The sequence below is a fragment of the Natrix helvetica genome (assembly GCF_964273705.1).
Source record: "Natrix helvetica genome assembly, chromosome: 2".
NCBI lineage: Eukaryota > Metazoa > Chordata > Lepidosauria > Squamata > Natricidae > Natrix > Natrix helvetica.
Window position 1 is genome coordinate 241,681,458 of NC_138552.1, and position 72,089 is coordinate 241,753,546.

At 42.6% G+C, this 72,089-nt stretch overlaps 1 protein-coding gene across 1 annotated transcript; it reads right to left on the bottom strand.

Annotated features, from left to right (window-relative positions):
- Positions 1–19,455: 19,455 nt before the first annotated feature.
- LYPLAL1 (lysophospholipase like 1) lies at positions 19,456–45,753 on the bottom strand. Its single transcript, XM_081941702.1, has 5 exons — positions 45,605–45,753; positions 43,194–43,293; positions 23,041–23,210; positions 20,950–21,065; positions 19,456–19,776 (listed from the first exon to the last, which is right to left on the bottom strand). The coding sequence occupies exons 1-5, from the start codon at positions 45,693–45,695 to the stop codon at positions 19,552–19,554; spliced, it is 702 nt and encodes a 233-aa protein (XP_081797828.1). The 5' UTR covers positions 45,696–45,753; the 3' UTR covers positions 19,456–19,551.
- Positions 45,754–72,089: the final 26,336 nt, after the last annotated feature.

Genomic DNA, 72,089 nt, shown 5'->3' on the forward strand with positions numbered 1-72,089 from the left:
GCCTCGACCAGATCAAAGAAGATCACAGTCTCGCTGCTGCTTGAGGGATCGCTCTGCATGATGGAGGTCGACTCCAGGTCCTCCCGCTCCCTCCTGTCCTGGGCTTAGTTCTTCCGCATCTGCCCTGGCATCACCCGAGTCCAGCTGTCTCCGCCGGACATAACCTTGAGGGACTACCAGGGGACTATCATTCCAATCCTGGGTTGTTATATGTTGCGGGTGGAGTTTGGGGAATTTAATGGCTGCCTCCCTGTCCTGATTGTGGAGAAACTGCTACCAGCCCTACTGGGCCTGGATTGGTTCCCCGCTTTGGGCCTGTTGTTGCTGGGGGTGCATCATACCGCTGACACGCCCCCTGACATTGAAGACGTCATCGCTGAATACGCTGACGTCTTTGATGGTAAGCTGGGGTGGTATAAGGGTACCTCCATCTCCCTAAACCTCGACCCTCAGGTTGCCCCTATCAGGCTGAAGGCCCGCAGGGTGCCTTTTGCCTTGAGGGCTAAGATTTATGCGGAGCTCGACAAATTGTTGGCGCAGGGTGTCCTGGAGCCCGTCGACCACTCTAGATGGGAGACCCCCATAGTGGTCCCTGTCAAGGCCGATGGGTCTGTCAGGATCTGCGCCGACTACAAGTTGACCATCAACCTTGCCCTCCAGGCAAACCCCTATCCAGTTCCTGTAGTGCAGCACCTGCTCCATTCCTTGGGGCGGGGCTGCATTTTCACCAAACTGGACATGGTACAGGCCTACCAGCAGCTCCCGGTGGATGACAATGTGGCGGCTGCCCAAACCATCGTCACCCACCATGGGGCTTTCCATTGCCGCCACCTTCAATTCGGCGTTTCCGTGGCCCCAGGGATCTTCTAGAGCCTCATGGAGTGGCTGCTCCATGGGCTCCCTGGCGTCGTCCCATATTTTGATCACATCCTGATCGCTGCAAATAGCTGCTCAGGGCTCATCGAAATTCTCTGGAAGGTCATCGACTGTTTTAGGGGCACGGGTTTAAAACTCAAGCGCAGCAAATGCTCCTTTGCTGTGCCTAGGGTGGACTTCCTGGGTTTCTCCACCCCATCCCTGCCAAAGTGGCTGCAATAAGGAACGCCCCCATGCCTGCCTTTAAGACAGAGCTTCAGGCGTTCCTCAGCCTTTTAAATTTCTATGCGCCATTTTTGCCGCACAAGGCATCACTAGCCGAGCTGCTGCATCGGTTGCTCAACCGATCCGCGCCCTGGCACTGGGGCAGCTGTGAAGCGCACGCGTTTGCGGCTGTCAAAGCCATGCTGACATCATCGGCAGTCCTAGTCCAATACAGTGACAGGCTGCCTCTGACGCTAGCATGTGACGCCTCTCCTGTGGGCCTGGGGGCTGTCCTGAGCCATGTCCTCCCAAATTGTTCTGAAGCCCCCATTGCTTTTTATTCCCGGACACTGTCTCCAGCAGAGAGAAACTACAGCCAGATTGACAAGGAGGCTCTGGCTGCTGTGTCCGGGGTTAAAAAGTTCCATGATTACCTTTATGGATGGCATTTCACACTTTTCACTGACCACAAGCCTCTCCTTGGGCCGGTGACCGTCCAACCCCTCCTATCCTCTCCCCATGTATGACCCACTGGACTGAGTTCCTAGTGGCATACTCTTACTCCTTGAAGTACCGCCCTGGGAAGCAGCTGGGGCACGCGGATGCCCTCAGTCGTTGCCCCCTTCCTATCTCTGATCCGCAGCTGGTCCCTTGCCTCTCGGTCCTCTCTGTCGCTGATTTGGACCTGCCACTGTCCGCCACTGATATGGCTGCCCGCTCCAGGGCTGACCCTGTCCTGTCCCAGGTCATGACTTGGGTCCTGAGGGGTTGGCCTGATGGGGGGTGGTGGTTTCAGAGGATATTCGCCCCTTCAGGGCACGGCAGTTGGAGCTGTCTCTCCACAGTGGGTGCCTCCTGTGGGGAGACAGGGTGGTTATTCCACCCGACCTGCGCCACCAGGTGCTGTCTTGTCTCCATGTGAGCCATCTGGGCATAGCGCGAATTAAGGCATTCGCCCGGAGCTATGTCTGGTGGCCGCATCTGGACGACGAGATAGCAGCCTGGGTGGCCCGGTGCTCCCCCTGCCAGCTGTCCAGACCGGCGCCTCCGGCTGCTTCTCCAAGGAAATGGGAACTGCCCAGGGTCCCTGGTCACACCTACATCTTCACTTTGCGGGACCCTTCCGTGGCCAGGTGTTCCTGGTCATCATGGATGCATACTCTCGCTGGGTGGAACTTGTCCTTATGGCTTCCACCACAGCTGAGGCCACTGTTCGAGCCTTGCGGCGCCTGTTCGCCACACATGGCCTGCCGGACATTGTCGTCTCCGATAATGGCCCACAATTCACGTCCATGACATTCCAGGAATTCCTGGCCACACAGGGCATCTGCCATGCCCCTGTTGCCCCATACCACCCGGCCAGCAATGGCTGGGCAGAACGTGCTATCCGATCGGCCAAAGAGGCCTTGGGCAGGATGGACCGGGGTGACTGGCCGGCACGGGTGGCTGCATACCTATTGGGTCAGCATTCCACCCTATGCCCTATCTCTGGGAAGACCCCTGTGGAGCTACTGATGGGCCAACGCCTGTGGACCACCCTAGATAGGTTGCACCCACTTTATTCTGGGGAACAGCCTGACAACCTGGGGCCCCCTCCCCGCAGTTTCAAGGTGGGGGACCCTGTCTGGGCAAGGTCTTACTCGGGAGACCCTAGGTGGGTGCCTGCCACCATCACCTCCATAACTGGTCCCTGTTCTTACAGGGTCCTCCTACCGGATGGCTCCGAATGGCGGCGCCATGTGGACAATTAAGGTGCTGCCTGCCACCAGAGGCCTCCTCTCAACCCGGTCTTTCGAGCCCGGCCACCGTTGCTTAGCAGCCAGTCTCCATGCAACCGTGGCCTCTGGCCATACCTCCAGGCCAGTCCGGCCCTCACCAAGGTCTCACTTCCCCAGATGCCGCCTACTGGCCATCCTTCCACCATCCTTCCCACAGTCAGGCCTCGCCTACCCAGATGCCGCCCTCCGGCAGTCGCTCTCAAACCCGCCTACATCGGATGCGCCCCCTCGCCCCATCCTACCTGAGTCTCAGGCTCCACCCTCTGGACTGGGCCCGACTGATGACACCCGGAGCTACACTCCCTTCAGGGAGGAGCTTCCATGGGCACATCCTCCTCCGCCGACTCCTCTTCCTCAACTGAGGCGTTCTGGGCGGGTCCGGCATCTCTACACCTATCTAAGCGACTATGCTTGCGCAACCCTCATGCATGCATCATCGCTGGGGGGGAAGAGGTGTTCTATCCTTGACTTACGACCTGACAGCCGGCAACAGCCAAGCCGCGCCTGATTGGCTAAGGCGTGGCTTGGCTGAGCGTGGGCTGTTCAGGCCGTTCCTATTGGCTGCCCTGCTTGACAGCTCTGTATAAATAGCTGTCAAGCAGGAAAAGGTGCTGAACTCCGGCTTTCCATAGTTTTGATGTTTGCGTCTTAATAAATCTGTTGAGTTGCCTCAGAACGAGTCCTGCCTCATCCTTCGGCCACTCTTTTATAAGGGGAAAAAAAACAATCTGGAACTCAAAAGCCTAGAGAGAGACAATTTCCTAACTGGACCTGGAATGCAATTCCAGTGCCACAAACATCCCCCCAAAAGTGGTAAGGAAAAATTGTCAAGAACTCAGAGGCAGAAATACAATGGATCTTTTCTTTCTTTTCAATCCTACTTTATACCTACTTATTCTAAGCCAGTGGTTCTCAACTTTGGCAGTTTGAAGATATGTAATCTTCAACTTTTAGAATTCTTCTAGGTGAGTGATTTCTGGGAGTGAAAGTTTACACATCTTCAAGTTGCCAAGGTTGAGAAACACTTTTCTAAGCCATATTCGGCATAGGGCCTGTTTATTTGAGGGACTGTCTGTCTGATCCTAGTATTTGCCTGACCACTTCAATTTGGCAGAGTTGGCATGACTCAGATTCCTTCAATGAAACAATGACATCTATTGAGACTCTGGAAGCACACCATCTCTGTAGCAGGGTCTGCCCTCTGCAGATCTTTTCCACAAGATTTAAATAGATCCCAATCAGTTTCTCACTTCATCAGAACAGTGAACGCAACGTGTGTTGGCAGGGGGGCAGAGGTCGACCCTAAGCCCCCTTACTTGTGGGGTGCCACAGGGGTCGGTCCTCTCGCCGCTCCTGTTCAACACATACATGAAGCCGCTGGGTGAGATCATCCGTGGTTTCGGGGTGGGATATCATCTGTACGCTGATGATACTCAGCTGTACATTTCCACCCCGAACCACCCCAACGAGGCCATCGAAGTGATGTCCCGGTGTGTGGAAGCCGTACGGGTCTGGATGGATGACAACCGACTCAGGCTCAACCCTTCCAAGACGGAGTGGCTGTGGGTTCCGGCCCCCCGGTTCAACCAGATAATTCCATCTCTGGCCATTGGGGGCATTCAACTTGCCCCCGTGGAGCGGGCACGCAATTTGGGCGTCCTCCTGGATGCCAGGCTGTCCATGGATGAACATGCGACAGCCGTGGCCAGGGGGGCGTTCCACCAGGTTCGCCTGGTGCGCCAATTGCGCCCCCTATTGGACCGGGACGCCTTACGCACAGTCACCCATGCGCTGGTGACGTCTCGCCTGGACTACTGTAACGCTCTCTACATGGGGCTCCCCTTGAAATGCACTCGGAGACTGCAGTTGGTCCAGAATGCGGCCGCGCGGGTGATTATGGGGAGTACCAAGTACTCCCATGTGACACCTCTCCTGCGCGAGCTGCACTGGCTTCCTGTGGTCTATCGAGTGCGTTTCAAGGTTTTGATTACGATCTTTAAAGCGCTCCATGGCTCAGGACCTAGTTACCTGCGGGATCGTATTCTGCCCCATACATCCCTACGACCCATCCGTTCGCACAGAGAGGGACTTCTCCAGGTGCCGTCTACCAGACAGTGCCATGGGGCGGCGCCTAGGAGCAGAGCCTTCTCTGTGGCGGGCCCAGCCCTGTGGAATGACCTCCCCCCGGATATTAGGACTACTACTGACCTCCGCTCCTTCCGTGTCAAGCTCAAGACCCACCTTTTCCAAATAGCTGGCCTGGCTCGACCATAACTTAGTAACGCTCCTGATGGGTTTTTTAATTTGGTAATTTTATTAGGGGATTTTAAATTGTATTTTTAACTGTCTTTCACTTAAGTCCATCCTCCTCCATGCACATATGTATATGTCTCTGTTCTTTTGTATATATGTTTGTCTTATGTGTATTTTTTATCTGTTTGATTGTACGCCGCCCAAAGTCCTTCGGGAGAGGGTTGCGGCTAATCAAATAAAATTATTATTATTATTATTATTATTATTATAGTGAAGAAGACCTGGCACTTCACCCAGGCCTTTAGTGAGCGAGAGTGAGAGTTTCCTTTCATTCCATCAGTCTGTCACATTTGCTTTTGAGGGAGCAAGGCAGAGATCGCTAATGTCTCAGAAAAGAGTATCAAAGTTCAAAAGGATTTTGATAGTCTTGAACATTAGATCCTAATCAATGAGAATTCTTCAGTGATGAGAAATATACAGGTAATTCTTACCTAATGACCACAGTAAGTCTGGAATTTCAGTGATAAGTCATATGAAGTATCGTTCAGTCTGCCTAAGAATTCTCTTCCGTGCAAGAAGTAAAAGAGCTGCCTGCATCAGAATGTCCAGTTCTGATAACCCAATATGAAAAGGTCACTGAGGAAGAAAGCAATGGGAAACCACTTCTGAAATTTTGCCAGGAAAACTGGAGAGGCTAGTCCAAGAGACCACCAGAAGCTAAGAACTGATTTGAAGATATCCTACTCCAACACTGTATTTAATATAAATGATAATATTTCACAGAGGTAGTTATAAGATTAATCAATTCATTGGCTTTATGCCCTGATACACAGCTTCCTAAAATAAGAGAAAAAATACAGAATAATTAACACACAATTTAAAATATACAGTGCAGTAATTGCAAACATACATGAGTTTTATAAATTGTACTATGGGAATTAGATTAAGCTGATTTAGGGGCTTCAAATAAATTAAATATGGGGCCCCAAAGATTTTTGCAACCATAAAAAGTTCAAAAGTACATATGTGAGTTTGTGAGGTTTTTTGTGGTAGATCTACTCATGTTTGAATAGATGTTTGTGATATGCATTTTTATATCTAATCTTCCTACAGAAGAAAAGGTTATTTCCCTGGGCCATTGAAATATGGCATATTAATAAAAGATGACTGGAGGTAGTCCTCAACCTACAACCATTCTTTTAGTGGCTATTTGAAGTTACAATGGCACTGAAAATGTGACTTATGACCATTTTTCACACTTAGAACCATTGCAGCATCCCCATGGTCACATGACCAAAATCTACATTTTTGGCAACTGGCTCATATTTAACATATTTGTGTCAAGAAAGTTTGCAAAATGGACCAATTTCTTAATTGTCTTGTATAGCAAAGGAAATTTCAGGCTCAATTGTAGTCCTAAGTCAACAAACTATCTGTATAGGCACATACACACGTGCATACAAATTAATACAATAAACTATTTAAACTAATAGAAGCAAATACAATATAAATATAAACTAATAATTTCTCCCCATGTCATCAGTCTGCTGAACACTTAATACCCACAGCCGTCTCATTCCTCTTCGTTTCTTATCTTGTCATTTCTATTATCTTCTCCAATAGGTTTCTTATGATTTATCAATTGCTGTTTGTAATTTATGAGCAATTGTAATTATTTATGATCTATGATTGATTACTTGCTGTTTATATGTACACTGTGATCTTAGGCCCTGGAGACAATTCCTTGTATGTCCGATCACACCTGGCCAATAAAGAATTCCATTCTATTCTCATCCCATCCTATCCAATATTGTGTGGTTGTATGAACATTCCCAAGGATGGAGGATGCTAATAATGGTACCATTTTTAATGTTTTGTTGGCTCTAATTTACTATATTGTCTGGAAAATTAGAACATTTTACAAGCTCATAAACAGAAGTCAAGGTATAGGTGATTTTTTTAACATGCCAAAGACTTGGGAGATTATTAAATGTCATTCATATCTTAACAAAAACTGACAACACAGAAGGAGAGAGACCTCTATTGGCAAAGTTAGAGATCAGAATGCAGGAAGTAATTTGCCTTGTGACTCTATGGAAACAAAATATGGATCTTGAAGAAGGATATAGAGTTTTGATACTTTTCAACATTAATATTGGAGAAGAATCCACAGAAAATCATGGATAGCCAGAGTTTTCACTTGAGATAAATGATGTGATTAGACATTATCATATTATGGGAAGATGCTAATTCTGGGAAAGGAAGAAAAGAAGAGGTTGACCAGCAATAAGGATTTAATTACAGTAGCAATGGATGGACCTTTCAAAGACATGAAGAGAAAGGTTGGAGACAGATCATCTTGGAGATCTATCTAATATATTCACTAAGAGTCAACATGACTTAATGGAAGCTAATAAATTGGTTGCTTTTGAGTTCTTATTATACGGCAACTGACTTTTATTTATTTAAAACATTTATATAGCCACCCATATTAAAATAAAGTTTGTCTTACAATCAATAAAATAGTACAAAGCAATATAAAACCAATAGCAATAAAATTAAAAGCAGAAAAATCCTTCTGCCACCCTTCCCTACTGCATCCACATTCTCATCTCACTCTAACCCAGGCAAGCACTAGATTTGAACACAGAATGGTCTTAGAGAAAATGACATGGTCTCAAAACTCCTGATATTTATGTCTGAAGGTGACTATTTCTATTTCCAAGAATCAAGTAACATAGCTGATGGAAGACAAGTTCACTTGATGATTGAAGCACAAACATGCAGAAATATTGCAGTGTGAAGTTTCCTTAACAAACCTTATGTAGTGGAGACAGTCTTGACAAAGGAATGTAATTGCTAAGAGAAAATAAACAGCTCAGTCTTGGGAATAGAGGGGGTGTGAGAAAGAGAATAAATAACCCTGCCTTGGTTCTGTTTGGTGTAAGAGGGAGCAGAGGGAGATTTTGGCAGAAGCTTGGGATTTTGTTATTAAAGTCTAGAACAATAAAGCAGAAATCCCATAATCCTTGTAGTGTCTGTTTTCTGACCTGGCCTACCACAAAGGGGTTTAATCTTTAGTCTTTAATCTCTTCCACATTTCCTTGGCAGGCAGAAGAAATAGAATAATACCATGCAAGACCATGTTGTATGTCCTCAAGGCCACTTTCTGATTAATTTCAAAATAAGGGCATTGAAGTTGATCATGATGAGCAAGATTTCAGCAAGATAATTATATATTGTGGAGTCCAGAGGCAGTTAGTACTTTGATATGACATGGTTCCCAACATCCTGAAGTTTCAGATGTTTTTCGTAGATAATTCAAATGTATTATATAAGATATATTGTTAAATTACAGATTGCTATGACCAGATCTGACATTATTCCTTTGACCAGATCTCACAATAGAATACTTTATGCTGCCAGGCTTGAAATTTTGGGCTTAGACAATCTTGAACTATGCCGCCTACGGTCTGACCTAAATATAGTACACAACATTGTCTGCTATAACATCCTACCTGTCAATGACTACTTCAGCTTCAACCACAAGAATACACGGGCAAACTATCAATACAAACTCAAGGTAAACTGTTCCAAACTCGACTGCATAAAATACGACTTCAGCAAGAGTGGTCAATGTCTGGAATGCTGTACCTGACTCCATTGTTACTTCCTCAAACCCCCATAGCTTCAACCTTAAAATGTCTACTATGGACCTCACACCATTCCTAAGAGTTCTATAAGGGGTTGTGCATAAGCGCACCATTGTGTCTATCGTCCCTGTCCTACTGTCCCCATTTATTTGTATTCATTTCATGTGCTCATGTCCATGTTTATACTTACACCTGTTATCTCGTACATGTTTGATGAACTAAATAAATAAAATAAATAAATGTTCTAAGGACAGCATAGTTGGTGTTGGGTTACATGATCCTAATCTGCCAAAATGTTTATTTCATGGTACAGAGATCCATCTTCCTAGTTTTGTATGTTTTCTGGTGCCATTATCTACATGCAGGAATCAAAGCTAGTATGAACAAAGATAACCTCTTTGGGACTATTCATGCTAATTATCCACATTGTTATTTCCAATGGCTCTGGAAAGTTCTGTATCCTTTTCATATAGTCATCTATAGATAACGTTAATGCTTGCCTGTTGCTTGTGTCTTTCTCTGTCCCGCTGCTTTCATTCCCTATTGCCTGACGTTGACTGAAGTTTAAAAAACAAGCAACAAACTATGTGCTGTGTATGCTTGTTCTATTCCGATCTGATCTGGCGATTGACTGGAAGTGTTCTGGGTGCAAAATAAAGTGGAAATTGCACACAATCATTTTCCAAGAGTTAGCACAGAAGTCTTGGCATTGTAAAAGCATTTGTGGTTGATTCTGAAACCGGGGCATTCTGTAGATGCAAAGTTTGTAGTTCAAGAAGGTGTGAAGAAAATACACTTCACACATTTACTGTTTTCCATTGTAATCTTAAAAGCATTCTTTCATATGGTTCAGGACATATTTTGCCATGTCATGGAACTACAGTAGCTGGAGAAAGCAGCACATCTTCAGGTTTGAGTTGTCATTTGACAAATATGCCCTCATCTGAACAGCCTCATTTCCTTAGCCCTAATGTGGACCCTTTTATTTTTCCTTTGGAACCAGTCTACACTGCTGCCTTTTTACTGCTTGCTCATTTGAGGATCAGATGAAATATTGTTACAGGAGTAGTAGTTGAGTGGTGCAGGCAAGGGCAGATACTGACTTCTGACAATGGCCCTAAGAAGATTTAATCTCACTAGTATTTTACATCATATTTTGAAGTTTTTATGTGATCATTTATGTTCCCATGCTAAAAATACTCATCTACTGTGATTGTCATACTGAAATTTACAATTTGAATTTGCTTATAATAATGTCCCAATATTATTTTTCTGCTTTCCTAGAATTTCTTTTCCCATGAGTGCAATTCCAAACAATTGGAGTACCGTACCTCTTGAACACGATCTACATTGACATATAGTATATCATTTGTCAATTGCAAAAGGCAACTTTACTTGGAACAGCTTAAATCCTGCAATGATACCTCTAACACCATAAAACATCAATACCCACCTATCCCAGGTACTGGGAAGGAATCGATAGTTGAATAAAAATGTCAAATCCTGTCTGAAGATCTGGCTGATTGTGTGATAGAAACCACAGATAGTAGAAATAGTAATAATAGATGCCTTGAGTGCAATCCCAAAACAATTGGAGCACCACATGAATACTATTGTCATTGACAAAATTGGTCAATTGTGAAAGGCACTTGAAACAGCTTTACATGTTGTGTCAATACACCATGAAAGAACATCTGCCTATCCCAGGTCTTTGGGAAGGACTTGACAGAGGGATAAAAATGCAGTCATTTTAAGAATCTGGCTTAGAGTGCAAACCACCATAATAATAACAATAGCATTGACCCCTTGATAATGAATATCCAACTACTGATCACATTGGGGAACTCTGCTCTACTCTATCTCTTTGTTTGCTCACCCTATAGGAGGTAATCATTATTTCCCATTGACTTTAATGGAGTAATGAAGAGTTAGATCAGTGGTTCTCAACCTTCCTAATGCCGCGACCCTTTAATACAGTTCCTCATGTTGTGGTGACCCCTAGCCATAAAATTATTTTATGTTTTCTGTATTTTTTTGAAAATGTGTTTTCCGATGGTCTTAGGCGACTCCTGTGAAAGGGTCATTCGACCCCCAAAGGGGTCCCGACCCACAGGTTGAGAACCACTGAGTTAGATTGACTAAAATTATTGGATGAAGAACAATACCAGAAAAGAAAGGACACATATTCCTTAGCTATTTTGCAAGAGTCCTGGATCCCCTAATTTTCATGAAGGTTTTCTTCTCTTCTGTAATTTTCTTTTCCATGACATTAAGTAAATGGCTCTAGAGCAGGGGTGGCGAACACGCGGCTCGTGAGCCGCATGCGGCTCGCGGCCAAAATAAATGAGGCTCTTTGCCTCTTACCATTATTTAGTATACTGTGGCTCGGATCGCGCGCTAAACCCGGAAGTACGGTCGACGCGACGACGCTTGCCTGCGCTCCACCAGCTTGGCTTCCGTTCCCAGCCGAGATTCTAGCCCTTAGTTGACTAATTTAACCAAATCTGCAAGTAAGAAGCATAGAACAAAAACTTGCAAGATGAAAAAAATGCAAGATGAAATTATATAGTCTTCTACTGCTTTATAGCAGCATTCTTGAATGGTAACAGAATACTTTTGCATCAGATAATCAGACTACCGCCTTATTTGTGTTAATAGGATGTGGTGTATATAATTAGAGTTTAAATTCAACATTTTGAGTCTGAATTTAAAAGTGGAAACAAATAAACACAGAAATAGCTGGATGCTTTGAAAACTGTAAATAGACAATGATTCCACCTTCAACCATTACTTTTAGAACAAACCCATTTCCCAACTTTTAGAAAAATCAACATCAGTTCAAAAATAAACTATGATTATACTTAGTTTCCTGATTACTCTAATAAAATACAACACTTTTCAAAGCAAAGGAGAAAACCTTGATTATTTCCATCTTGTCTAATATCAAGGTTAATTTATTATTGTGTTTTAGTTTTACAAAAAAAAATCTATCATTTAACTGATTATATCATATGTGCCTTAATATTTATAAATATTTTATATGACTCAGGGAGAAATATTTCTATTGATAATTGAATTCAAGGTGTAACAAATAATAAACAATGATTTAATTCCCATTATTCCAAAGCATGTATATTTAATAAACATGAAATCAGCTGGTTAATTCTACATGAAACTGCATTGTTGAATTTTAATTTGAATGCTGAATTATAAGAATGTTATATTATACATCAGAATCTCTTTGGTGCACTCAGAAAATATGTCACTGCTATACAATATAGAATAGAATAGAATATTTATTTCTAAGCCGCACCCTCTCCCGAAGGACTCGGGACCTGCAGTATCTTCCCAGACTATCTTCAAATGTTTCCAAGACTACGAGTTATTTCAAAATTATCCAGGATATTTGAAATTCCAAAAAGGAATTCAATGTGAGATTTTTTTTTATAATATGTGAAACACTTCAAATGTTGTTTAAAATATACTATAAGCTTTTTTCCTCTAAAAATTCTTTAGTTAATAAGCCAGCCATCCTAGTTTTTTTCATGAATAAAGACCTACATGATTACAGAAGCATTATTTACTTTCTCTAGAATCTCTTTCTCCTTTTAATGCACCCTTTAGCTAATAATGTTAAAAATAGGATATTGAAATGAACTTGGCTATAACTAATAAACAAAAAAATGTAAAGCAACTAGGAAGCTCAACAATAGCAAACATGAAACCAGTGTGTTTCTATACCTCAGTAATGCAGGTATGAGAGAATTGTTAAAATTATATGCTTTTGTGTGAGTGTTTGTCTGTTTTGGCAGGTCACTGCGTGGTGTGGCTCTCTGACTCTCACAGTTTAAAATTTTGGCTCTTTTTGTCGAACTTGTTCGCCACCCCTGCTCTAGAGCAACTAAGAAAAAATTGACAGGGTAAATTGAAAAGATAAATTCAACCTTTTTCAAAAGAATTAATGAGGCATACTTTCAGTGAACAATCCAACACCATTTTCACTGTAGACAAGAACACACTCATAAATCAAACAGACATTTCCATACTATATATTTTGTTAGACTGGATAAAAAAATATCAGAATAAGGTTTTTGAAAATAAACTAATTACTTTGAAACAGATCCATGTGAAATCATTTAAGCCGATGGTGGTTCCCCATGATATCACTGCAGAGATACATGGCAGATTTTTTGTGTGGCTACAAGCATTATTTACTTTCACTTGTGAGAGGTATCAGAGAAGTTATGCATCTTGCCTCTTGAATGTCAAATGTTTACTTTTTTCCAGGCAATGAGATCATGGCTTTATGTGTCAGAAAAATGACTTCATATAGAAGGTTAACATGCATTAAGTTGATTGACATGTTGGTATAAAAACACTAATTCAACATGAAATGAAATAAAAGAGAGGACCTTTCAGAAATGATACAAAATACTGTTAATAAAAAGCGTTTATACTATTTGTTTTTCTTAGGAATATGAGAACAGCCTTTTATTGTGTAACACCATTGGTCCATCAACCCACTTCCAATATTTCAGAAGGGACAAGGGGCCAGACTATCTGAAAAGCCAAAAGCTGAAATAAGTTGCACCATTTTATTCTCAAGCAAATCTTTCAAGTTATTTGAAGCATGTTTTGGTCAACTGAGCAATTTAAGGCTTTTGTGTTACACCCAATGTTATATTCTATTAGCTACAACTCAGGAATTTATTTTATTTACATAGGTATTCCAAAGTATTTCAGTGCCAGTGATATAATGGTTATAACCAAGTGAATATTTACCTCATGTTACCAGCTCACGGGAAATAACAATCTGAAAAATCTGAAGGGTACAATACCTTCCATAAATGAACTTAGATATTTCCAGAAAGGCTTACTGAACAATAATATGCTCTTTCCATTCACAGTTTTATAGGGTGTCCCAACATTGTCATCTTTTATTTGCAACACGCAGGTTTAATGTATATTTAAATTCAAAACAAATAACAAAGAGAGGGGAAAAAACTAAAGAAAAGAACTAAACAAAACCCTAAACAAAAATGACACAAAACAATTGAAGGCATATACTTGCATGAACAAGCACACATACACACCAGAGGTGGGTTGCTTCCGGTAGTGGCGGTGACGGGAGCCTCCGCCCACCTGCTCTAATGGTCACATACGCGCAAACCAGTAGCGCTGGGATTTGCAACCCAGCTTTGATACAGACACTCCATCAATTATTTACTGTTAGAAAGATGGAAGAATGCCATATTCCGTTTAATAATTGCTAACATTATGAGCTCTCCATTAGAAGGCAGAGGCTACCATCATATAGTAGCTTGGTCTGTGTAGTTCAGCAATTTATCAGGTGATGATTTCCTATGGTGGTTATCTGCATTTGTTAAAGTTTCATGTGCATCATCTAATTTAATTAAATCAGATCAACAGGAAAAATATTTCAATGATCCCCTTGAAACACAACAAAAAACAGCTTCTACTAGAAGAGTCTGTTAGGAAAATATTACAACTTACCTTAAATTCATAACTGGAAAAAGCCTTAAAATCTCAACACTATTCAGAATTTGCCAGCATTTCCATTATGAACCACAAACTTTCAGGAGCTTTTACTTTTTTCTTTAAAAAAACGGTTTTCAAATCAAACTTATATTTGTTCCTTTCCATCTTCCTCATTTTTCATTGGTGGGAAAATTTCAATTAAGTGCAATAGGAGACAAATTGAATTAGTATCTGACGCCTACTTCTCCATTCTCTGGGGTCTGAGTAACGTTCTACTCAGAATCTGCTTTTCAAATTGAAGTTTTTCCCCCTTCACCATATTAGCAAATTTCTAGAATGCTTACTTAAAACAAAACAAATCAGATCCTGGAGACTAGACACATAAGGAAAAGTGGATATATAAGTGGGAGGGGGACAAAAAGCTCAATCTTGGTCATCAGCAAGGCTAGCGTACTTAATTGTCTAAAATACCACATTAGCAATGTTATTGAAATGATCAAAAATTCAGATTTTGCAGCTCAACAATTATTCCGCTGAAGATACAATATAGCCATCCATCCAGGGACTCAACATCTAATGCTGCCTGGGCCTAGTTTCCAGACAACAGTGATGAGGAAGGGTTCCAAAATGTAAGTTGGAACAGCTTCTTTTTTAACTTCTAATATTTAAAGAGTGGATATTTTTCATCATTTCAAGCCCCTCCACAATATACAACCAACTTTCACAAGTAAAGCCTTTCAAAGGAACTTAATATATGCTGTTATGTATTTATTATCACTTGTTAACGAACTTGATAGACTACTCTTTAGGCCAGGGGTGTCCAAACTTGGGAACTTTAAGACTTGTGGACTTCAACTCCCAGAATTCCCCAGCCAGCTGGCTGGGGAATTTTGGGAGTTGAAGTCCACAAGTCTTAAAGTTCCCAAGTTTGGACACCCCTGCTTTAGGCAGAATATAATGGTAAATACAAATGCATATACATGATTGTCCATATCATTTCTATCAATTGTCACACAAAAACTAAACCAGCTTTGAGTGGGATCTCTGAGGATAACATGCTGTTTGACGTCAAATATATACCTACATATATTTGACTCCCTATCCGACATGTTAACTAGCTGGCTTTTGATTTGACCTAAAAGTATTCTTTCGAGGTTTGTTCTTAAACCTTGTTCTTTCAAGGTTTCTCTTTATTAAACATTCATTATTGAAAAGATAACAAGACCAAACAATTTTTTCCTGAACTAGATGTCCTCCAGCTAAGTCATCATAATAGGCAAAAGCGAATACCATTTTTTTACTTGATCTTTTAAAACCTGAGCAATAAAGTGAACGCAATAGTTTTATAAAAATTTATTCCTAGTGGAAGTACAATAGAAACTGAAGGATTTATAAATTAAGATGAAGATAGTCACAAGGCTCATAGCACAGATTCATGAGCCAATTATTTTGTAAGCAAAGTAACAAAATGGAAAAGAGCTTTGAGGACACACAAGGTTGAAAGAAATGTCGAAGCTTCTAAGATCATGTCTGATTCTTAAAACTAGTATGTAGCCCGAAAGCAAAAGTACACATGAAGGAAGTATAACAAAACGAAATATTTAACTTTTGGATCTGCAGAATTTTCTATCCTCCTTTGGGGTTAAAGGTAAAGGTTTCCCTCACACATGCGTGCTAGTCGTTCCCGACTCTAGGGGGCGGTGCTCATCTGTTTCAAAGCCGAAGAGCCAGCGCTGTCCAAAGGCGTCTCTGTGGTCATGTGGCCGGCATGACTAAATACCTAAGGCACACAGAACACTGTTACCTTCCCACCAAAGGTGGTCCCTATTTTTCTACTTGCATTTTTACATGTTTTTAAACTGCCAGGTTGGCAGAAGCTGGGACAAGTAACGGGAGCTCACTCCGTTACGCGATGCTAGGGATTTGAACTGCTGAACTGCCAACCTTTCTGATAGATCGAGGTTAAATCTCTGTATTTAATAGCCTATTAGAACAGAGTCTGTGAATTTTATTGCTTCGTTATTTGAAAAAACCAACCTAAAAAAATCAATCAATCCCTAACCCCCCCAAAGAAGAAAGAAACATTTACCGTACATATTTACCTACATGAGCCTAACAAATTCAGTTCTGCAGTCCTGACAGCAGGACCACAAATTCTTCTCTACCATGAAGATTAGAGGTGTCAGCAGTCTGGCATTAATCAAATGCAGTTTCACAACATTTATTTTTGCAGGGAAGAGAAGATCACCATTTTAAGAACAGCACTACCAGTCCTGTAAGCAGCTTACAGATTTTGCTTACAGAAGCATCATCATCATTTTTTCTAAAATAGCCTGAGAAGGAGCCAAGGATGATTTCATGATACGTACATTTACAAAAGGTTCGCCTGTTTTTTTTTCTTTTTAATGTCAGCATGAATGTATTTCAACCTTTAGAATCATTCCGATATCATTGTATCATCAATGCGAACTGACTCCTGAAACTAAGTCACACTGAAGTCAGTCACACTAAATTATATAATGCATGTTTCTAAAAGAAGTCTACACATGGCAGTGATTAAGTTTCCCATCTCATCATCATGCTCTGAAATGTTTTAATGCCTCCAACAATTAGGAGATTCGAAGCCACATGTGGCTACATTGTAGGGTACAAGTGACTCCTTGCAATAAAATGTTGTAGTTTAAGTGTTCCCACCACTAGCCATGCTGCTAGCCACGTCATACTTCTAGGTTTTTATTCTGTTCTTTTTATTTCCTTTCTCCATCCCCTAAACGAGCTTATTCAACCTCAAAGGAGCTACTTCGTTTTTTAAAACGTTTTTTTTGTAGTTCTGAGAAGCATGGTATTTCCCAGATTGACTGATACTACCCTCTTGCTCATGGATACAGAAGAGAAATTTTATTTATTTATTTTTCATACTTCTTAACCACCCATTTCCCTCCGATTCCGGCTACAGAAGGACTGATAATAGAAGGTCTTTACTGTTGGTGTACAGCAGGTGTTAAACTTGCGATGGCACGTTTAAGAGCATCTGGACTGCGGGTGGCGAGTTTGACACCGCTGGTGTACAGGGATCAGTAGCCTTCTGGTGGTCAGTCCAATTCTGGCATCTTTACCACAAACAAGTCAGTGGCAGGCAGCGATTAAGTTCAGGACTGAACCTCAGCAGAGTGACTTTGGACTATTTTACTCTCATCTCAGCCTATCTCACTTTTATGGTTAGAGTTAGGGAAACCCGAGAGAAGTTATAGGTTAATTTGATGTCATTTTCATAAGCTTGATGAATTAGGTACTTTGCAAATTCAAATTGGAAGTTTTTATAAAATAGCTCTGAAGATCAAGATTTGCCCCCCCCCCCCCAGATCTGCCAGGTGGTTTCCCCCTCTTTAAAATGGTTTATAGAAATGTATAGAAGGTAAGGGTACTAGTTTATAGTCATGACAACTATATTGCCTAAAACATCAGAGCTAATTCCAGGGGCTAGAAAACATCATACTTTTGTTGTTTGCTTTTGAATTTCTCCAACCATATGACAATGAAACAAACAAACTGTTAAAAATTATGATATTTATGTAATTACTTACCAAGCACATCTAAATTATATTAAAGTAACCAAAATATCTTTACAATCCCCAAGGCATGTCATAACTTTTGAACACCCCTAATGTTTGGAAACTGAAAGTTGAAAAACTTGACAAGCCCTAAATTATGACTGTGTTTCTCAAACTTGTGAATGTGTTGACTTCAACTGCCAGAATTCCCTGGCAAGATGGAGTTGAAGCTCATACATCTTTCAAATTAAGCATGCTAAAATCACGAAGAAGCTTCTTGGATTAGATCTGGTCTTCAAAAAAAACCAGAAAGTCCAGTTGCCTTTCGAAAAAAGCACCTTTGGGACAACCATGACATGGATGACTGAGAATATCTATAGACATGCTAAAATCAGCTTCTCTCTCTCTCTCTCTTCTGAGAGAGAGTTTACACTTATCTCAATATATAGAGTCAAAAGAGGTGTGTAAAACGTTTCAGATTCGAAATGTATTTAGTGTGTAATATTTTCATACTTGGAGTACATGGAGAGCTAAAGATAGAACTGTTTTACGCCCCGCTGAAAATTGAGTTTGAATTTCTGAAAAAGCAGTTCTTTCTCTCCCATTAGTGTTGGACAACTGCATTTCAGAATTACTTTGCAACATTGTGTGAAAAAAAAAGCACTATACAAAATCATTCCAAGTGGCTTTGATTCTAGCTTTAACTTTTGCAAGAATAGACTGCCTTTAATTCTGCCTTTTGTTTATTCTGTTTCTTAGCTTTTACGGTAAGTATTCTTGTTATTATGAAGGTTGTTAAACAACATACACCACACATATCTCTGGTAAACTAGGCTCATCCGGGAGGAAGAATGGTATAGAAACAAGCAACTGCAGTCTAATTATGCAGTCTCAAGGATGCATACTAAACAGTACTTGTACACTGCAAAGACACTCAGGCCTGAATAAATGTAATTAATATAAACCTATTGATGACAAGTGATTTTTGATTAATTGTCCAAAGTAAATCAAAATGATAAAGGTAGCACTTGATGTATAACCATTTGTTTAGTGACTGTTCAATGTTACAACAGCACTGAAAAAAGTAACTTATTACTATTTTTCAAATGCATGACTGTTGCAGCATTCCGATGATCAGGTTATCAACTTTGGGTGATTGGCAACGTGCATGCATTTATTTCCAATGACCTGGGGTCATGTGATCACCTTTTGTGACCATTTGACAAGCAAGTCAATGAGAAAGCCAGATTCACTTAACAAATGTGTCGCTAACTTAACTGCAGTGATTTACTGTGGCAACTGTGGCAAGAAAGGTTGTAAAATGGAGCAAAACTCAATTAACAACTATCTTGGAATTTTTGGCTCATTTATGGTTCTAAATTGAGGATTACCCATACATGGATCTGGGAAATATTTAATTTAACTAATATTTAACTTGCTGCCATTTGTCATGCAATGTAGACAAAGAAAACAATCACAAAATTAATTTCATTGAAATAAAATCATGAGTTAATCCACCTCAAGTGATTGAACTATATAGACAAGTCTTAGCACATACTACAACTTTTTCAACATGAAAATGACTATTTGATATCACTTGAGATACAGAAATAAAAAAATGAAGAACTGGAATACACTGAATAAAATTATCAATGCCCTATTTTATGAATTTTTGCAGACGTTGCCACTTCAAAATAATGCTATTTTACGATGGTATTTTCCATTATTGTTCTTTAATCAAAGCTCTTCTGGCAATTTTTTCAAAATCCAAGATTGCAGTTTTTCTAGCTCACTTGTGCTTAGTTCATGATAAAGGTTTGGTAGACTCAGAAATGTAGTTGTTGCTCCCAGAGCTTTTAATGTTTTGTTGGTTTCTTCTCCCCAAGAATACAGAACCAGTTCATCAGCAGTTCCATGACACTGAAACAACTCTGGGAGTTCTCTTTCATTCTTCTCCAGTGCCTAGTAGCAAAAGAGACATTAACAATCTTAAATCATGTACATTTTTAACAAAAAGGAAATAGTTGTCCAGACTGGTGTCTGAATTCATTATCTTCTCCATTTAAAAGACAGACAATTAGGCAATAAGGGAGCGTGCAAGTTTTATGCAATGAAAATAGTGTGAACAGAAATGTGCTACCTGGCACCACCACCTAAAATACCTAATATTTTATACATATAGGATGAAGGTCTGCATTGGAAGGGCCCTATACACAAGCAGGTTTCTTATGCTATGTTGATCTTGCATTATCACAATTCTAAATCAGGCAAGGCCTCTACAAAACTGCAGCAGACTCCTTATCTCAAACTTGTTTTCCAACACACAAGAACAAGGAGACAGGACAAGTATATACCCACTAGCAAATCCCTGTTCTCTCGTGCATTGTATGAAGCTGTGAGTGCTTGAAACAGTTGTGTGAATGAGTTTTCAAAGAACCAAGCATAGTAGGGCCTGTTGTTTTGGATGCCTCAAATGGAAATGCCCAAAAACAAAGACAAGGCTTCAACTGCATGAACTTTGCCTCTGAGCTGTAGCTTCTAACCAAATCTCTGCTGAAGTAAAAATGCTCTGGAAGAAACTAGACTTATGTAAGTCTATTAATGGAAAGAACCCTTCTGCCCCTGCCCTCATATATGGCACAATATTACAACTATCATTTACATGATAAATGATAGTTTATCTATTCAGATTATTTATTTATAATAGTTTATCTAACGACTATTCCTGTTCTTAACCTATTTGGTCAAGGATTCCTTCAAGAGAAGGAAACAAGGAAATTATATAACCAATGCAGACTTTTTACAAGCTTATAAGATATTAATGAGCTTTTTTATTGAAGCAATTTGGATTCCAAAGAAAAATATAGTATTGGGCAATCCATGTGTGGACAATCCATGAACTTTACAAAATGTAAAGCGTGGTGGACTTTTTGTGCATAGTTTAAGCCTTACGGATGTATTCCCATATGCTCCCCCAATTGTTTATTTGATTTAGGTCTTGCTATTCTGTTAAAAGAAAATGTCCAACAAACAAAAACAATTCAGTAGATGAAACAAATACAACTACTTCATAATGTATTATTTTTTGCCAATTCTGGAACTGCAGATTTTTTAAAAAATGTAGTGAGCATCTACCTGGTAAACAGCTGAATGCTTATTGAGAAAACTTGAAAGAGCGAATACTCCGGCCACCTCTTGGTGATATCTGTAAGCCAAATGTAAAGCCATGCATCCACCCATTGAAAAACCACCTGTGGATATATTTTAAAGATAAAAAAGGAGACAGATTAAACTACATATTTAGAAGATTTCAGAACTGTTTTCTTTTGTTCCCAAACAAATGTGCAGCTTGTATTGTATATTTTTAAACAAGAGGTTTTCCTCCCTTAAAATAATTATTAGTGAGGACAGAATGTTAGATTCCCTGACCACAAGGTAATAGAAAAATAAGCAATGATTAGGTGATACAAATAATATGGCAAATGGCTGAAAAGCAAGCAGGAGGCTTGGTGTTAAATTTGTCATTTGACTGGCAAATGCCTCACTTTCTCAAACACAACCTTTGGATTTTATAAATGTACAATTCTTTTGATGAATTGCTTTAAGACAATAAGATGTATTTCACATTTCTTAAGACTTCAGATAATTGATTTTGTGGTAAACTCCAAATCTATTTCACATTTCTTGCATCCTTGCTATATTTATTTTAGTACCTTTTAAAATTGTTCATAAAAGTGAATTATTGGTTTAGTGTTTATAAAACTAATATATATTGAAAACTACATGAGTTTCCAAGACAGCTAGAGAAGCTGATCCAAAGAGAAGCACAAATGCTTTAATTGGATCTGTAGCAATTATCTTTTAAAAGTTTCATAAATCTCATTAATTTCGTCTGGCTGAGGATTGATGGTTGGTTAGATATCCCTTTGAATGGCTTGTGAGAAAGTACAGCACTGTAGTGGAAATGCCAGTCAGGAACCAGTTATTGGCTGACAAAAATCTCTCCAGAGTGAAGGAGAGATACGGCGATCACACCCTTGTGCCCTGGAAGAGCTGGTTCCTTGCGAAGAGACCACAAAAACTGAATTTTTTTGTGGTTGATCACCATTGATATGAATTTAGAACCCAAGAGAAATACCTCAAAAGGCAGGGAAAATACACTCTTGGTGAGGTACCTTCTTTTTACACTAAGAAGAGGAGGAGAAGCTATCCTAAAGGATCGTAACTTTAAATCCAAGAAACTTTTGAAATGATAAAAGGGATAGCAATTTTAGAAACATTTGTGACCAGAAACAACTTATGGACTTTCCGTAAAAATGGAAAAAATGAACTTGTGGATTATTGACTTTGATTAGAAATGAGGCACAAGATAATTTTGATACTTTCAAGAAAATTTCAATAATAATTTGTTAAACAATATTGTCAAAATTATGGGAGAGAATTGTGATATCTTCCTGAAGCATAGCAACACTTAGCAAAAGAGCCTCAGCACATTGTCTCGGATGGACAAAAATTTAGTTGCTTCTTTTTCTAGAATCAACTCAGGTTGTTAGGTCTTAGTTACTATTCCACTTCATTAATGGCTAAGCAGGAATTTTCTAACTCAGTGTCTTCCAACTGTGTTGGACTGCAGAATATATTATCCACAGCATAATGTGCTACCTGGTAATGATGAGATTTGTAATCTATCTAGTCTAGAGTACATCAGGGAGAGAAGGATTTGTATTAATCGGTCTAAGAAAATCTACATGTTTTGGCTTTTTTTCCTCCATTTTCCATCTTGTACCATGTCTATCACTATAAGGCTTTAGGCAGATAAGATATTGTTTTCTTAAGAGATTAGAAAACTTCAGATATCTTAATAAATTGGCATTCTTAGACAATCTCTATTGCCACTTTATGCAATATAAGAGTTTTCAAGAGATTAACAACTCCTCTCTGGTAAATAATTAGTCAGTGCAACTGGGTTTTATGTCCTCATTTCTCTATAAATTGAATAATGTTTCCTCTGCAATAGAAATCCAAAGTTACCAATCCTAGTTAGAATCAAGTTTGTTTCTAATAATAATGATTGAATTGAATATCTAAAAGCCATTAGTAACTAAAGACTTACAAACTCTTTGGCTGTTGAAACCTTCAAAGCCATTCACCATATTTTTAGGCTTGCCTTGGCTCACAGGATGAGTTCTCCTACAAATGTTATATATTTCTCCTTACAAATCTTACCCAACAGTATTCTGTTTTTCCTGATGCCATTTTTAACTTCATCATCAATCAAACTGTTAAGTGCTTGACACATCACATCAATGGTTTCAGTATGTTCTGGGCAATCATTAGAGATCTTGTATCTGTCAAACCACACATTGGACAAAGATCCCCTCATTGGTGTATATGGTCTGAAAGAAAGATGGATGAGAAATGCATGAGGACAAATTTTATACAAAAGTTTTTTTTTTGTGTTTTAGAATCATTCCCTTTGTACCTAGGAAACTGGTGTGCAAAATTGCCACTCAATCATGGAGGTAAGACAAAACTACATCAAACATCTATGTTTGTTTAAACAAGACCTGACTCATTTTTAAGGGTATGTATGTATGTCTATAGAACATTAAGAGCAAACAGGCTGTTCATATGCAGGAATCTAACCTCGTGTTTGCCATTTACTCTCCTAAACTTGGTTGTGAGTATCTTTGCTTTAGAGCTTCTCTTGGCATAGATTAAAAGATATGGAATGCAAAGAGCCTATATTTAGAACAACTACTCAGATCCCCAAGTACAGTGACAAACCTTTAAACTCAGAATGCAGCTTCCCTTCCATCAGCATTGTTTTACCTCTTATATCATACAATTAACTGCAATTAAAAAGTTGTTGTAAGTGAAAACAAGAATATAAAGTGAATATTGCTATAAAGCATGTTGTTTTAAAGTAGTAGTTACATAAATCCATAAACACTTTCATCCATAATTAGAGAAACACTTGATAACATAGGGCATATTAATTCTCTTAAATTCTTTAGTTTCTTGAATTATCAGTGTTAACAGTTTCAACATCAGTAAGCAATGTTAAATGTATTAAGAAACATTTTCTAAACTTTCAAAAAGTCAACACTGTACTCAAGTGATTCTTCACACAGCTTATACCCTTTGCAGATATCCACTAAAGGAGGACAACCCATCAAGTTGAACAAAACAATATTTTTTTTAAGGAATGAAGATTTTTAAAAATAAAAGGCTGTTTAGGAAGACACTATTAATCAATTTTTTAAAAAAAGTCTTGTCAGAAAGAAAGATGTGTAATTCCATTTCTTCCAAAATGAAGCTCTGGAATCTATCATGCAATCCCAGAACTGTCGATCCAGTTTAGTATAAAAATAAACATATGTCAGATAAGGAATGGGGCATTGGTTCTTACCTGATACGCCCCTTCTCTGGGCAGGCGGAGACAGCGGTCATGCATGGGCTAACTCAGTCAGTAACCAATAGAACTGAGTCTACCAAAGTGATGTCATTGCCTCTGAGGAGGATGCTCCCACTTTTCTTGACAAAGGAGATAAGTAGACTGCTGTGCAGTGAACAATTGCTTTCCGTCCTGTGACATCACAACATGCTCCCAGATCTCCTTTGCGAAGTAGGCCAGGACCCCAAAGGGTGGGGATGACCGCTGTCTCCACCTGCCCAGAGAAGGGGTGTATCAGGTAAGAACCAACGCCCCATTCTCCAAAGTTGGTGGAGATAGCGGTCATGCATGGAACATACCAAAGCTGGTGTGTCCCCGGGAGGGAATGAGACTGGCCTAGGAGCTGGAAGAAGGAAGAACTTGTTGAAGGACTCGCCGTCCGAAGGCCGCATCCGCCAACGCATACCGATCCACCTTCTAATGTTGTATAAATGAATTAGGAGTAGACCAGGTAGCTGCCTTGCCCACGCTGCTGACGTAGCTGAGCTGCATGTGGCATGAGCCGTAATGTTGGATGGAGGTGTGAGATGATGCGTGATGTAAGTCTGTGCAATGGCAGACCTGATCCATCGGCCAATCATGGATGGAGAAGCTTTCAGCCCTTTGTTGGTAGGGTGGAAAGGTACGAAGAGGGCTTCGCTGCGTCTGAAGACTGCTGTCTTGGCAATGTAGATCTTAAGAGCATGCCTGACGTTTAGTTTGTGCCATTTGAGCTCGACTGTGAGAAGGAGGACAGAAATTTGGAAGAGGTACGGAGGCAGACAAGGCTTCAGGGACCGTCTCGAGGCCTCCCAGATGCCTTCGGAGCGCTCAAAATGACCCTCCAGGGAAGCCTCCGGACAGTCCCTGAAGTCTTCGGAGCACTCAAAACGATCCTCCAAGCAAACAGGAAGTGACTTCCGGAAGGCCTCCGGGGGGGGGGGGGGAGGCTCTTTTCACCCTCCCCAGGCTCCTATAAAGCCTCTGGAGCCTGGGGAGGGCAAAAAATGGCTTTAAAAAAGGGTGAACGCAGCTGGCCAGCGCGCGCATGCGCACTGTCCAGCTGACAGGGCAGCGCCTTGCGTGCCCTGACAAATGGCTCCGCGTGCCGCCTGTGGCACATGTGCCATAGTTTTGCCATCATTGTCCTAGTAGAATAGTCAATTATTAAACACTAGTTAAGGAGAAAGAGATTAGCACAGCCAGTTCCAATCAAACTGAGCCTAAAAAAACGGGAGCATGCTCCTCAGAGGCGATGACATCACTTTGGTAGACTCAGTTCCATTGGTTACTGACTGAGTTAACCCATGCATGACCGCTGTCTCCACCAACTTTGGAGAATGATACATTCAGAATCTGAAGAATAATGTTAATGGGTAATAAAGAAGTCTCAGCAATGCAAAATACACTGTGCCCTCCTTTTTTTTAAGAGTTAAGATTTTTTCTTGTAAAATGGCTAGCAGTAAATTTAGGTAGACATGTCTGTAGGAATGATGCCATCTCTTCTACATTGGAGGAGCTTGGTTTGCTTTTCCCGATATTCAGTTTGAAATAGATCGGACCACTGGTGGTAGCTTCTGATGGCTCTTGGCTTCCAGTTCACTGGCAACAGAAGAACTCAGGGTCGGCATGGGTGCCAATTGCCATGCTAAAGAACAGCTCTGCACACATGCATGTATTAAAAATTCATTTTTTTGTCAACTCAGCTTTTTTGTTGTAATAAATGTTCCCCAGCTGAAGTTTCTTTTAATTCCATGAACATAATCCAAGAAAGCTAAGCAAAGTTTTAAGTGTCCTCACTTTCAACATGGGAGATTTAACCACTTGGCTAGCTCTTATCCTTTTATATTCTACCCATTGAAGATGGATGTATAGGCTTAATTCTTTTTCTGAGCCTCTGGTTGTGCAAAAATATTTCTCAGGCATTATATTCAAAGCTGTAAGATAGCCTTCCTCCCCAAACCTCAAAATGTACTAAAATTTCTAAAGAAAGAAAATATTTGCTTAATCTAACAATGATTTTAACATTTATTCATAATTCATAAATTCATATTCATTGGCATAACTACATTTGGGCAAAGAGTCTGGATATACAGGTAGTCCTCAACTTACAACATTCATTTAATGACCATTCAAAGTTACAACAACACGGAAAAAAGGATTTATGACCGTTTTTTACACTTACAATCATTGCAGCATCCTTATGGTCACATCAAAATTCAAATGCTTGGCAATTGGTTCATATTTATGACAGTTGCAATGTCCTGAGGTAATGTGATTTTTTTTTTTAATTAAATTTTAAAAATAAATTTTACAATTATCACCCCTCTTACCCTTCCCTCTTCCCACCCTCCCTCCCCCCGACCTCCAAGAGCAAAATACAGGGTATAAACATTTAACAACCATACGCTAACATAAGCTAACTAATTTTAACATGTTACTATTCTTGTGCTTTAACTCCACCTTTATTAAACTAACTTTGAATAAATTGTAACATTCTTTATGCCTTCATTCATAAGCTAACTGAAACTTTTTAGTCCGGTATTTGTTTTGAATATAGTCAATCCATCTTCTCCAGTCCAGCTTGTACTTCTCATCTGAGTGATCCTTCAGATACGCTGAAATTTTGGCCATCTCTGCTAAGTTAACTACTTTTAACATCCATTCTTGGATAGTGGGCAACTCTTCCTTCTTCCAGTATTGCGCCACCAACAATCTTGCTGCTGTCGTTAGGTTCAAGATCAGATTAGTCTCTATGACAGTACAGTCTGAAACTATGCCTAACAAAAACAGGTAATGTGATTTTCTGACAAGCAAAATCAACGGGGAAGCCCACTCACTTAACAACCGTGCTACTAACTTATCAACTGCAGTGATTCACTTAACAACTGTGGCAAGAAAGGTCGTAAAATGGGCAAAACTCACTTAACAACTATCTCACTAAGAAACAGAAATTTTGCTCTTTTGTGGATATAAGTAGAAGACTACCTGTAGTTAGGCAAGACGAATCAAAGTGTGAGTAGAATGCATACCTATAGTTCTGAAAATTTGAGGAATAAAGAGCTATTGAAAACCTTCAAAATGAAGCAGATCATAAAAGAACCACACTAAGGAATATTTTAATGAAATTATTTCACTGGTGTGCAAAATGTAAATACTGCAGTAAAAAAAACCAACCCTCAAGACCAGGTTGCCCATGTTGAGAATAGCTACCATTTTTCAGACACTAGAGGAGAAGATTTGAATAACCCTTATATTTAGATTATGAAATCTTGTTATAGCATCATACTCTTATTCTGAAGGTCTATTTTAGATATAATTTATGGATCAACCTTTGAAGTTACTATCAGTATTCTTTGTAATTAAACAAAAATACAATTATTATCACATTATGATGGTTGAGGGGAAACATATATTTCTTCTACTGTTCCGCTTTTGTAAGTGTATCTATTCAGTAATGTTAACCAAGCATTAGACAGACTATCATTATTGACTTGGATTTTCTTTTTGATGCGCCATTCATCAAAATGAAATCCTGATGCTGTTTTACCCGCACCTCCTTCAACATCACTGTTATTGATGTAATGGTATTCAGAAGTTATCTGATTAAAAGGTTCTAGCCATTTAATGTATGGCAGAAAGACCTAGTATATCATTGATTCATACACCCCCTTCCCCAAAGAAATGCACCAGAGATAAAGGCATAACTAGGTCAGAGTAAGAAGCAGGCAATGAAAAATTGTTTAGTTTGTTTATACAACTTTGCATGTGACTAAAAACACTCTCTTTGTTGGTAGAAGACAGTAAATTGAATCAGGCAACACTTGATCAATCACAACAGATACTGCAGGAAAATTCTTAGATAAAATATGTAATAAAAGAAATTAGGTAATGATTTTCTAGAGGAAAACTGTTACCCTGAGATTTGATAAATGGGACAATATGCAACAATGGTTTTGCCAAAGGTAGTAGTGAAATAATAAAAAATAGGGAATATTCCTTATTAAAAGAACAAGAATGATGCATAGCACTAAATCTTAATATATAGCCATGGTAAAGCTGTAGCAAGTTGCCAAAATAATTTCAAATGCTTAGAATGTCCTTTTACATTAAACGTCTTGCAGAAAGTGCTGTGAAGAAAACTTGGGGAATCAATTCTACGTGATATTTATACATATACAAAAGGTATAGCTTTACTTTCACTGTCATGGCTGCTGTCTTATCTGTTTGGACTCCCCCCCACCCCCACCCCATTCATTGCTACATATAAATTTGGAAAGAACTGAATATAATTATATTTCCTATGCAGTGTTAGCTAAGATATTATAGATGTATTACTTCAAAATATATATGATTCTTTTATGTTCAATCTATTTTTGTTAAAGAAAGCTAGCCAGGCAAACAGGATGGTTAGAGAAATTAAAAGGTGGTAAAGGATGTATAAATGTCAGAAATGCTGTCCAAATGTTTATCAGAAAATTGCACTTGAGCTCATTCAATGTCTAATATTGTTTGATATTGAGATCAACATTCTGCTTTTTTGATTAAACGATTATGAAAAATTTCTAAATAATTACTTTGCATGGTTATGTATAGTATCTTATAAAAATGAAGTCTATACTAAAGAATAGAATCCTGAAAAATGTATATTTGGGTTATTTTATAGAGCAAAAATGCATTTTCCTGGAAATGATAACTTTATAAACTTTTTGACTAGTGAATAAATTATGTTAGAAATAATTATGCTGAGTCTCCTTAATTAATGATTTAATATATTATTTAAATTGCTTACTCCTTGTATTATGTTTTTATTTAATCTTGGGTGAGTGTTCATTTATATTTTACAAATGTTTGACAATGGTTCAATAAAAACTACAGTATTTTTCGGGGGAAATAAGACATATCTTTTTTTCCTCAAAAAAATACAGCTTTTTTTTCCTCCCGAAGCCCTGCCCCCTTCACAAAAATGGCCATGCATACCCTTATGGAGGCTTTCAGAGAACTCCTGGGGGCTGGGGAGGGCAGAAATGAGCAAAAAATGGGCTGTTTTTTCCCCCCCAGCCCCCAGCAGCACTCTATAAGCCTCCATATAGCTATGCATGCAATTTTTTTGACAAAAAACGGGCCTGTTTTTGTGAAAAATGGGCCATTTCTTGCTTGTTTTACCACCACCCCACACCCAGGAGTACTCTGCAAGTCCCCCCCCAAGGCTATTCATGCTTTTATTTGAAAAAAAATGGGTCCATTTTCATGAAAAACAGGCCGTTTTTGGGAGGTTTGCAGAGTGCAAACACCCCCCCCCCTCTTCGGAAAGCTCTTTAGCTAGAGTGATTGATGAGAATTAGACTGATCAAGTGCTGTGCCAGGAGAAACAAGTCTTAGGTGCTGCAGGTTGTCAACGTTTTCCTTCTCCAGCCCATGGATAAATACACCTGGAAACATCTACCTACCTACCTACTCTCTCTCTCTCTCCCTACCTACCTACTGTATTTCTCTCTCTATCCCCTTATCTACCTACCTATCTACTCTCTTTCTCTCCCTACCTACCTACTGTATTTCTCTCTTTCTATATATATATCCCTCTATCTACCTACTTACCTACTTACTCTCTCTCTCCCTACCTACCTACTGTATTTCTCTCTCTATCCCCTTATCTACCTACCTATCTACTCTCTCTCTCTCCCTACCTACCTACTGTATTTCTCTCTCTATCCCCTTATCTACCTACCTACCTACTCTCTCTCTCCCTACCTACCTACGGTATTTCTCTCTCTCTCTATCCCTCTACCTATCTTATCTACCTACCTACTCTCCCTACCGACCTACTGTATTTCTCTTTCTCTCCCTCTATCTACCTACCTACTTTTTAAAAAATTTGCCTCTTCAAAACCTTAGTGCGTCTTATACTCATGTGTATCTTATACTCTGAAAAATACTGTACTCAATTTTTTAAAATAATGTATTTAAATTAATTCCACCGATTGCTATATAGCCCCATACTGTGCAGAGTTGAAAAATAACAGGCATTAGATATCTTTAAATCAGATCTCCACAAGCCGAGGCCCTAGAGATCCAGGCAAACTTTAAATGCAGACTGTAGACTTTGAAAGTTAGTTCATTTCTAGAAGAGTTTTTATACTCCTTTCATAAAAAGTCAGAAGCAGTTTACAAAAGTAACACTATTGCATAATAAAAGAGTCTAAAGTGAGATTCAACAGGATAATAGTATAAACAAAATTAAAAAAGAATACAGGAAGTTTTCCAAGTCAAACTTGGCATAGGACAATTACACAGACATATCTAGGTTATTTTCTTTACAATAATAAAGAAGTGATTTACTATTGCCTTTTTACAGGTTGGATTTTTTCTCCCAGACTAAGTCTCTAACTCTGGAATTTCCAGCGATTTCCCAATCATATACTCACTGGTTATGACCCGTTTATCTTTTTTTTAGTATGAATCAAAGACATTTAAATCAGAACAAAAAGCAGCCACTCTAATGGAACCATTAGGAAATTTGGTAGCTGGAGAAAGTCAACATAAACTTATAGCTCCTTCAGCTCCTATAACTTTAGGGAACATTAAAAAGCAGATACCTAGAGACCTACAATTCTAAAAAAGAAATTTGGTAATACAATGCTAATATATAAAAGTACCAACTGTAACTTTATTTAGAATAGAAAAATGAATTCTACACAAAAACGACATCATTTAGGGACTCTTTCTATTTGAGTATCTCATGAAATTCTAGCTTTATTGAATTTTCATTGGATTGCTTTGTATGTATAAATAAAAATAATGTGTGCTTAGAATATCAGAAAAATGTGACCATAGTTATAGTTGGTTAAAAAGGAGTAGGAATCCGACTGAGGTATTTGGTGAGTTATCCATAGCAAGTCTCCCAATACAATTCTATCAATTCATCTCCATTACTATCAACAGGGTTTTTGTGAGTCAAGTATCTGCCAATTTATTTAAAATAGTGTCAAGCTGACTGATGATTCTGTATCACAGCCAATAAGAGAGAATTGCTACAAAGAACTCGGGGTGGGGGTGGGGGTGGGGAACCACCCTGCATTGAAAGCTTAAAAAAATGTCTGCATTATTCAACAAAGCCATTTTCCAAGGCTCCATAAATATTTTCTTAAATGGAAAGAGATCAACATTCTTCACAATATATACAATAAAAACTGCAAAAGTTATCTGCCGGTAACTGAAGAGAGTGCATGTAGAGTCCACGGTCTTGCTAGATTCAGTTTGAATTTGGAGTGGAAAAGATTGTGAGAAGGAAATGCACAGATTCCTTGACCTAGATTTAGTGAAGCGTAACAAGGTACAGTATAGTTATTTCAAAAAGTTGGGACAACATAATTTTTACTTGAACACGTTACCTGCTATAATGCCAATTTAAACTATCACTTTCTATTTAAGAGAAATATAAGAAATATTCTTTCTTGATTTAGGCATTCAACAGAAAACAAATGTTTAAGTTGCTCCGCTAGCAGCTGTAACAGTATTTAAAATATTAGACATGCCTGCTCAAAAGAGAGAGAAAACGCATTTTGAGAGACGTGGCAGCAAATGCTATTTTTAAAATCCCAACCAAAGTTGTAACACATTTAATCACAATAATCAAGGCCTGCGGGAATTAGAAAATGAAATTATATATAAGAGAAAGCTGAATCAGCTGTTTTTCGGCACTGTAAATAATTAAGCAACCTATGGAAATATAGAGCAGGTTTTCTACATAATCCTTAACCTATAAATTATATAATCTTTGCAAGATTATTATTTGGCCACAATTATAATTCATTTAGAAACTGGCCATTGGAAAATACAGCCCTTAAATGCATTTTTTTTTCAATGACTATTGAGCATAAAGGAAAAGGCTAGCATATTCACCAAATGAATCAGTTGTTTCAATTGGTCACCAGCTAATGCACAAAACACTGCAACTTTGACAAATTGGAAAAAAGGGAAGGGAAATGAACGATAAAGCTAATGCTTAAATCTCCCCTGTTTTAATAGCCATGACCACTGGCAGTCTGATTGTAATAGAAACTCTGGTTGAAAAAGGAATTGTCAGTTCCTAAAACAAATACCCCCACAAGTTTTTTATTTACAAGATTAAAGAAATCCCCCCCCCCCGCTTTTTTTAAAAGCAAAATTGTCTGATGATATTCACTGCAGCACACAGGAACTCATGAGAAACTCCACTGTGCTATTGTAATAACTGAAAGTTGACTTCTAGATTAATCAGTATTACTTCATCTGACTGGCAGAGGGCCTTTATGGTTTTAAATGGAAGAAAATATTTGTAGCATGATCCATTTTGATCTGGCAACTAAATCTGAGTCTTTTTTATATAAAATGTGCACTCTAAATGAGCTATGCTTATCTTCCCATGTATTGTTTCCATTCAGTGACCATGATCTATTGATACAGAAAACTGTTATTAAGGAATATAGTTATTAAGCAAAGCTCTGAACCTAAAGTTAATAGTATGAAATCATCCAATAATTCTCCCCAAATTGCTATAGTAAAGAAGGCTGTGTAGATCTCTGAAGAGGTGTGTTACACTTCTAGCCAGTAAAGCAGCCATAGGCTTTACTTGCAACCCCTACCTCAACCTTCATCAAGATAGAGGTCATCATCTACACAGGCCCAGCAGAAAACGTCTATATTTCAGTAAATGAAATCAGGCAGCAGACAGCAGAGTTAAATCAGACTCGTGAGATTCACAATTTATAATATCAAGAAGCACTTTTTTTTCTTTTAAATTAAAACTGGAAGATTTGTTTTTAAATTCAGAAAGGCAAAAAAAAAAAAAGTTCCTTTGAACAACTCCCAAACCATTCTGTCACTGGAGCACTATTATTGCTAATGAACTGGTTTTGGTATGCCCTGGCTCTCTTTCTTCAGATGATGTTCCTATTCATATAATGTCAGCAAGCAAACCAAATATATTGCAAGTAGGCACACCAATCAAAGGAACTAAAAAGCAGCCATAATCTCGGATAGATATTAACTTCTAGTTTTGAGAAAAAGCATCCCCTATTTCAGTGTTTTCAAACTTGCCAAATTAAGATACATGGACTTCAACCTCCAGAATTCCTCAGGCAGAATGATGGCTGAAGAATTGTGAGAATTGAAGTCCACACATCTTAAAGTTGACAGGTTTGAAAACCACTGCTCTATCAGAAGGATTCACAACAAATGTTCTAATCAAAGCTGAGCTTTTCGGCCAGATCTACCATGCTGGCCAAGCATTATTGCTGAAAGTACACTAGATTTTTTAGGTAAACAGCATTGAGTAAAAGTCTAAGGTCACTTCTAAGAGACCCAGTCATTTTCCTATCACAAAAAGTTAAAAATATCTGCTCTCACAATGATCATGTTATACTTGGCATGCTAAGTGTTGATTTGAGGGTATGAGGCCAATTTTAGAATGAGATGGTTTACCCTTTTGGCATCAGGGCAACAAATCTAATTTACTTCAGTAATTCTATTTGACTATGCAGTACATCAAGTCTGAAGTTCCTGAAAGCAAATGAAGGCAGCACTAACTACGATGGAAACCACACTTTTGTTCGCACTGTCCTTCCTTTGATTAGACCTGCCATTCCCATCATGTTTTCTAAAGCCTTTGAATGGAGAACATTTAATAGAAGAGAAAAAACGTGTCTTTGGCAACTTTCTTCCAATAACTGGAATGTAAGAACAGCAAATCCACTGCAGATAAACTCAGGAAATACCAAGATTTGTGCTCTTCCTCCATTGCCTTTGAATGCTTCTCTAACAAATAACATTTGTTTTCTTCTTGGAAGGAATATAGTAAAGACTCTCAAGCTTTTACATTCCTATGTAAAGACACCAGTAAAGTACAAGTGAATGACCCAGCTTCACTTCAGAGAGCTATCTGGATTCCTAACTGCTGGAGTCAACTACGACCGTGCCATGGTGTCCGCTATGATTCTGCCAATTGATATGTTGAGGTAGATTGTTTTGCTTTGATAGAAATCCCTTTTTTGCACATGCACAAAAAATATCATCAAACTCCAATGCAACAACTAGCAAATCTGTTGTGACCACTTGAACATTTTATGTTGTGAACTGGTATCAAAGAGCACAGAATGCCAACTGAATTGGCTGTTTATTCTATAAACTCTGAAATCATTTTAATTGTATTACATATGGGTTTTGCATTATTTTCATAATCACCTGAAAAACTAATTCAAAAATTACTAAGCAAATTATCCAAGGAAAGACTTAGCAGTGTCATTGTTCTACCTATCTATCTGGGGAATGAAACTGAGATTGTCTATTATATTTGAATATGCATTTGAAACTTCGATCTTTTAGGAATCGGTACAGAACCCTATCCATGAAAATACACAGACTTCAAGGATTTTCTGCCAAAATCTATTCTCTGTCCGTTTACAAAATACTTGAAACATAACTTCATCTGCTCTGTTTCAACTTGTCACTGAATTATATCCAGGAAGGTGACAACATAGCAACACTCTGTCATTTACTGCCCAGCTGTCAGTGTCATATGCAAAGTGACATTTTTAATCGCATACAACTAATAAAAGAAGGTTGGAGAAGAATAGCCTGTACAATCTATTGAAGTTTAAAATACATAAATGCTTTGCTGTAAAAACCGACAAACAAATGCAGAAGAGATAACCTGGTAGCTAAAGTTCAATTTGATTATGACACCAAATCAGTTCAATTCTTAGCAATCAGATAGATTTTCTCCACAACAATTTGTCTCCAATCTAGTTCTTCAGTCCAACGTTGCATCCACTGCCACTGTAAGCGAGGGGATATATCTTGATGCTTCTTCCTGCCTTCTTGTCTTTTCTTCCGTCTTTCCCAGCATTATAGCTTTATCTAAAGAATCGTTCTTTATATATAATGTGTATGAAGTATGATAATTTGAGGCAGCTCATTTCTGCCTTCAATGAGAGGGCTGGGTTCATTTGTTTAGTTATTAATTTGTTTGTTTTCTTCGCTATCCATAGTATTCTCTGGACCAACACCAAAATGCAAAAATGTCAATTCTCTTTTTATCCTGCTTCTTCCAAATCTGTACAATTCTAACTTTTAAGGACAGACATGTTATACAAAGTTTCTAACCTTTGTAAGTACAGACATGTAATATATCTCTATATATTTCCCAAGGTTTTTACTAACACTCTACCATGTGCTTAGACTGCAGTTCTTTCTTGACTTCTTTTTCCTTTACTACTTGTTTAATTGATCCTAAAAGATAGAAAATACCCACCATTTCAATCTCTTGAAGTGATATCTTCAATAAGGCTGGTTGCTGTACCTATTGCCATTAATTTTGTCTTCTTTATATAATATAGCTCCATTTTCCACTTTTCTTCATGACTTTCATTATTAGAGCTGTCAGTTCATTTACTATCAGACACTATCAAAGTAGTGTCCTCAGCATAGTATAGGCTACTGTTATTTTTCCTCTAATTTCAAAAAATATTCCAATCCAACTTCCTACAGTAGATGTTTCACATACAGTTTGAATAAATAAGGTGATAATATATAGCCTTGTCTCATTTGCCTTCCTGGAGTCATTCTGCTTTGTAATGTTTGTTTAAAATGAGGCTTCCTAATCTATTTTATAGGTTTCGCATGAAGACAATGTATTCCAGGATTCTGACTTCTGAATGACACAATTCACAATGTGACATGACGGACACAATTGAAGTCTGTCTATAATTACTGAAGCACATATAGAGTTCTTCTTTATATTCTTTGACTTTCTCAATTATTCAGCACGAATGAATAATAATATTTCTTGTTCCTTGGCCTCTTCTAAACCCATTTGAACATCTGGCATCTCTCTTTGCCTGTTGGGATAAAATATGGGTTGGAGGATCTGAAGCATTGTTTTGCTCTCACGTGAAATTAAAGGCATTGTAAGATAATTTCATTAAATCTTCTTTTCATCGGTATTGGTATGTAGACTGATCTCTTTCAATATACTGGCAACTATGCTGTTCTCCAAATTTGCTGGCATAGATTGGGCATAACCTTTACTGATTCTTCTTCTGTTACTTGCCACATTTCTTTATATTCCTGTATCCTCTGACTTGATAAAATGTGGGGTATTGATTTAACTTCATCTTCAGCAGTAGGAAACGATCCATTTAGAATCAGTTACTATCTCTCCATCTGCATCCTTTAACATACCAGTTCAAGGTCAGAATTTACTTCTGGGTCAGAAATGTTCAGACTCCCCCCCTACCCCACGTCTTAAAAAACTATTTCTTGCATCAGCCATCTCCTTGATAGAAAACACTGCATGCTAGTTCTTGATCCATTCAACTTTTTCATATTTTCATCTTAATTCAACCTGCAGCAGAACACAGGCGGAGTTCAATTTTTCAAACCTGGTTCAATGATTCCTCCATTTATTTATTTTTATAACAATTTTTATTTAAAATTACAATAAAAACTAATACAAATAAAAAATACAAAGAATAAAATAAAGCAATAACTTTCCCCTTCCTTACAAATATAATTTTAGTAACTTATCACATTTTCTTAAAATGCAACAAATTATCTTTCCCCCATATCCCCTTTTTTATAAACAGATCCATAAAAACCTAATCAATTTAATCCTGATATCGGCAAGAATCCTTTAAGTGTTGCCAGAGATAACAACATATCAATTTTAATCTTAATCAAATAAACCAACTTTATTATTTTACTTAACCATCTTGATCTTTAGTCCCTTCTGATGATGTCCTAGAATGTCAGTTGGTCTTACCTGAACTGCATGTCTAGAAGGTGGCGTGGGAGTAGTCACATCTGGGTATTAACACAGCCCTTTTGCCCAGAGACTGAGGTAATAATAATAATAATAATAATAATAATAATAATAATAATAATAATAATAATAATAATAATAATAATTTGGATTTATTAGCCGCTCCCTTTCCAAGTAGGACTCGGGGCGGCGTACAATGGAGCATAAAACATAAAAGATAAACATAAAAGGTAAATCTTGAGGCCACACCTCTGCTCCTTCTCCTGACTTCCCCGGATTAACTGATGATCCTGTTGCAGAGAAGCCTGGGAAGAAAGGGGACAGAGAAAACACACACATGCACCTTCTTGCCCGGCCCTCGTGCCTCATAGGCTTGGAGATGGCCAATCTGATCCACCTGCTGATGGTGGCCAGGGAGACCTTAGCTTCCCAGGTAGAAGGTTGGAAGGAGACAAAAAGCGCTTCTGACCGTCTGAAGGTCGCTGTGCGCCTCAGGTAGATGCGCAGGGCTCTTCTGACATCTAGTCGATGCCAGGACCTTTCCCTTTCCCTGGAAGGTTTCGGGCAGAAATCTGGGAGGACTATCTCTAGCGCCCTGTGGAAGGGTGAGTTGATTTTTGGCATGAAAGCGGGGTCCAGTCTGAGGATGACGTGGTTGTCTAGGAATGACCAGAGATCCTCCCTGCTGGAGAGAGTGTTAAGGTCGGACACCCTCCTGGCCGAGGTGATCGCCACCAGGAAGACCACCTTGAGGGTCAGGAATTGAAGGCTCACCTCCCTCAGGGGTGCAAAGGGCATCTCCGTCAGCGACTGGAGCACCGTGGGAAGGTCCCAGGTCGGGAATCAGTGAACCATGGGAGGCCTAAGATTCGCTGCCCCCTTGAGGAATCGCCTTAAAACCGGGTGCTGAGACAAGGGTTGGAAGCCCTCCCCCAAGACAGTGGACAGGTCTGAGACCTGCCTTCTGAGGGTACTGTGGGCCAACCCCTTCTCCAAACCCTCCTGGAGGAAGTCCAGCACCTGGGGCACAGAGGCCGAGGACGGGTCAATCCCCGCCATTGGGCACCAGGTCGCAAAGGCAACCCAGGACACATTGTAGATGCGCGTGGTGGAGCTCCTCCTGGAGGCCTCAATGGTCCTAATGACCTTGGTGGAGAAATGGGCCCCCCTTAGCTGCTCCCGCTCAAGCGCCAGGCGGTCAGATGGAGCCACTCCGGATCTGGGTGTTCCAGAGTCCCCTGGCACAGAGCCACCTCCCCCTGCGGGATCTTCCAATGGGGAGATGTAGACATGTCCACCAGGTCTGCCAGCCAGGGTGACGTGGCCAATAGGGGGCCACCACCACTACCTCTGCTCTCTCTGCTACTAGCTTCCTGAGGACCCCGGGGATGAGGGGAAGGGGAGAGAAGGCATAGAGGAGGCTGGCCGGCCATCTGCAGCGAAGGGCATCTGTGTCAACTGCTCCTCGGGTCGGAAACCTTGATATGAATCTGGGCAGCTGGGTGTTCGACGGAGATGCGAAGAGATCCACTGTTGGGCGGCCGAACCTCTGACAAATCTGCTGAAAGATGCTGGGGTGGAGCTGCCATTCTCCGTTGTCCACTGTCTCCCTACTGAGCCAATCTGCCTGCTGGTTCTCTATCCCGGATATGTGCTCCGCCCTGATCGATCGGAGGTACCATTCTGCCCAGTTCTCCAGCCAGAGAGCCTCATTGCGCAGCGCCTTGGAGTGCGTGCCTCCCTGTTTGTTCACGTGTGCCTTGGCTGCCACGTTGTTCATCAGGACCAGAACGTGTTGACCGGACACTGTCGCCTTGAAGTGTCGAAGAGCCAGGTGGATCGCTGAGCTCCAGCCAGTTGATGTTTCGCAGATCCGTTGGGGCCAGCGGCCCTGGGCTAGCTGTGACTCCAGGTGTGCTCCCCAGCCGAACAGACTTGGGTCTGTCGTTAGGACCCTCCTTTCTGGCTCCCTGGAATAGGGACTCCCTGCTGGCAACAGCCACCAACGGAGCGAGAGGAGCACATGGGGTGTCAAGGGGACCTTGAAGCTCGCATCGCTTGTCCCGTTTCTCTGGTGCAGAAGCAGGAACCACTGTAGCTTTCTGGAGTGGAGGCGGGCCCAGGGCACGATTCCTATGCAGAAGATGAATTTCCCGAGAAGCCTGGAAAGAAGAGCTACAGGGACAGAACAAGTCTTGCAGATCTCCTGAACCAGCTGAACAATGCTGTCCCTACGCTCCAGTGAGAGGAACACCTCGCATGCCACAGAGTCCATGATGGTCCCTAGGTGCTGGAGCCTGGTGGAGGGGGCCAGATGGCTTTTCTTGAGGTTAATCGAGAACCCCAGGGACCTCAGGGTGTCGATGGTGAAACCCAGATCCCTCTTGGCCCTGGCCGCTGACCAGGCCAGGACAAGGATATCATCAAGGTAACAATGGAAACGGACTGGAATGGATCGGAGGTGTCCCGCTGCTGCGGCCAGTACCTTGGTGAAGGTTCTGGGGGCTAATGCCAGCCCAAAGGGAAGGGCCCTGTATTGGAAGTGGTTATCCTTGTGGGAAAATCTGAGGAACCTGCGGTGCTCAGGGGCGATCATGATATGTAAATAGGCCTCTGTGAGATCTATGGAAGCCAGGAACTCCCCCTGACGGATGCCCTCTAAGATGGACTTAAGTGAAGCCATCTTGAACCTGCAGTCTGGAGTTGAATAACTTGAGGTCTAAGATGGCCCTCCACCCCCCTGAACTCTTGTGAACTAGAAACAGGTTTGAATAGAATCCTGATCCCTTCTCCCCCTCCGGAACCAACTCCACTGCCCTGATAGCCAGCAGGTGGGACCCCCTCCACTGGGACTTAAGCACCTCTAGGAAGAGGTCTGGGGTGGGGATCTCCTCCTTCTCCACCTGGGGCCTGTGGAAGGGCCCCTTCTTGTTCCCCCCACTCGTGCCAGGGGTGACAGCAGCTTGGGTGGGCTCTGGATGGTTGTCCAGGTCTGCCGTGGCCTTTGCTTTTGTAACAAGGAGCTAAACAAGGAGGGAGGGAAGAGATAGGTGATATTGGGTACCTCAGACACCTGGGAGTCCTCATCTTCCAAGAACCCAATGTCCTTCAGTTCTTCCTCTTCTAGATCTGAACCCTCACTGGCGGAGGAGGGAGAGGATGACCTGGGCTCTCTGGGAACAGGCGACCCGGGTTGGTCTCAATGTCCTCTAGGGTTCCCCTGGGAAGGCCTTCTCCTGGAGCCCTGGGGCTGGTGCTTCATCCCCGTGGCAATCCCCCGTGCAATGGCTCTGGCTAAAACCTCCTGAAAGCTTTCAGGGAGCTCTGGGAGGGACAGGGGAAGGTCAGGGGTTGCAATGGCGCCCCTGACGCTGATGATTGCGGAGCCAGCCGGCGCCTGGTGGGGCTCTGCGACCAAAGTGGTCTCCCCGTGCCCCCGAGGGGTGAGCAGGCGATAGAGGAGGTGATAGGGAGCTGTGCCCTCTGCTAGAGCCCCTTGGGGATCCCGGGGAATCAAGCTGGGCCTCCTCCAGCGTGGGAAGCCTGCGAGGGGAGCGAGATCTAGTGGGGACGTGCTGATGGTGTCCCTAGTCCTCCTCTTGGAGGCCCTGGTGATCCGCACCTCCTTGCTGGGGATCTCCTTCCTAGTGGACTTGGAGGTGCTCTTCTTGGAGGAAGACCTTCCTCTGGTGACTGGGTGAACCCCCCTGGAGGTCCCCTCGCCTGGTTCCGAGTCCCCTGGGGATCTAGGGCCGGCCGCTCCCCTGCTCCTCGTGGCCTCAGCCATGCTAGTACTCACATTCACCACCTCTGCCTGTTGTGCCGGCCTCGGCTCGACTGCATGTCCTGCAGCTTTAAGGCTCCGCGCGCCTCCCGAGCGTGCCACCAACAGCTGGGCTCTCCCCGGATTACCGGCCGAGTACAGGCCCAAGTAACTTCCTCCTGGTTCCGGCGGTGGCTTCTGGGTGCCTGCGGCGTCCGTAACCAGGCACGCCGACCATGCGCTCCACTCACGTGCTTCTTCAATGGCCACGGTCCAAGATGGCGAACATGTGGTCTGAATCTGCCGCTCCGATCCTTCGGGAAGCTTTGGAAGGCTGTCCTCTGCTGGCTCTCAGCTTCCTGCGATCCTCTGTCGACTGAATCTCCTCGGAGCTCGTGGCTAGGATAAAGACCCCTCCGCGACCGTCCGGCCGCTTGGAGGCTTTCCGCTAGCTTGAGAAGCTAGCAACTGGTGAAGCACGAGTGAGGAGAGTTGATCTGATAGAAATAGCTGAGTTGCTGAAAGGTAAGGTGTTCGAAGTGAAGGGAGAGTCAGGAAAGTACTCCTTCTGGGCCAAAGACTGAGGTTAATCTGGGGAAGTCAGGAGGAGGAGCAGAGGTGTGGCCTCAAGATTTACCTCAGTTTCCGGGCAAAAGGGCTGTGTTAATACCCAGATGTGACTCCTCCCACGCCCCACTTTGGAGACCTTGTTTTATTTTCATTTCTACTTTGTCCCTTCTCACAAACTTTTTCAAGCTTTAACAAGCCCCTTTTGCAAATCCAATACATGTCCTTTCTTTGTCAGGAGAGGGATTATTACCTACTCACTCTACTTTTTGTGAAACTGTCTTCAGTCCGTCATTTCTTCCCTGGAAGACCCAATATCTTTGTGTTGCTATCACAGTATACCAGAAGTGATATGAAATCCCTCTCTTCTCTTGAGTTGTGCTTGGTCACCAGTAAGAATTGTGGGTGTCCCACTGCTCTCTGCAACAGAAAACCTTTGGATACATATGATAGGCAGTGGCCGTTCTGGGAGTACGCTCTATGGTTGTACGCTCTGCCGGCAGCTGGCCCACAACCATAGAGCTTATGCCCAGAGCGGTCACTGCTGGAAGACTCGGTTTGGAAGCCACCGAAAAAGCCATGCGGCGGCGGCAGCAGCGGAGATGCCCTGGCTTTGCAGAGAGAGCTGGGCCAGGGCATTGTGAGGCTGGGAGGCGCATGAGCGGGAGAGGAACAGCTGCTCATGCAACCTCCCTCTCAGCCGTGCAGAGCGTCTTTCACTGGCATTTCGAAGGCACCAAGCCGCGGGAGCTGGGTGGCAGCAAACAGGCGCTCACGTGGCTTGGCGATACCCCTAGGTCAGTGAATGGCGCTGTGCCCGGCTGGAAAGGGCGTTTGCCGGGTGGCTGCTCGTGAGCATGGTCGCTTCATGGCTTATATTTTTGCCTACCAGAAAAATGGGGCATGGCCTTATTGCCAGGACATGTCATATTTTAGGGGAAACATTGTAGTAGTGGAGGTAGAGAAAGATTTTATTTTCCTGGGCTCCAAGATCACCGCAGATGGGGACTGCAGTCAAGAAATTAAAAGACACTTGCTCCTGGGGAAGAAAGCTCTGGCAAATCTAGACAGCATACTAAAAAGCAGAGACATCACCCTGCCAACAAGAGTGTGTATAGTCAAGGCTATGGTTTTCCCAGTTGCAATGTATGGCTATGAAGGTTGGACCATAAGAAAGGATAAGAGCCAAAGAATTGAGGCCTTTGAACTATGGTGCTGGAGAAGACTCCTGTGAATCCCTTGGATTGCAAGATGATCAAACTGGTCAGTTCTAGAGGAGATCAAGCCTGATTGCTCTTTAGAAGGCCAGATCTTGAAGATGAAACTCAAATACTTTGGCCACCTAATGAGAAGGAAGGACTCACTGGAGAAGAACCTAACGCTGGGAAAGATTGAGAGCAAAATAAGAATGGGACAACAGAGATTGAGGTGGCTGGATGGACTCACCAAAACAGTAGGCGTGAGCTTAAATAGACTCCAGAGGATGATAGGGGACAGGAAGGCCTGGAGGAATGTTGGTCATGAGTTAGAATGTTGGTCATGGGTTGGACACGACTTTGCAACTAACAACAACAAAAGCTTAGGACTTTTGAGACTTGAGAGATATACCCAATTCAGCTATCTTTTGCTAGTATCCCTACTGGACGTGTTCTTACCTCTATAAGCAACTTCACTTTACTAAAGAAAGAACAAGTCAGAGAGATACTGATTTCTGAAACATGAGTGGAACTTCAAATCCTTACAAAAATTAGCTTCTATTTTTTCAATATCATTTTATAGACTTACACTACTAAAGATAAGAAAGAACACAATACCTGGCAGGAGCTGTTGGATAAATGACTTTTATATGTTGGAAAGACAAATCTTGCTTCAAAACCTGCTTGATCCAGTCTCTTACCCCTTGACCGGTATCACCTGAATAACACAAACAGGTAGAACTGAATTAGACATATATACAACAGAACAATGTAAACTGTCTTATGAACCTCAGTATTCATCTTGTCCATACAATTTTCTTTTTTCAAACTTTTAGGAAAGATACAGCTGGTTGCTTATAAAAACCAAACCTAATGGGCAACTGGTTTTCAAACATCAACAATAAATAAAAAGGTAGTCCTTGATTTACAACGTAATGGAACTTGCCCATTATGGATTTTAAGTCATGAGATAAGTCAAAGCTTGTACCCATCTCTAGTAAGGAGATCCCTGTCCTACCCAGTGCAAAAATCCAACTTTATATGGAGTCCTTGTCAGCTCTCGTCTCTGCTTGAATGCATCCAATGAAGGAGCACATGCTACCTCTCTGATAGCTGGTTGATTCCCCAACCAAACTGCTATTATTGTTTAGAATTTCTCTCTTAACATTTAACTGGAATTTACTTTCTGTAACAGGATCATAATTCCACAATTTATACTCTGAAATGATAGATAGCAGAACTTGGCCTTTTACTATGGGAGAGATAATTGAAGATTGCCTTTATATTTTGGCATAATATATTTCAATAAAATATGTGATACACAGAACTAGACCAATTACGGTTTGACATCATGAACTACAACTTCTTATAATGTGGACCCTCTGCTTTGGTTGACACAGTCCTATATCAGTGCAATCCTAAAACTGCACCATTTTTAAAAAGAAAATGCCAATCATCAAACTGCTTATTTTAATTATGATAGGTCTGGCTGTCTTAAAGGAAATGGTAACAGTTGATATTACTTTTTACTGTAAAAAGGGAAAACCTGAAAATTTCAATATTTGAATAGCAAATACAGATTTTTAAAAAGCTATCCAAATTATTGTGGCTGAAGGAGGAACAATTCCATATTGTTATTAGTGAATACTCAGTCACTTTCCAATAGAGGTTTATAGCATATGTCAATCATATGACAATGAGGTGGGTATTTTGAACATAGCATAAACAAGACAATTGGAGAGTTAGCTAAGGGAAAACTGCCAACAGCCTCCTTGATTATGGTGAGCATAATTTAAATTAATCTTTTTTTCCAAGCAACAAGCTATTTCTATACTTTAACACTTGTGCTTCTTATTTTCAGTTACTCTGTATGTGGATAATGCTTAACGTGGGGATATGTTTAATGTGAATTACTGGATGTTTAACCTGGAGCAGCCACTGTTACAGGTAGTCCTCAACCTATGACTCCAACTGAATTTCTGTTGCTAAGCAACACAGTTAAGTGAGTCACACCCCATTTTGCAACTTTTTGCCATTGTTAAGGAAATCACTGCAGTTAAGTGAATCTGGTTTCTCCCAGTGACTTTGCTGGTTGGAAATTGGCTGGGAAGGTTACAAATGGTGATCACGTGATCCCAAGACAGGGCAACTGTCATAAATACATTTCAGTTGCCAAGCACCCAAATTCTGATTGTGCGATGCTGCAATTGTTAAGTGTGAAAACCAGTCCGAAGCCACTTTTTTCAGAGCGTGTTATTTCAGTCACTAAACGAATGGTTGTAAGTCAAAGACTACTTGCATCTGCATGATTGTAACAATTTGTAAAAGGAAAGCCGCAAATATGAGGGCATCTGTACAGCTGCCTATGGAAATAGGGGCAACAGATGCATGGTCTTTTTCCATACATTAATCTATTTGATACAGAAATGCACTGGGAACACGAAAGGACAACTCTGTATGAACAGGACCAGACATAAAAACACTCCAGAACACACAAGACCCTTGCACTATGTTGCACATGTCCTGACAGAGCTTCCACTGCCCTCAGAATCAGAACAGAACTTGAAGGGACCTTGGAGGCCTTCTAGTCCAGCCCCCTGTCCAAGCAGGAGGTCCTATACATTTTCAGACAAGTGACTGTCCAGTCTCTTCTTAAAAACCTCCAGTGATGAAGCACCCACAACTTCTGAAGACAAGCTGTTCCATTCCGAACAATTAAGGCATCATTACGAGGAATTACGGAATTACGAGGCAGATTTTTAAGAAAGGAAGAAAAATAGGGCAATGATCATCCTCCCGGAGCAGCGTTTCCCTTCCCGAGTACCTCTCTGGGAGGGTTCACACATTTGGGGTTTAGTGAACAAACCACGAGGGCTTGCCCCTTTCCGCACGCAAGTCCTGTATGCCAAAACGAGGCGAACCGCGTCAAGGGCTTAATGCACGCGTGACCTCTTTCGGCGAAAAGGCCCCACGGACTAGCCCAGAGATTGCCGCCCCCAGCAGACCATCTTGAGATCGGGAGCCTCCACCTGAGCCATGGAGAAAGATCACAGAAGCCGTGTGTCTCCCCGCCGGGCCCACCGCTACCAGGCTCTTCTGCAACGCCGTCTGAACAGCCATAGCGCCTATTTCCTTCCCCCGGCCGAAGGGGGGCGGGGGCAGGGGGAGAAAAAGCAAACAGGTCGCCGCTTACGGCGCAGCCGCGCGTGAGAGGCGCACGGAGCTTCTGGGAGCAAAGCTCCGCCTCCCACCAGTTCAGCGAAAGTGGCTCGGCTGCCCGGAGAGGAGGGTTGCGGGTGTCTGTTGCTCGCCTGGATGAGAGGAGGAGGAGGAGGAGGAGGAGGAGGGAAGTGGTTGCTGTGGTGGTCTAGGCATTGCCATGTTAAACCGATTTTAAGTCTTCGAAACCTATTTCAAAGGTTAAAAGTTGGCATTGAAAATTTATTGCGTTCGCAGCCACCTGTGGCTCTGAACGCGCTAAATAATACCGGTTGGCACTTTCAAGGGGAAACGCCAAGATAAAAGAGCGTGAAGTCTTTTAAAGAAAATAACGCTGTATTTTGGAGAGAATGTTTATACTTATATCTTACCTAATGCATGCTTGACGAAATAAATAAAAAATAAAAATGACATTCGCTTGCTTCGGTATCTTTACCTGAGTTTTCCCGCGCTCAGTTTTTCCAAGAACCCACTGTCTTGATAATCAGCGCAGTTCTAAACATTCATTATCCCTAATCCAAAATAAAGGTTTCCTTATCAAACCCTTTACTACTTGGAGAGATTTGCGTTGCATTCACAGGAATTCTATCCTGAGTAAACTTGTGTAGAATCGTGCAACAATCGAGCGTTGCGAGGACCGGGGGGGGGGGGGGGGAAGAAAACAGGAAGATAGGAATTGGTGATAGAAGCCGGTGTTAAGTTATTTTAGGGCAGTGGTTCTCAACCTGTGGGTCGGGACTCCTTTGGGGGTCGAACGACCCTTTCACAGCGGTCACCTAAGACCATCAGAAAACACACATTTTCAAAAAAAATATGGAAAACAAAATTTTATGGTTGGGGGGTCACCACAACATGAGGAACTGTATTAAAGGGTCGCGGCATTAGGAAGTTTGAGACTCACTGTTTTAGGATAATGTTAATAGGACTTGAATTTATACAGATTTCCCATCCCATAGAAATAGGAATTTGGTGATCATGTGGGTCTACAGTATTTCTTCCTTTTGTGCCCAGAATGCAGACTTTTACATATTTCTCCCAGCACTTGCGTCCAACTCCTGTACAGGTGTGCCCAAGCTGTGGCTTTTCTTCTATGTGGCTGTGATGTTTCAACTTCTCCCTAGTCAGCCCTTACTTAAGCCATCCTTTGCTGCAACAGTGTTAAAACTATGTTTCCCTCTTCTCTTGACACAGCTACTGCCTTGATTGCAATCAGATACACCCCATACCCTACCATCCCAAGGGTGTGGTGTGGAATCAGCAGAGTTGGGTTTGTCAAGGAGTCTGCTTTTATTTCAGGGCTTGGTTGTCTAGCTGACTGGGGAATTATGGGAACTGAAGTACACAGATCTTAAAATTGTCAAGGTTGGACACTCCTGTTTTATGCGTTCCAAGATAGCTTGTTGCTGTCAGAAGGGAGGATGGTCTCCCATGGCCAGCACTGAAACAAGACTCAATATTCCTTCTGGTCCAAAGTCTATGCAGATTGTCCTATCAGGCAGCAACATGTCTTGGCTGTTTTCACAGTTGCCTGGTGCTGTCAATAATCCTTCCTTCTTTCTCAAATCTTCCTTGGCAACTCAGATCTCCTTAGGAAGGCCTGGTGCTCATTTTGAGTATTGCTACAATTTGTAGGAGGCATTTTAATCTCCCGCACATGTGGATAAATTCAGTAAACACAGTGAAGTAAACAATTATCCACTCTTTCCCTCCCAAATTACATTTTATATTGCTGGGGTCTCATATTTATAGCTTCCATGTTTTGCCTAATAAAGATAATAAGTGGTGCATTTTTCTCTCCAGTTTGTATTCTGCCATAATAGTAGCTTCCCATCTCACCCCTGCCCCCTGCCTCATTTTTCATCACTTATTAGTTCAGCTTTCCAGCTGTTCAGCATCACTACTGGGTGTAAAGGCATAATTCTGATGAGTTTACTTTGGTCCAGATTTATGGCGTGTCACATAGGTAAACAAGTGTCTTATTCACATTTCCATTACAATATACTTATTTTTGCATGACAACATCTGTCCACACAGCACTAACAGGCACTGAAAATGGATCATTTTTGCTAGGTTAAAATGATGTTTGGGGTGGTTTGCTTATAATTGGAACAAACTGACTGTCAACAAGAGGAAAATCAAACATGTTGGCTGAAGCATCAAATTCCTTGTTAGCATCAGGCGTGACATCTCTTTCTTAGAAAAAAAGACTTTGCATCATTTTATTTAAAAGTAAAATAGGCTGCAGTTAAAAGCTTCTAGAACCATCTGTGACAGAACACATTATGCCATGCATTATGGTTAGCCTCATTTGCAGTCATTATACTTCTGTGAAATAGGTCATGTTGTAAGATAATAGGTGAACCAAGCCAAATTTGATTCCTAGAGTCCTAGGCAATATTGTATTTCTACCACGTCTTGACATTAGCACATATGAGGATGCATGTGCAACCACAATGCACTTTGAGGTGGCTTGATCTAGGACATCCATTAGCAACATCAATTATATCCTTAGTTTATTGAAGTATTTTCTTCTTTATGTATTAATCACTTACAATCCAATTATACCTCTCCACATGACCCAAAGCGAACCACATCCTCAGTTCAGCAGCTGCTTTCCTAGAGAAATCACAACCAACAGATTCAGAAATTCTGAAACAAATGCTCTGATATTTTCTGTTACTATCAAATATGTGGCTGATGGTATGCATGATCATTTGATGTGTCAGTGCAACAAGGTTTGGTTATCTCTCTTCCCTCTGTTCACATACATGCACTGAATGAAAAGAACGTGGCTATCTGAATGGAGTCCAATATAGTTCTGCAGTATATCTGGTGGTTGGGGAAGATTGTTCATATAGTATTATAAAGGAGACCAGTTATGCCTCTCTTGCTGCAGTCCTTTAAAAAAAGATGGTCTCCTTGGCAGATTTAGAACTCTGAACTATCATGCAGTGACGTTGCTGAAGGAGAGCTGGGTCAGGGCCACTTCAGATTTGGTTTGTGTGATTTCCTATGAGTCACAGTATTTGGGAATGGGAATATAAACAAAAATCCATAGCCCAGAAAAATAATAGAATACATTTTAAATGGCTTCTCTGGAGACTTCTCACATTCCATCCCCTTTGTTCCAAGAACCAATTTAACATTCATTCTCTTATGAGAAAATCTGGCTTTGAAAGGTTTCTCACATTTTTATTGATATAATGGACCCAGGAAAATTCCTCAGGAGCTTTCCCCCCCTTTTTAAATAAATGCAGATAGATGATTTCTATTAACTTTGGTTAGCAACACCCTGGAATAACTTTCATAAAGATAAGCCTTCCCTTAACACCACTTAAATTTGGTTGTGGGAAAATAATGTCAGTTGACCTTTGTAGAGGTTATCTGGTAACTTGTTTATTAACAAGTAATTTCAATAGTTCAGAAGATTTTTCTCAATAGAAAGTAAGGCAACTAATGCCACTTTCATTAAAAAGTCACTGGATGACAATGCCTTCAAAGAACTTTAAAATCATGAATGGATTTAATTACCTCCTGTGCCCATCCTAAACACCGCATGTATCACTTTGATTCCACCAAAGTGATTCCTCTTAGTCCTAATCTACACTAATTTTATTTTCTATGGAGGTACAGAACATCAACTACTTTTCTTTCCCACAATTAAGATCACAAAAATCTGGTTTCATTTGGATATAATGGATAGAAGTCACAAACATCATGAGAGAATCCTCCATTAGATATACTAATACTAATTGTATTTGCCCAAAATTTGAAATCAAATAAGCTACCAACAGATCAAGAGATTTTTAAAAAAAGATATTAGATTGTGCAGAGATGAATAGGTTGACAATGAAAATAAAGGATAAAGAGTAATCAGAGTACTTCAAGACATGGGGAAGATTCTATGATTGGCTAGAGAAAGGAAACTAGAAAAGAAATTAGGGAGAAGATATAGAACCCAGATGAGGCACTGTTAAATGGAAAATGGGGGTGGGGTGGGGAAGAAGGGGAAAACAGAAAAGAAAATATTAAATATATAAGTATACAGCCAAAAGCGAGATATAAAGGGGAAGAAAATATAGCTAGGATAGATTAGTGGAGGTAAGGGAATAAGAAATGATATCAAATTATATTTGGGTCTGCAGAAATACCATCCTGAGGTAATATAAACTGAGGCCGAAAAAAGACACCGACAATAATAAAAAAGAAAGAGAGAAAGGAGGAGAACACGAAAGGATGATGGGGGAAGAAGAAAGAGGCAAGGAGAGGAGGATGGAAGGGAGAGGAAGAGAAGAGAGAGAGGGTAGGAAGAGGAAGAGGAGGAGCAGGAGAAAGGCAAGATAAGAAGGAAGGGGAAGGAGAGGAAGAAGGAAGAAAGTAGAGAAGGGAGGGAGGGAGAAAATAAAGGGAAAATGAGGTGGTGTTACAACAGGAAGAAGGGATGGTAAATAAAGCAACCCAAATTGTATATTATAACCCATTAAATGAAATATTAAATGTATTTAATAAAAACCCTATTGAAGACTACAGTAATGTTAGCCGCCTGTGCATGTCTTGCGCTTAATTCATAAGTTGGCAATCAAGCCTGTATTGTCACCACTTTCATGGTAAGTATTTCTGTGTGTCAGGAAGCTTATGTCTACACAACACTTTACATGACTGAACCTTGAGACCAATTGCTTCACCTTGTGCTCTTCAGGATATTCAGCCTGTCCCTGGGTGCTACCCTGAAATTGCCTCCTTGTCATTTCCTGGATGGATGCTGGTGTGCAAAAACATCTGATTATTTTTCTTTTGCTAGCAGCAGAAGAAATACCGCATCTGAACAAAAATAATGCAAACACCGTGCAGATAAGAAAATAAAATAAGGAAAAGAATATCAGAGATGGAAGTTATTATGGACACGTTGTAAAGAAGAAAAGTTAGCATTTTTTTGAAACTGGAGAGAGGATTTTCTCCTTCTGTTCTCATTGTTTTGAGCCAAAGTTCTTTTTGTCCCTTCAAAGCATTTATCCATGTTTTTCCTTATTGTTTTCCAACAAATTTTTCCTTATATTTTTTAAAATATAGATTTCTCTAATGTATATTTCTACATTCCTACACTATCAATAAAAAGTATTACCCAATTGCACTTCTTTTTTTAAAATTTAATTGAACTTAAAACTTTATTAAACTTTAGAGAATTATAAAAACATATGATAATTGTGTTACAGTTTATTCAAGAATAGGCAATGTGATACTCATGGACCCCATATGGTGTGGACACTACCTTTGATTCCTCACAGGTTCTCTCTCCCAGTTAGATTTTTAAAAAGAAATATTTAAAAATGTGCAAAATATTACCATGTTGTAACTCATAACATAAGTTTTCAGGACCATATTTATTTGTGAGAATGTTTGAGGTCCCCAGTGGTTCTTCTATGACATGGATATCAAACTCACCGCATCATGTTGTTGTCATGTGACATTTTACAATGTTTTCCCTGCTTCATGGAGCTGGGGTGGGTGTGGCCTGAGTGTGACCCATCTGGTCCATGGCCGCCAGTTTGACATCCCTGTTCTTGGATGACAGAAAACATTTTGGGCTACTTCCCCATGTGGTGGATAGGTATTCAGTGATTGACTAAACATATCATAGCAGCCAATTTGTAAATGGGCCAATTCTGAGTGAGCATTCATGTTCTTGAAATGCACCCTTAGTGTTAGATTGGGTAATGGAAAGGCACACAAGGCTAAAGGCAACAACAGCTCTTTATTATAACACAACAAGTATGAACAATCCAGCGAAGGTTTTATAGGGAGCTGTCGGACCCTTTGACCAATGAGATTAAACCTCTGTTCCCGCTAGAACAGAGGACCTTGGTGGAAACCACTATAACTGAAGCTAACATCCCTCTCCTCTTAGATGGAATAATCCTACTGGTTACGTAGTCACGCAGGTAGGCGGACTTTTGGATAGCTCTGCCTGACCTGCGCAGTTCAGTCGGAGGGTGTTCTTCGGACAGGTCAGACGGATCTGTTTGCTCCACAGCTGTACTTGGTGGAAGCTCCTTTCACAGGCCTCCTTTCACAGGCCACGGCTGGAGCTTCTAGAGCCGGTTCGCTCGGAGCTCACTGCGGGCCTGCAACACAAGAAGCTAAGTATCCCAGTGACTTCGGGTTTGAGTTGGCTGTGGAAGGAGTGACTTCGTGCTCCTTTTGGGTAGGGCTTTGGCTAGCTCGTGCAGGAGTTACCTCTGGCTGCCTAAGAGTGGAGTTGGAGAGGCGGCCACAGAGTTGGTCAACGTGCCTTCTCCAATTCCGAATGTCCTCGAGCTCTATGAGATAAGAGCGAGGCCCGGTGATGCCTATTACTGTGGCAGGAATCCACAGAGTTCCCCCGGTGTAGTTGTGGGCGTAAACTGAATCCCCTATGCTAAAATTCTGAATTTTGCTTGTGAAGTCGGGGCGATGTGGCAGGATAGTTTGGGTGTAGCCGGTCTAAGTGGGACCTTAGCTGGCGACCCATGAGAAACTCGGAGAGGCTTCTCCCTGTAATGGCACTTGGCATGATGTATTGAATTAGCAGGTAATGGTCAACCTGTGTTTGCCAATCTCCTGGGCCCATCTTAGATAGGGACTCTTTTGCAGATCTCACCATTCTCTCTGCCTGACCATTGGAGGTCGGATGGAATGGTGCGACCAGGGCATTGTCTGATTCCCTGTGCTGCTAAGAAGGTCTCAAATTGCATGGCCGTGAATTGGAACCCATTGTCAGAGACCAGGACATCGGGCAGGCTGTGTGTGGAGAAAAGTCTCCATAGTACCTTGATGACCACTTCTGCTATAGTGGAGGTCATCAGGACTACCTCTAGCCATTTCGAGTAGGCATCCACAACTACAAGGAATGTCTGGCCATGAACTGGGCCAGCAAAATCAATGTGCACCCTAGACCATAGTGCTTGAGGTCACGCCCACTCCTTAGCGGGCGCCTCTGGGGGAGCTGGTCTGGACTCCTGGCACAGTGTGCAAGTAGCCACCCATTCTTTTTTTAAAATAATTTTATTGGTTTTTACAAATGTTTACAGGAAAGGGTAAATAGGTACAAGAAAATTTTGACAGCTACATCGTGTGAAAGATAGAAATCCCCCCAAATCTCACAACTTTTACAGAAAAAAGGAATCAAAAATTAAAAATTAAATATTGGCAGCTTTTTGTTTTGCATTATATCAACAATATGTTCAAGAGGGGAGGAGGAGCTTCCAATGATGATGGCGGGCGTCCCTTGAGCTCCGAGAACACCATGGAGCTCCCGCCCGGTTAAGGGTTGCTGCCGGCTCCCGTATCATCTGAGGGAGCCGAGAGTTTGATAGCCCGACCACCCAGGCATGTTTTGGGCTTGTTTTGGCCCGCCAGGGTGGTCGGTGAAGACCGGAGGGAGGAGAGGACTGGAGGGCTGGAGGAGGAGAGGACTGGAGGGCTGTAAACGGCTGTAAACGCCGAGAAACGCTGAGAAACACCAGGAATAGAGGGAATAGAGGAGAAACACCGAAAAACCTCAAAAGAGCTGGAAAAGAGCCGGAAAAGCTGAAGGAGAGTGAGAGGAAGGGGGTGAGAGGCTCCGGAGGCATTGGAAGCATTGGAGGCACCGGAGAGATCCTTGAAACATCGAAGAACTTGAGGGAGAGAAACAGGAAACATCTGATAGGTGAGAAGGACTGGGAGGTGGACGGAGACTGCTGGAAGAGACAAGGGGAGATGGCTGCGACGATGGCTGAATGGAGGAAGTTGCAGCCAGAGAACCCCCTGGGATATTTTGTCATCTTGTTATTCCTGGCTGTTTGTCTCTGGCTACTCCCTCTCCCCCCCCCTCCCGGGCCCCTGCTGGCTCGAGCAGACTAACATTGAGAGCCAAGCAGCTGGGCCAAGAATCCCCCCCCCTTCCATCGGGGGGGCTACATCCACCATGGAACAGATGAATGGAACTATCATCTATCCTTTACCACCATTTACCATTTACCATCTTCGCCTTTCCCCCTACCATCTGGGACATCTAATCATGGCTTGCTCTCCCCCCCCTTTCTCTCCAAGTTCTGAGTACCACCTGGACATTGAAAAAAATCTTCTGCCCTCCATTGAGACTCTAGCCCACTGGTTTTCAACTATTAACTTTTATATCATCTGCACCCCTACCTTATCGGGATGGTCAACAACCTACCAATTTACTCGAGGACAGACCTGTTTCGCCTGCGGGAGGCCCCTCTCTCGCAGGTATGGCCCTTGGCTCTCTCAAGGGCCAGCCTTGATGACGGGTTCGTGAACCCCGAGAGGTGGAAGAAGAGGAAGCTGAGGGGCTTTTTAGTAAAATGTTTTATACTGTTTTTAGGGGGTCCCAGGGTGGGGGGGAGGGTTAATCAGACCGGGAGGACGGCCAGAGCCGGACAGACGGGTGAGTCCAGGAAGGACGGGGATGCGGTGGAGGGGGGGAATATAAAGGTCACGATAGCAGAGGGTTGTCCTATTACAACGGTCGCGGGGAGGAGGGGATGCGAGGACAGGATAAGATCCCAAGGTCGGTTGGGAGACCGTGGCTGCTGGTTACGCCCGGTCGCTTGTACCAACCCCTGCAGCCTAGGTGGACAGGTGCTACAGAGCCAGGGCCTGCGGCTGATGCTTTGCAACGCAAGGTCTGTCATCAACAAGACCCCCCTCATTAATGAGTTGATCTCAGAGGGGGAGCTAGACCTTGCAGGGATAACGGAGACCTGGTTGGGCCACGAAGGTGGTTTACCCCTCGTGGAAATGTGCCCACCGGGTTTTCGAGCATTCCATCAGCCTCGGGCCCTGGGTAAGGGTGGTGGGGTGGCGGTGGTTATGCGGGAATGTTTAGAGCCGAGGGAGTTCACTGTTCCTCAGATACCCGGGTGTGAGTCCCTTGGTGTGAGTTGGGGCCCAGGGAGGCAGTGGGGCTTGCTGATTGTATACTTGGCTCCTCGCTATGCATCAGCAGCCCTGCCCGAGCTCCTCGAGCTAATCTCAGCGACGGCAGTTGAGACTCCCAGACTTCTGGTCATGGGGGACTTCAACTTGCCGTCAACGGGAGCGGCTTCCGAGGTGGCTCGGGAGTTCATGGCTTCCATGACGGCCATGGACCTGACCCAATTAGTGCAGGGCCCCACTCACGAAGGGGGCCACACACTGGACCTCATTTTTGTATCTGAACAGTGGACGAGTGATCTGGGAATAGGGGATTTAGTTATCACGCCCCTGTCATGGTCAGACCACTCATCCCTCCGGCTGGACTTCCCTGGCGCTATCCCCCACCGCGAGGAGGCGGAACCAGACTCTATAAACTGGTACCGCCCCAGGCACCTGATGGAATCTGATAGATTCCTGACAGAGCTTGGGCCAATACCTGTAGCCTTGTCCCGCTCCCGTTCCGAGGACCTAGTGACTGCCTGGAATAGGGCGACGACTGGGGCCTTGGACCGGGTTGCGCCGTTGCGACCTCTCCTGCGGCATCGACCCACCCGGGCTCCTTGGTTCACTGAGGAGCTCAGGGTGATGAAGCACCACAGGAGACGTCTAGAGAGCAGGTGGAGATCCTCGCGCTCCGAATCTGACCGAACACAGGTAAGAGCCTATTTGCGGACTTACCTTGTGGCAATAAGAGCGGCCAAACGTAGACATTGTGCTGCTCTTATTGCGTCCGCGGATAACCGCCCTGCCGCCCTGTTTAGGGTGACTCGCTCCCTCTTATCGCAGGGGGCGCGGGAGACACCCTTACAGGGTAGAGCAGAGGAGTTTGGGGAATATCTTCAGGACAAAATCGATCAGATCCGGAGCGGGTGGACCTCCGTCAGTGGACCAGACGAGCCGCCAACAGCGAGTCTTGAGGGACCATTCTGGGAGGAGTTTGACTCTGTTGCCCCCGAGGATTTGGACAGGCTGCGTGGACGGCTGCGACCCACCACTTGTTTAACGGACCCGTGCCCCTCCTGGCTGGTACTGGCAGCCTGGGAGGTGACACGAGGCTGGCTCCTGGGCCTGGTGAGCGCCTCACTGAGTGAGGGATACTTACCAACCGCCTTGAAAGAGGCGGTGGTGAGACCCTTGCTCAAGAGGCCTGCGCTCGACCCAATGGAGCTAGCTAACTATCGTCCAGTCTCCAACCTCCCCTTTCTGGCGAAGGTTGTCGAGAATGTGGTGGCGCAGCAGCTCCCGCGACACCTAGACGAATCCGACTATCTAGACCCACGCCAGTCCGGCTTCCGACCCGGGCACAGCACTGAGACAGCCTTGGTCGCGTTGGTCGATGATCTCTGGAGGGCCAGAGATAGGGGTTGCTCCTCTATCCTGGTCCTATTAGACCTCTCGGCGGCTTTTGATACCATCGACCATGGTATCCTATTGCGCCGGTTGGAGGGGATGGGAGTCGGAGGCACCGTTTTGCGGTGGTTCGGCTCCTACCTCTCCGACCGGAAGCAATGTGTGTTGACAGGGGGGCAGAGATCGTCCCTGAGGCCACTCACTTGTGGGGTGCCACAGGGGTCGGTCCTCTCGCCTCTCCTGTTCAACGCATATGTGAAGCCGCTGGGTGAGATCATCCGTGGTTTTGGGGTTGAGTACCATCTTTACGCTGATGATACTCAGCTGTATATTTCAACCCCAAACCACCCCAACGAGGCTGTCGAAGTGATGTCCCGGTGTTTGGAAGCCGTCGGGGTCTGGATGGGGGACAACAGACTTAAACTCAACCCCTCCAAGACCGAGTGGCTGTGGTTACCGGCGCCTCGGTTCAGCCAGCTGACTCCATCGCTGGCCATAGGGGGCGAACAATTGTCCCCTGTGGAGCGGGCGCGCAATTTGGGCGTCCTCCTTGATGCCCGGCTGTCAATGGAGGACCATGTGGCAGCCGTGGCAAGGGGGGCGTTCCACCAGGTTCGCCTGGTGCGCCAATTGCGCCCCCTACTGGACCGGAGTGCCCTGCGCACGGTCACTCATGCGCTGGTGACGTCTCGCCTGGACTACTGCAATGCTCTCTACATGGGGCTTCCCTTGGGACGCGTCCGGAGACTGCAGCTAGTTCAGAACGCAGCCGCGCGGGTTATTATGGGAAGTACACGTTACTCCCACGTAACACCTCTCCTGCGCGAGCTGCACTGGCTACCTGTGGCCTTTCGGGTGCGTTTCAAGGTATTGATCACCATCTTTAAAGCGCTCCATGGCAGTGGACCTAGTTACCTGCAGGATCGCATCCTACCACACACGTCCCTGCGACCTATCCGCTCACACAGAGAGGGGCTCCTCCTGGTGCCGTCTGCTAGTCAATGCCAGCGGGCGACACCTAGGAGTAGATCCTTCTCTGTGATGGGCCCAACCCTCTGGAATGACCTCCCCCCTGACATTCGAACTACCACCGACCTCCGTTCCTTCCGGCAAAAGTTAAAGACTCACCTATTTCAATCAGCTGGCCTGGCACTTTCTTAGTTCTACCTCCCGGGGATTTATTCATTTTAATTGGGTTTGGGGTTTTAAAAAGTTTTTAATACACTATATACTATATTTAATATTTATTATTCTATGTACAGTCTTGCAACCTCCTCCACCTACGTATTTAATTATTTAACTGTTTTGTATGTATTTTATAACGTATTTTAGTGACTGTACACCGCCCCGAGTCCCTTTCGGGAGAGGGGGCGGTCTATAAATATGAATAATAAATAAATAAATAAATAAATAAATAAATCATCGTTTATGTCACTTCCAACAATTACATTATAACAACAATTGCAATAATGTTTCAAACTCATTTTTGTGACCTGAGTCTTATCACTATAGCTTCCTCCCCCCTGTCTTCTGGCAAATCAAATCAAATCAAATCAAATTTTATTTGATTAGCCGCAACCCTCTCCCGAAGGACTCGGGGCGGCGTACAGTCAAAAAGATAAAATACACATAGGACACACATACATACGAAAAAACAAGGACAATTACATTTGTGCATGGAGGAGAGTAGACCTGCAAGTGAAAGACAATAAACACAGCTAAAAACACAGTTAAAACACAGTTTAAAATCCCCTAAATAAAATTGCTGAATTAAAAACCCCTCAGGAGCGTAACGAAGTTATGGTTGGGCCAGGCCAGATATTTGAAAAAGGTGGCAGAGCCATGGCCCCTCCCCATATCTTGTGTACTGTCCCATGTTCCATCTAGAAAGGCACTGTATTTTTCAATGAAAGCCTCTGCCTCCACAACTGTATTAATTCTAATTCTAGTGCCCTCCCAGAAAATCACCATTCCTTCTGGTAATAACCATCTGAACCAAATTCCTTTATTATATAATTTCTTTGATAAAGAGGAATATTTCTTCCTCCTGTCTCTTATTTTCTTTGGAATTTGTTTGAGGACGGTTATTTCTTTGTCTTTATATTTTAGTGGTCTTACCCTTTGAGCTCCTAAAACCTCATCTGTTGTAGTCTTTCTAAGAAATTTAACTTGTATTTCCCTTGGAACATTGTGTGTTCTAGCGTATGCTGAGTTGATCCTATAAATCAAATCAATATCCCACCATAGCTGTTGCTTATCTCTTTTAATGTATTCTGCTAAAATTGTGGTCATGATCTCCTTAATGTCTTCTTTTTCTGTCTCTGGTAGGTTTTGAAATCTAAGAAAAAAAGACATTCTTTCAAATTCAATTTTTATCATATGATTTTCAAATTCTTTATTCCCCTTCTGGACAATCTTAATCTCCTCCCTCAGCCCAGTCGTGTCTTCCTCCAGTACACCTATTCTCTTTTTATTTTGTGTTACTTGTTGCATTTCTCTGAGTTGATCATTTAAGTCTGCCAGTTGTTTTTTCAGTTCATCTTGTCCCTTCATAATAGTTTGAAACATTTGGGCAACAGATAAATCCTTTGAACTCTCTTCAGTTGTTTTAGGTTGTAGAAATGAAGCCATTTGTGTCTGTTGAGTAATCGGGCTAGACGCGGAAGATGTCAGGGCCGAGGATGCCTTACCAGACGGTGGCTTTTTAGGACCCATGTTAAGTTCAGAGATAGCTGTAAGTCTTATACAGAAGAAATGGCGCCTGTGGAATGCACAGCTGGGAGAGATCATGAGGCAAACAAGCCCAGAAGTGAAAGTTAGTCTTCCTATACAGCTCCAAGCCAAAAAAAAAAAAAAGAATCAAATGTTCCAAATCCAAGGGGACCACATAAAAAGAGAGGCTCCAGGAGATCTCTAGGGTGTAGGGTAATATAAAGCCAGAAATCCTTTCAAAGGGGAAACTTCATTCGTAAAAGCAAAGAAGAAGGAGGAAGTTGGCCATCTTGGCTCCGCCTTCACAGGGGACCAGAAAGCAATATATCCAAAGTTTCCAAAAAGTAATTTTAAAGAATCAACTCAGCAGTCATCTCTTGCAATTGTTGCAAAAGTCATTCTCCCATTGCTTAGTGGAAGTGAAAGTTAACTTTTAACTCTCTCTCTCTCCTCTGAGAGGGAGAGATATTCCGAATGCTGCTTTTCCGAGGGGGGGGTGGAAAATCCCTCCCTCCAATTTTAACACTTCAAAGGATTGAATCCACAATTTAGGAAGGCTGCTGTTCATCAATTAGATAGATTTAAAAGAGATTGAGGGAAACCTCTCACCTCACCACACTTCAGCAGTAGCATCTGGTTAATTGTTTCCTTCCAGGCTCCGTTCGGCGAAGGCACACAGCAACAGCAAATGCCGCCATGCACCCCCCACGCTCCCTGGCTCCTGGGGCGAAGTTGGAGACCCCCCTGCAGCTGCCGCCGATCCAGGGGGTCCCAACGAGCCGCCCTATGGCAGGGAGCCCCTCCAAGGCCCCCTGTGCTCCTAATAGGAGCCCACCGAAGAGACGAGCAGCGGACACACAGGTCCGTCGCCTTCGGGGACCGGAAGTCATCTCGGTAGACACCCATTCTTCAATCTCCCTGTCCATGTTAGGACACCACACGTAACTCCTGGCCAAAGACTTCATCCTGACAATTCCAGGATGCTCTACATGTAAAGCACCTAATACTGCAATGTGCAGTTTGGGTGGAACAATGACCTGGTCCCCCCACAGCAAACAGCCATTAACAACAGACAATTCGTCTTGCTTACAATGGTACATTTTGAAATCAGACCCAACAGGCCCCTTGGGCCACCCCCTCCACACCCAGTTCAAAATTTGTTTGAATCTTTTGCAGAGTGGTGGGCAACGTCACTAGACGAGACAGAACCAGTTTCTAAGCAGTCAATGAGAAGGACTGGCGTCTCAGGGGTAGGGTCAGCAAGAAGTTCTTGCAGCGGGGAGCAGCTCAAAGCGTTGCCGTGCCCCAAAGTGGAGCCTGGTCGGTGGATGAGACGGTAGGAGTAGGCAGCTAGGAAGATGGTCCATCTGGTCATCTGCGGCGATAATGACACAGGAGTATGTCGGTCCCCAGCCAGTAAGCCCAGTAGCGGTTTGTGGTCTGTAATTAGTTCGAAATCACGGCCGTATAGATACTCATGGAACCTTTCTACTCTGGCCACTGCAGCTAAAGCCTCATGGTCCAGCTGGCTGTAGTTCCTCTGGGCAGCGGACAAGATCCTAGAGTAAAAGGCTATGGGAGCCTCAGTTCCGTTGTGCATGTGGTGGCTGCAGACAGCGCCGGCACCAAACGGGGAAGTGTCACAGGTCAGCACCAGTGGCATGGTCTGGCTGTACTGCACCAGGAACGTGTCCGCCGACAGAAGTCTTTTTACCATGGCAAATGCAGCAGCCTCAGCTCTGCCCCAGGACCACTTCACGTTCTTTGCCAGGAGACGATGTAAGGGCTGAGCAACGGTGGCTTTCTGTTTAAGAAAGACGCTGTAGAAATTAAGGAGCCCGAGGAACGCCTGTAGCTTGGTTTGATTGCGAGGTGTAGGTGCATCCTGAATTTCTTTAATTTTTCTCATGGTCAGGTGAATCCCAGAGCTGTCGATTAGGTACCCTAAGAATTCAACCTTTGGCACATTAATTTGGCATTTTTCTTTTTTGAGACGGAGGCCTTTGTCTGTAATTCTAGCCAAAACAGTTCGTAAACGTTTGAAAAGTTGTGCCTCATTTGCAGCCGATATCAAGATGTCGTCAAAATAGGAGACAACTCCTGGAATCCCCTGCAAAAGCTGTTCCACGGGGCGATACTAACTCCAAATTGCAGGCGGTGAATTTGAATGCACTCCTGTATGTTGTAGCGATCACTGGCCTGGATTGAAGCTAGGCCCAAGTAGAAGATAAGTTTCGTTCTTCTATAAGTTTCTATTCCTGAACATTTACAAGATTTCCTGTAAATCATATGACCATGAACAAGCTGTGTGTAGTATCATGTTTCTGTATACGTGATAGTAGTTATTCATGCTTATGCTTGACTCTCTGACCAATAGAATGCTATTTCCTTGTGTACCTGTAAGCTTTCTAATAAAAGAGGTCGGACGGAGCAATCCGTGTGCACTCACCTCGAGGACTTCATGGTGTCGAGTCGTTCTTGAGCCAGGTGCCCCGTGCTGCGGCACGCACCCTCACGAGGGTCCCCGGAGAAGCAAGCCTCCCCCCGGTCCTTGCAGGTGTCAAGGACCCCCTCACCAGTGCAACCTTGCAACTGGTGACCACGACGTGATTCCTGTCTAGGTCTGCGTCGCCTTCACCCCCGTCTTACGCACCTGGAAAAGGCTTGATCATCGTAAGTATGGGCTCCTCACTTTCCAAAGCTTCGTCAGTACATAGGGACGAGCTTCTTACCTTGGTGAAGAAGGCAAATTGCTTGCAAAAAATTAACGGCACCACTATTTATCCTCTTTCTAAAGCCTCTTTAAATTTTTTTTTCCAGTATTTAGAAAAACAGTGCCTGACTTATCCGGCAAAAGGCACCCTTCGACGTTCGTCTTGGGAACGCCTTGGAAAGTATCTTCACGATTATCTCCGTGCTCCTCCGGATATTTTAATTACTTGGCGTGCTATAATGGCCGCTCTCACCACACTATATCCTAATTTTACCGCCCCTGATGAGGCTTTTCCTTCTTTTTCTAAGGATCCCCCCCAGTCCTCTCCGCCTCCTTATATCGATCCTTCTCCTCCTCCATCCGCACCGCATCCTATTTCCCAGCCTTCCCCTCCACCTGCCCCTCGCCGCCCTCCTCTCGTCGCGGCTGCCCTTTCACAAGTTCCTTCGGAGTCTCTTTCTTTGGATGACGTTTCTGCTTTTCCTGTTTTTTGGCAGTGTCCTGCCGCCGGCGCCCCTGCCGGTGCTCCCCCCGTTGCTCCCCAATATGCTCCTCTGTCCCTCAAACTTTTGAAAGGACTTAAAGAGGCTGTCACACAATATGGCTTGCAATCTCACTATGTTAGGGGCATCTTGGGGTCTATTCCTCCCGGCGGTAATGCTGACCTCCTCCTTGCCGATTGGCAGTCCCTTTTTCAAATGATTTTGACCCCGTCTCAATATATGGTTTGGGATTCTTCTTATAGAACCTCTGTTCGTGCTGCTATTCATGCCGCCGCCCTCCCTGTCAATGTTTTTGCTGACGATGTGTTGGGTGAAAACACCCGTCTTACTATCCAACAACAGATCCTGTCTGATAGAGCTGCCTTTCCTTTTATTCGGACTCATGTTTTAGCTGCTCTTGCCAAAGTAGATGAGGAAGGTTCCTCGGCTATGGCCACCTTTACAAAAATTGTACAGGAACCAAGAGAGTCCTATGCTTCCTTTATTTCTCGCTTGCAAACCGCTCTTGAGCGGCAAATTGATAATGTAGCTGTCCGCAATGAGATTTGTCTTCGCTTAGCTTTTGAAAATGCTAACTCTGACTGTCAGGCTGTTCTTCAACCCCTTGCTCATAAACCCAATGTAACTCTCCCTGAGTTTCTTCAGGCATGTCGTATTGTTGGAACGACTTCCCATAAGATGTCTGCTTTAGCTACCCAACTTTCTGCTCTTTCTACCCCCGCTACTGTTTCCGATGCCTTTCCTATCACCACCTCACGGGGTAACTGTTTTAATTGCGGAAAACCTGGCCATTTTAAAAATCAGTGTCGCACCCCGGGAGGTGGGGGTGCTCCGCGGAGAAGCGCACGGGGACTGCCCCCTCCCCCTTCCGCTCCTCTGAGTAAACCTAAGACAATTTGCCCGCGCTGCCGCAAGGGCTTTCATTGGGCTTCGCTCTGCCGTTCTAATCCGCCCCCACCCCCTCAGTCGGAAAACTGATTGAGGGGTGCGCAGCCAGCCCCACACCAAAGGCTGCTTTAACTCACCCTGAAATTTCTTTTTCTCATCTTGCAGTTTTTCCGGTAGAACTTTCTGAAGACATTACTTATGATGATCCTGGTTCTGTTTTCACTCTTCCTTTGACAATTACTACAATGAAACATATTCCGCCTTCGCTTCCTGCTCTTCTTATGCCTAACTCCACCCTCACCATTGAAGGTGTGGTTGCGGCTCCCTTTTTGTATGACTCCTCCTCCCTGCACAATCTTTCTCTTGCCGCTATGGGTGATCGATGTTTTACCTTGTCGGCTCATACTATCATAGCTACTCTTATCCTTTTACCTCCTCCTGATCCCTCTCTTTTTGCCTTACAGCAATCTGTTCAACTTTCCAAACCCACTCTTCCTGTCCTGCTGAATGGCTTTTCCGGTCTCATCGACACTGGAGCTGACGTTTCTGTCATCCGAACTTCGGAGTGGCCCCCTTCCTGGCCACTTGCTGACACTCTTTCTGTCCAAGGAGTTGGAGGAGCTCAGGCTGCCCAGGTTAGCACTCAGTGGCTTGCCGCTTCTACTCCGCAATCTTCTACTATTGCATATCTTAAACCCTACGTTTTGCCACTTCATTGTAATTTGTGGGGAAGGGATCTTCTCTCGCAACTTCATGCTTCTTTGCATATTCCTTAGCTATGTCTCCTTTTTCTTTCCCCCTTATTCTTAAGTCTTCTACCCCAGTTTGGATTGATCAGTGGCCATTGACAAAGGAGAAATTAGACGTCTTACACGACCTTATCCACCAACAGTTAGCTGCTGGTCACATTGAACCATCTTCTAGTCCTTATAACACTCCCATTTTCGTTATAAGGAAAAAGAGTGGCAAATGGCGCCTCCTACAGGACTTGAGGGGAGTAAATGCTGTTTTGCAACCTATGGGACTGCTTCAATGCGGCTTGCCCAACCCAAACTTGATCCCACAGGGTTATGACTTGATGGTCATTGATCTTAAAGATTGTTTTTTTTTCTATTCCTCTTATGCCTAAGGATAGAATTTTATTTGCCTTTACTGTACCTGAGCTCAATAATTCAAGACCCACTAAATGTTATCAGTGGAAGGTTCTCCCGCAAGGGATGTTAAATTCCCCCACCATATGCCAGTATTTTGTGGACAAGGTACTTCAGCCATATAGGGAAAAGTATCCACGATTTTTAATTTATCACTATATGGATGACATTTTGGTTGCGGCTGAAGGACCCAAAGGTACAGTCAATAAAACCTTCCCTTATCTTACTTTTCTTCTTGCTCAGTCCGGTTTACATGTTGCACCTGAGAAAATTCAATCACAATACCCCATACAATATTTGGGCCACAAGGTATTGGCTTCCAATGCCTCTCCTACCATCCCGCTTTTAACCCTTCCCCAACCTGCCACCTTGGTACAGTTGCAGCAATGCTTGGGTACGCTTAATTGGGCATGTCCTTATCTTTCTATTTCTACTTCTGTACTTTCACCCTTATTTCAAGCATTGGTGGGCCTCAAGCATCCAGCGGACTCTATCCAGCTCACTGACTCACAGCTTGCTGCATTGTCCGCAGTTAATTTAGCCTTACAGCAAAAAATGGGTGGATAGAGCGCTATCCAACCACCCTCTTTCTTTTGCACTTATATCTACACCTGTTCTTTTTACTGCTGCTGTTATTCAGATATCTGATTCAAAACAACTACACATTTTGGAATGGATTCACCTCCCACATACTCCCGGAAGCTCCTTAACCACCCGAGCATCTCAAATGGCCCAGCTCATCGAAAGGGGCAGGAGGAGGACAAAAGCCCTTATGGGACTTGACATACACACACTTTATTTACCTTTCAAGTTAACTCAATGGGAACCTCTTTTTCAAAATTCAGACGCATTGCAAGATGCATTGGAAGGATGGAATGGGATCCTTTCTTGTCACCTGCCCCCTGATCATAGACTTGCCTTATTCAAGACCATTCCGGTTACCTTTACCACCCCTCTGGTGAACAAACCTTTAAAGGATTGCCTTTCTGTTTTTACAGATGGCTCAAAAACTGTCGGATCTTGTGTTTGGCAATTAGGCTCGGAGTGGCACAAACGCCTCACCACACACCAACCCTCTGCCCAACAAGCTGAGCTGGCTGCATTTATATTAGCACTTACACTTTTTTCTAACCAACCCATTAATATCATTACCGACAGTCTTTATGTGGCACAGCTAGCTTTATGTATATTTGATTCATATATCTCCCCTGCGACCCCTCCCCCTTTAATGAACCTTTTTTTGCAGTTACAAGATTTGTTAAAGCAACTGCGACATTTTCTTTTTATCGCTCATATTAGAAGCCATCAACACCTCCCTGGCTTCTTGTCAGAAGGTAACCATATGGCCGATGAAGCATGTAAGCTTCTCCCTATTCAGGCCTCAAATAAACTAGCCCCCTTAACAGTGGGGGAAAGTCATACTTATTTTCATCAAAATAAAAATGCTTTAATGAAGGAATTTGGCATTTCAATACAAGAGGCCACAGCTATTTTACAACAATGCCCTACCTGTAGCCTTCAATCTCCATCTATTCCTCAGGGTGTCAACCCAAGAGGCACTCAAGCCTGTGAAACGTGGCAAATGGATGTAACTCAGTATTCCCCCTTTGCCCCCTGGAAGTACATCCACGTTTCCATGGACACATACTCAGGATTCCTCATGGCCACCTTGCAAAGGGGGGAAAATACCAAACATGTTATTAATCACTGTATTCGGTCTTTCGTAACGCTGGGATGTCCTAAAACTTTAAAAACAGACAATGGTCCTGCCTATAGCAGCTCTGCCTTTCGAGAATTTTGCCACAGGTGGTCTATTGTACACAAATTTGGAATTCCGTTCAACAGTAAAGGTCAGGCGATTGTTGAACGACACAACAAAACATTGAAAAATGCTTTAGACCGATATTTGGGGTCCAAAGGCGCAAGCCCCCCGACTCTCCCTGTGTTACAAAACATTCTTAACCTGTGTTTATATACTTTAAATTTTCTTAATTTGACAGGCACCCCCCCTTCAACCGCTGCCTCCCGTCACTTTTCTAAACCTCCTATTCCCGATTCTAGGCCACTTGTTTATTATAGGCAACTTCCGAACCCGGCGTGGAAAGGACCTGCGAAGCTCATCACGTGAGGGAAAGGATACGCTGCCATACAATTATCGGATCGAACCTTGTGGGTGCCCGCTCGTTGTGTCCGGCCTTGTCACCTTGATATCAAAAAGGATGATCCTGCTAATCCTGATGATCTTCACTTGGACGTCCTATTCTCTGGCTGATTTTCAAGCCTATCCTCATGTTATTTTGTCCCCCCCTGGTGTTTCTGTTTATTTTTCCTTTTTTGATGATTCTCTTCCTGTATGTAATTATCACTTCCAACATAATGGTATATTTTTGCAACATTCCCACCTAATTTTTCCTTTATATTTTTATTCCCCTTGTGAGGTGCGCCTCAATATTGTTGTTTCTCCACTAACAATAGGCTCTTATTCCTGCTTGGGATTTTATAAAGGGCAGTATTTTAACCAAACTGTTTTTCTTTATTTTACCTTTCCACTATATATCCCTCCTTTGTCACCTGTTTTTCTTAAATGGTATGCCTTTTTTCGCAATCACACCACACAACATTTATCATCTTTTGTCCGTATAATTGGCTGTTGTGATGGTTCGTGTTCCCCCATTCCCTGCTTGTGGGACCCCCGCACGGCTCTTCGCAACCAGCGGCCAGCCGGATTTTTATCACGCTTTTTTGCTAGAATACGAAGAGCATCCCCCTTTTTATCGCATCATCCTGTTAAGACTACTACTCTTATTAGAACCTGGAGATACCACAACGATGCATTTCTAGGACTAACTTCGCAGGTTCTCACTTGCTTTCAAAGGTCTCCAAAGAAAAAGCGGGGCACCATATGGAGGTGGTTTTTTAACAACACTCAAAACCTATTGGACTCCTCCAAATATTCCATCATTTCCACCTTTAGAGCAACTCATCTAGCCATAAATTCAGTTCAAACAATGGACTTTGGTATTTATCAATGCGAGATTACAAAAATGGTTAAGGGCTTTGCCACATCCTCTAGGTTGTCATTGCTTCTCAGACAGGCAAAAGAACCCAATCGTACCTTGTTTCCTGTTCCTTTCCAATCCCGCTATCGGCGAGAACTTAAAGACTTTCAAAACCACCACCGACCACAAAATTATACATGGACTATAAAGGACTTCCAAGGACACGTACTTTTCACAATTTCCAATCATACTAATTGGCCATGGTTTCCAATCCTACAATTTGACTTCGTCGAAATAGCCGTGGGAGCTATAGCTTTTCGGGACAAAACCTCTTGTCGAGTTAGCCTGAAAGAACTATCCCACCTTTATGTTTATTTTTGCCCCAAACCACGGTCGACATCCACCTCTAATCGATGTGGTGGAATGGCTGATTCTTATTGCAGAAGTTGGTCCTGCGTATCAACTGGGGACATTTACTGGGATCCCCCTGAAAAGAATGACTATGTTTCTATTGTACGTCCAAAGGGCAAACCTACCCTGCCCTCCTGTAACGACTGGCACTGTTGTTTTCAAAAACACAATCTTTTAACATTTCTTTTACACAGGTTCGACAGACTTTGCCACTGACTACGTGGATGAGGGGGTTACAATGGGGAGGAAGGGAATGGAGTGGCGAAGGGGATTATGGTAATGTTTTTACCCTTCAGGTTACGATCGCTCCTGTTAAGTCTCCCCCAGTAGGACCCAACAAGGATGTCGTTTCTTCCTTTTTGCAGCCATCAGGGAAGCCAGGAAACCCTTTACTGTCTCTTATTTCTTCCTCCTATTCTGCTCTTAATAACAGTCATGCCTTTCCTAATGCTGATCCGGAGTGTTGGATGTGCCTTTTTTCCCAACCACCATTTTATGAGGCCATTGGCTCACCTTTTTCCTTTACTAATGCTACTTCAGATACCACCTGTCGCTGGAGTAACTCTTCTATTACTGTTTCTTCTATTATTGGTCAGGGTTGTTGCATAGGCTATGTTCCCTCTAATTATTTACAATATTGTATTAATGCCTCTACAGATTTATATCATCAATGTACTATCTATTTGCCTAAATCTCGGATGTCTTCTTCTGTTCAGTCATCTGATATTCATGGGGGCTGGGTGACTTTGTTTTCTTCCCACTTTACTGCTGATCTTTCCAATTATTTTAAAGGATACTTTTTTATTCCCACCAATGGCTCCATCTGGGCTTGCTCTACAGGAGCCACTGCCTGTGTCCAAGGAGACATTCTTCAACAACAACGCTCCTTTTGTATCCAGGTCCACTTGTTGCCTAAGATATCTGTCTTTTCCAACTTCCAATTTATTGATATCATGGCCCCCTCTCACTATTTTTTGAGAGCCAAACGAGAGGTCGTCACAGCACTCACTCTGTCGGTCCTTTTGGGCCTGGGGGCAGCAGAAGCCGCCACTGGAATCGCTGGTCTCGTGGTCAACGATCAGCAAATTCGCCGCCTTAGCACTGACGTTGATGCTGACCTCCAGCGCATAGAAACATCCATTGTGTCCCTCCAAGACTCTTTGACCTCTCTTTCTGAAGTTGTTTTGCAAAACAGACGTGGGTTAGATCTTTTGTTTTTGAAAAGCGGGGGATTATGTGTTGCCCTAAAAGAAGAGTGCTGTTTTTATACAGACAGCTCAGGTATTGTACTTGACTCTATGGCAGAATTGAGCAAACGCCTTAAGGAACGAGAAAGGGAAAGGCAAGCAACACATAGTTGGTATCAAGGTTTGTTTACTCTTTCTCCTTGGTTGACTACTTTACTTTCTGCCATCATAGGCCCCGTAATATTCCTCCTTCTTGTTTGCACAATAGGACCATGTGTGTTGGGAAGATTGCTTAAATTCTTAAAGAATCGCTTACAAAATTTGGATGATAATGTTGCTGAAACACGTAAGAAGGTTCAATTTCTTAGTTATGTGGTTAAACATTCAGGTGATGATGTCAAACAACCGCTTTTAAATTTCTTTGATAATGAAAGCGACTTAGAGGGGGAACTGGATGCCAAAGAGGTGTTTGATGAGAGTGGTAGGTTGGAACCGAAGGGTCTCAGCCTACTACCTCAGACCTGCACTCTGGAGGCATCGAAAGCCCCTTGTTTTGAGTTGCTTCAAGAAAATAAAAACAGAGGAAATGTAGCGATCACTGGCCTGGATTGAAGCTAGGCCCAAGTAGAAGATAAGTTTCGTTCTTCTATAAGTTTCTATTCCTGAACATTTACAAGATTTCCTGTAAATCATATGACCATGAACAAGCTGTGTGTAGTATCATGTTTCTGTATACGTGATAGTAGTTATTCATGCTTATGCTTGACTCTCTGACCAATAGAATGCTATTTCCTTGTGTACCTGTAAGCTTTCTAATAAAAGAGGTCGGACGGAGCAATCCGTGTGCACTCACCTCGAGGACTTCATGGTGTCGAGTCGTTCTTGAGCCAGGTGCCCCGTGCTGCGGCACGCACCCTCGCGAGGGTCCCCGGAGAAGCAAGCCTCCCCCCGGTCCTTGCAGGTGTCAAGGACCCCCTCACCAGTGCAACCTTGCAGTATGTCACAATGGTTTTGGGCCTCCGACGTAGCGCCATCTACAGGCAATTATTGGTATGCCGCGCCATGTCCAATTTAGTGAATACTTTGCCGGGGCCTAATGAATATAATAAATGCTGTACAATAGGTACAGGGTAAGCACTTTGTTGTAATGCTTTATTGATTGTGCATTTGTCGGCCATGCAGATGTGGACAGACCCATCCGATTTGATAGGTGTCACTATAGCGGTCTCCCAGTGTGCGTGATCAACCGGCTCTAGGATTCCCTGGCCCGCGAGCTTGTCAATTTCTAGATCGATTTTGGAGTGGAGAGCGAAAGGTACACCTGGGCTTTAGCCTTATGGGGGCTATGTTGGGGTCCAAATTAAAAAAGATTGGAGTCCCTACATACTTACCCAGACCGGTGCTGAAGATGTCCTCAAACTCCTTAAAAATTGCTTCAGCGCTCTCATCTTTCAAGGCATTGATACCAGTCATTTCTAGGCCCAGGGCTTCGAACCAGTCGCTGCTGACCACTGTCACTGGGAGCTGGCCACTGTATTTCTTGAATTACACCTGGAAGGTGCCCTGGCCCACAATAGGGACTCGGTTCCCCTGGTAATCGCGAAGGTGGATGTCAGGGGCGTGTAGATGCTGCTTCTTCAGGCTAGGGATAGCCTGCTTGAGTGTGGACCACCGATGTACTTGCTGGATTGCTACACTCTTTTTGGTTCACCTAGTTGCCTTCCAATCCCACCCTCATTGCCAGTGTTAGATCGGGTAAATGGAAAGGCACACAAGGCTAAAGGCAACAACAGCTCTTTATTATAACACAACAAGTAAGAACAATCCAGCGAAGGTTGAGTCTCACAGCAGCCCTTTTATAGGGAGCTGTCAGACCCTTCGACCAATAAGATTAAACCTCTGTTCCCACTGGAACAGAGGACCTTGGTTGAAACCACTATAACTGAAGCTAGTATCTAACACTTAGCCTTCCAGATTAAGCAAAACCTGGCCACACTAAGATCCTTTAGCAGTATCTTGCAACCAATTCAGTTTGGATTGCAGCCTATTGGACAATTGCCTTGCTTTTGTGCCCTACTATTATTTTTGCTTCAGAAAAGCAATTGCCAAGTTCTTTCCTTCCTCTGGGAGTGCCTTATAGACATACATAATAGACATTGTGGGTACTGTAAATTGACACGCAAAGCTCACAGGTTGGATGAGACATGCACTGGACACCCCACACCCGGTCTAACAAGGGGGAGGGGGATTAGAACGTCTAACTCCTTAGTACGAAGCTTGTTAATATAATACTGTATAAGGAATACTGATGATCTGATGGTCATTTGGAAAAATCCTTTCTTAGCGAGCATCTAGAAGCCAAGAGGAACATACAGTATGTACCAAGTTTCAAGTTTGTAGACTTTACTGTTCTGGAGATTTCATGATGAGTGAGTGGTAGTTGGCTTTTATATATATAGATTTAAACAAAATCTTAACTTTTGTGATGGACATTAGTTTCATTGTTTAATGGAAAAAAGAAAGCCGGTCAATCCCTCAGGTTCCTTTGAGTAACAGAAATTAATGTAGAGATTTGTGCCTCACCCAACCTTTCCCAAGTCTTACTACTTCAATCTATGTTTTCTGTTCAGTTGGGCCCATGTCCAAACAAAGCATCAGGTTATAGCCTTCATCGTGTTTATTTCTGAAGTATGCTAGAGGAAGTTCTGTGGGGTCTAGGGGTAGTTTTGCAATAAAATTATGCAAGAGGCTGTCATTTAGTTTTGCAAGCTTCACACGTCATTACTAATTGCTTAACCTTTACAGTTTTTAAGTGTTAAATGAGAAGCATTAGATGAAAGAGCAGGAGCTAAGTGATGTGTACTCCAGTATCCACCTACAACATGTATAAGTTATGATATGAGAGTGATAAAAATATATTTTCTCTCTTTTAATGGGTGGATTGGGGATTTCAGCACATGTAATGTATATGCAACCCCTTGCCAGGTGTAGCTTTCATTCCAGATTAATTCATGCCGAATGCAGGCTTTGCCATCTTGTATAAATATCACGTGAGAAAGATTAAGAGGTAATGAACATTCTCCATTACCCTTTCCCTCTGTTTCTTATTTTCTCTTATTTATAGAAGAATGCTTTTCTATTTTGCCTTCTGTTCAAGACACAAGTCTCTTTATAAAGTGTTCATTGTTGGGCTAAAATATTTTTCCAATTGAAAATTCACTAATACTGTTTCTACCATTAATTTAATTTCTTTATTTAATATTTAGTTATGTTTGCACAAAACTCTGAGCCTTTCATGTGTGAAAGCTTTTATGGTAATGTAATACACATACACCTTCCATTTTGTTCATTTTAATTTAGTGCTCATAACATTCTTCACATTTCATTCTTGACCCAATTACAACAACTATGCCTTACTTCTCC

What these genes read in the sequence shown, in the direction of transcription:
- LYPLAL1 (XM_081941702.1), bottom strand. Translation starts at nt 45,695, where the DNA reads ATGGCTGTTCAGACGGCGTTGCAGAAGAGCCTGGTAGCGGTGGGCCCG. An exon ending in TATCCAACAGCTCCTGCCAG is followed by an intron (nt 23,211 to 43,193) that starts GTATTGTGTTCT and finishes TCTTTCTTTCAG; the next exon opens with ACCATATACACCAATGAGGG. An exon ending in GAAAAACAGAATACTGTTGG is followed by an intron (nt 21,066 to 23,040) that starts GTAAGATTTGTA and finishes ATATATCCACAG; the next exon opens with GTGGTTTTTCAATGGGTGGA.